Source organism: Dysidea avara, chromosome 14 (assembly GCF_963678975.1).
Source record: "Dysidea avara chromosome 14, odDysAvar1.4, whole genome shotgun sequence".
NCBI lineage: Eukaryota > Metazoa > Porifera > Demospongiae > Dictyoceratida > Dysideidae > Dysidea > Dysidea avara.
Genome location: NC_089285.1, coordinates 14,899,958 through 14,966,200, shown reverse-complemented (window position 1 = coordinate 14,966,200; position 66,243 = coordinate 14,899,958). Strand labels below are relative to the sequence as shown.

Genomic DNA, 66,243 nt, shown 5'->3' with positions numbered 1-66,243 from the left:
CAATCCACGCGCACGAGCACGGCAGGACAACACTGTGCACCGTTGTCACCGACCGACTCGTACGGCGGGCAACCACACCGGTCGTGGAATCTTCAGGGAGTGTGGCGTGCACAAATCACGCGACACCACAGTTCCCCAATCTCCTCGCACCCGGCGAGGACTTATGGTTGGCAGACGCTCGGACAGACCTGCTCCCGAGGAGACCCCGGGAGCGCCATTTGCGTTCAAAGACTCGATGATTCACTGAATTCTGCAATTCACACTACGTATCGCAGCTTGCTGCGTTCTTCATCGATGCACGAGCCAAGAGATCCACCGTCAGAAGTTGTCAACATTTCGACCAACACAAAATACAATGACACCGATACTGCTCAAATTGCCAAAATGAAAAAGTCAAAAGGAGGAAAACTCGGTCCGAGGCCCAGGGGACGGTCGCAAGAGAAATGTCCCCTGATTTGAGTGCTGCACCCGACATGGCGCCGGCAGCACACCTCCATGGACCGAGTGGAGCTCTCCTCCTCTCAATAGATTTTATGAACTGTTGGTGTACCTTTAGCCTGACACTTTGTGAAAATGTCAGTTACCACTGGCACCACGGGGAGGCGTACACCATGACCAGCAAAAGGAGAACTTTGTAGTAGATAACAGTGTCTCCTCTCCTCAATGTTGAGGGAAAATGGTTAGACAGTATTCACACATCTTTTAGATTGTATCAGTTGCAGTTGAGTGGAATGGAAAGTGAGCAGTATTAAATGCAACTAACAAATCTGAAAAGTATGTGATACTTATCCATGTGCTATGAAACATTTTTACATATCTCTTTGTCCCCTAAAATTCCTTGTCCCCAAAATGCCTTGTCCCACAAAATGCCTTGTCCCAAAATGCCTTGTCCCACAAAATGCCTTGTCCCAAAATGCCTTGTCCCACAAAATACCTTGTCCCACAAAACGCCTTGTCCCACAAAACGCCTTGTCCCCTAAAACGCCTTGTCCCCTAAAAGTCCTTTTGCCTTAGTTGCCATTCCCACTCAATAGTTTATCCTTACAACAGTTTTTCACTTTTAACCGTCATACTTGCTCACTTTCCATTCCACTCTAGCCAGTATTCCAAACTTTCACTTGTCCGCAACAACAGAAGCCTTGTCCCCAACAATAGAAGGCTTGTCCACAAAACCAGCAACCTTGTCCACAAAACCAGTGACCTTGTCCCCAACAACAGCAGCCTAGCCTTGTCCCCAAACAACAGCAGCATTGTTCCCAACAACAGCAGCCTTGTCCTCAAACAACAGCAGCATTGTCCTCAACAACAGCAGCCTTGTCCCCAACAACAGCATCCTAGACTTGTCTCCAACAATAGCACCCTTGTCTCCAACAATAGCACCCTTGTCCCCAACAACAGCATCCTAGACTTGTCTCCAACAATAGCACCCTTGTCCCCAACAACAGCAGCCTTGTCCCCAACAACAGCCTTGTCCCCAACAACAACATTGTTCCAAACAACAGCATCCTAGCCTTGTCCCCAAACAACAGCACCCTTGTCCCCAAACAACAGCAACATTGTTCCAAACAACAGCATCTTAGCCTTGTCCCCAAACAACAGTACCCTTGTCCCCAACAACACCCTTGTCCCCAAACAACAGCATCCTAGCCTTGTCCCCAAACAACAGCACCCTTGTCCTCAACAACAGCAGCCTTGTCCCCAAACAACAGCAGCATTGTCCCCAAACAACAGCATCCTAGCCTTGTCCCCAAACAACAGCAGCATTGTTCCAAACAACAGCAGCATTGTTCCAAACAACAGCAGCATTGTTCCAAACAACAGCAGCATTGTTCCAAACAACAGCATCCTAGCCTTGTCCCCAAACAACAGTATCCTTGTCCCCAACAACAGCAGCCTTGTCCCCAAACAACAGCATCCTAGTCTTGTCCCCAAACAACAGCATCCTAGTCTTGTCCCCAACCCTTGTCCCCAAACAACAGCACCCTTGTCCCCAACAACAGCATCCTAGACTTGTCTCCTACAACAGCACTCTTGTCCCCAACAACAGCATCCTAGACTTGTCCCCAATAACAGCATCCTAGACTTATCTCCAACAATAGCACCCTTGTCACCAACAACAGTAGCCTTGTCCCCAACAACAGTAGCCTTATCCCCAACAACAGTAGCCTTGTCCCCAAACAACAGTAGCCTTGTCCCCAACAACAGTAGCCTTATCCCCAACGACAGTAGCCTTGTCCCCAACAACAGCATCCTAGACTTGTCTCCAACAATAGCACCCTTGTCTCCAACAACAGCACCCTTGTCCCCAAACAACAGCAGCATTGTGCCCAACAACAGCATCCTAGACTTGTCCCCAACAACAGCACCCTTGTCCCCAAACAACAGCAGCATTGTGCCCAACAACAGCAGCATTGTGCCCAACAACAGCATCCTAGACTTGTCCCCAACAACAGCACCCTTGTCCCCAAACAACAGCAGCATTGTTCCAAACAACAGCATCCTAGCCTTGTCCCCAACAACAGCACCCTTGTCCTCAAAAACAGCAGCCTTGTCCCCAAACAACAGCATCCTAGCCTTGTCCCCAACAACAGCAGCCTTGTCCCAACAACAGCATCCTAGACTTGTCTCCAACAATAGCACCCTTGTCTCCAACAACAGCACCCTTGTCCCCAAACAGCATCCTAGACTTGTCCCCAACAACAGCACCCTTGTCCCCAAACAACAGCAGCATTGTGCCCAACAACAGCATCCTAGACTTGTCCCCAACAACAGCACCCTTGTCCCCAAACAACAGCAGCATTGTTCCAAACAACAGCATCTTAGCCTTGTCCCCAAACAACAGCACCCTTGTCCCCAAACAACAGCAGCATTGTTCCAAACAACAGCATCTTAGCCTTGTCCCCAAACAACAGCACCCTTGTCCCCAACAACAGCAGCCTTGTCCCCAAACAACAGCAGCATTGTTCCAAACAACAGCATCCTAGCCTTGTCCCCAACAACAGCACCCTTGTCCTCAAAAACAGCAGCCTTGTCCCCAAACAACAGCAGCATTGTTCCAAACAACAGCATCCTAGCCTTGTCCCCAAACAACAGCACCCTTGTCCCCAACAACAGCCTTGTCCCCAAACAACAGCATCCTAGCCTTGTCCCCAACAACAGCATCCTAGCCTTGTCCCCAAACAACAGCACCCTTGTCCCCAACAACAGCAGCCTTGTCCCCAAACAACAGCAGCATTGTTCCAAACAACAGCATCCTAGCCTTGTCCCCAACAACAGCACCCTTGTCCTCAAAAACAGCAGCCTTGTCCCCAAACAACAGCAGCATTGTTCCAAACAACAGCATCCTAGCCTTGTCCCCAACAACAGCACCCTTGTCCCCAACAACAGCAGCCTTGTCCCCAAACAACAGCAGCATTGTTCCAAACAACAGCATCCTAGCCTTGTCCCCAAACAACAGCACCCTTGTCCCCAACAACAGCAGCCTTGTCCCCAAACAACAGCATCCTAGCCTTGTCCCCAACAACAGCATCCTAGCCTTGTCCCCAAACAACAGCACCCTTGTCCCCAACAACAGCAGCCTTGTCCCCAAACAACAGCAGCATTGTTCCAAACAACAGCATCCTAGCCTTGTCCCCAAACAACAGCACCCTTGTCCCCAACAACAGCAGCATTGTTCCAAACAACAGCATCCTAGCCTTGTCCCCAACAACAGCACCCTTGTCCTCAAAAACAGCAGCCTTGTCCCCAAACAACAGCAGCATTGTTCCAAACAACAGCATCCTAGCCTTGTCCCCAACAACAGCACCCTTGTCCCCAACAACAGCAGCCTTGTCCCCAAACAACAGCAGCATTGTTCCAAACAACAGCATCCTAGCCTTGTTCCCAAACAACAGCACCCTTGTCCCCAACAACAGCAGCATTGTTCCAAACAACAGCATCCTAGCCTTGTCCCCAACAACAGCACCCTTGTCCCCAAACAACAGCAGCATTGTTCCAAACAACAGCATCCTAGCCTTGTCCCCAAACAACAGCACCCTTGTCCCCAACAACAGCAGCCTTGTCCCCAAACAACAGCATCCTAGCCTTGTCCCCAAACAACAGCATCCTAGCCTTGTCCCCAACAACAGCATCCTAGACTTGTCCCCAATAACAGCATCCTAGACTTATCTCCAACAATAGCACCCTTGTCACCAACAACAGTAGCCTTGTCCCCAACAACAGTAGCCTTGTTCCCAACAACAGCATCCTAGACTTGTCTCCAACAATAGCACCCTTGTCTCCAACAACAGCACCCTTGTCCCCAAACAACAGCAGCATTGTCCCCAACAACAGCATCCTAGACTTGTCTCCAACAACAGCACCCTTGTCCCCAACAACAGCAGCCTAGCCTTGTCCCCAACAACAGCAGCCTAGCCTTGTCCCCAATAACAGCAGCCAGCCTTGTCCTCAACAACAGCAGCCTTGTCCACAACAACAGCAGCCTAGCCTTGTCCCCAACAACAGCAGCTTTGTCCTCAACAACAGCAGCCTTGTCCCCAACAACAGAAGCCCTGTCCTCAACAATAAAAGCAAAGCCTTATCCTCAAAAACAGTAGCTTTGTCCCTAACAGCAGCCTAGTCTTGTCCCCAACAACAGCAGCCTAGCCTTGTCCCCAACAACAGCAGCCTTGTCCCCAACCTAGCCTTGTCCCCAACAACAGCAGCCTTGTCCCCAACCTAGCCTTGTCCCCAACAACAGCAGCCTTGTCCCCAACAACAGCAGCCTTGTCCCCAACCTAGCCTTGTCCCCAACAACAGCAGCCTTGTCCCCAACCTAGCCTTGTCCCCAACAACAGCAGCCTTGTCCCCAACCTAGCCTTGTCCCCAACAACAGCAGCCTTGTCCCCAACCTAGCCTTGTCCCCAACAACAGCAGCCTAGCCATGGTATATTACACAACAGCATTACATCAAATATGGCTGGCTTGTCCACAAATGCACAACCAACCCAAAACTAATCCTCCAACTTTCAACTAATCCTCCAACTTCCCTTCCATACCAAGCAACAGCAGTTCACTGACCGCAAACTGAACCTACCAATATTTGCTACTTTTATCATTCTAAAGTAGCAAAATGCATCCTTACAAATCCTTAGATCCAACAGCAATACTACTTGACAACTAACAATTCAAGCTTAGTTGGCAATATCAAGCTTTTCATCAACCTCAACTACATCACCTATCAACATTGCTGCATTGTTCCTGCAGGTAATGCACCCTTGCACCCTTATAAATACTTACTTGACAGCCTGGTGACATTTAATACTTGGAACAAACCACAATTCAAGTCCAGTCTTCACACAGCTTAATGTTCTGATGCCTTGTCCCTTCAACCAATGTCTGCTGCTTTCTGCCCCCTTTTAAGTGCCTAATTCTGACAGCCTGGTGGTATGTACTATCTGCCAAACACAAGCATTCGACAAGTTTTGGAGTAAGCTGGCTATGTTCAGCTATTCACCAACCCCTTAAAGAAGTAAAATGTACTCTTATAAATACGCAATTCTGACAGCCTGGTGACATGTACTGTGTGCCAACCAAAAATAATTCAAGGATTCGACAAGTTTTGGGGCAAGCAAAAATAATTCAAGGATTCGACAAGTTTTGGGGCAAGCTGGCTATGTTCAGCTTTTCACCAACCCCTTAAACAAGCAAAATGTACTCTTATAAATGCTTAGTTCTGACAGCCTGGTGACATGTACTGTGTGGCAACCAAAATAATTCAAGGATTCGACAAGTTTTGGGGCAAGCTGGCTATGTCCAGCTTTTCACCAACCCCTTAAACAAGCAAAATGTACTCTTACAAATGCTTAGTTCTGACAGCCTGGTGGCATGTACTGTCAAAAATAATTCAAGGATTCGACAAGTTTTGGGGCAAGCTGGCTATGTTCAGCTTTTCACCAACCCCTTAAACAAGCAAAATGTACTCTTATAAATGCTTAGTTCTGACAGCCTGGTGACATGTACTGTGTGGCAACCAAAATAATTCAAGGATTCGACAAGTTTTGGGGCAAGCTGGCTATGTCCAGCTTTTCACCAACCCCTTAAACAAGCAAAATGTACTCCTACAAATGCTTAGTTCTGACAGCCTGGTGGCATGTACTGTCAAAAATAATTCAAGGATTCGACAAGTTTTGGGGCAAGCTGGCTATGTTCAGCTTTTCACCAACCCCTTAAACAAGCAAAATGTACTCTTATAAATGCTTAGTTCTGACAGCCTGGTGGCATGTACTGTGTGCCAACCAAAAATAATTCAAGGATTTGACAAGTTTTGGGGCAAGCTGGCTATGTTCAGCATTTCACCAACCCCTTAAACAAGCAAAATGTACTCTTATAAATGCTTAGTTCTGACAGCCTGGTGGCATGTACTGTGTGCCAACCAAAAATATTTCAAGGATTTGACAAGTTTTGTGGCAAGCTGGCTAGGCTGACATTGTGGTGGCATGTACTATGTGCCAACCAAAAAGATTCAAGGATTCAACAATTTTTGGGGCAAGCTGGCTATGTCCAGCTTTTCACCAACCCCTTAAATAAGCAAAATGCACTCTTATAAATGCTTAGTTCTGACAGTGTGGTGGCATGTATTATCCTGCTAGTCAAAAACGATTTAAGGATTTGACTAGTTTTGGGGCAAGTTCACCATGTCCAGCTTTTCACCAACCCCCTTATGTGCATGAAACTTTTGGGGAATGCATATTACACATTTCATGCATACATGGTGACATTAGATGGGATAGCTCAACCTCCTATAGCTTAAAACTACACATTGATCAAATGTCTATTCACCGGGATACTAGCTTCTCGCCACGTCTTTAACTTTGATTGTGGGTTTAATCATGTGTGCTTTGTATGGCCTAATTTGAAATTTAATGGCGAAACGAAAAAATCTTCGATTAGAACAACTGCCATAAAGTTATGGAACATTTCATAAAGGTATGTAAAGGTATGTCCTAGCATAGTGTACAAATTCTTATTAAACCCACCATATAACCATCTTTTCAAGGAGTTATCATTTGATTTGTCTAAAGGTTATCCAACAAGGGTCCGGATCACCGGGATCAGCATTGCAGGTGTGTAAGATCGAGATTCTCTAATAGAACAGTCACCTAACTACTACAATAGAACATTCAGCAGAAACATAATAGTTGGATCTGCTATGGAATTCATCCATATCTGTCTGCACCTAAAGATGTGTCTATACATACAACGAAGTTCATTGGTCTACTACCCTCTATCCATCATAGCTGCCATATTGTGGATCGATCATATGACTTACCACTGAGTACAATTTCGACTTCACATTGAGTTGTGGGTGGTATAATCTCTCAACATAAGTTTTGCTTTGATATTAGGGGTTGAGCTGATAGAAGTGTTGATAACTGTTTTTGAGCATTCAACAAACAACATGGAATAAATTCTGTTGCATTTGCAACATTGCCAAGCTGCAACTGAAGGCTGAGTTCCTGAAGCTGTAAGCTTTGCTTTTCTGGAGATATGGGAAATGCTAGGGCAACAAACACCAGTGTAGTACAGTACAACACGTGTAACACTCAGGAAAATTTTTTTAGAAAACAAGTGGCAATAGATTCCAGCTTTGAAATGGACCAGCTGGAGACAGCATCAACACACAGGTGAAATCAGAGCAATAAAATTATATAGTTTGTGTACATCCATAGCTTATGCTTGATATGAATGGGGAGCAAATCATTTCAAGTAAGCAAGTCAGACAGACGGAATACCATGCATTTGCTAGCAGCCTTCTTTGCAGCACGAGAAAACCAGCCACAAGATACTTGATCTCACTGTTAAGGTGAGTAGTGTGTCCTCTTTGAACAGTCAGTTGGAAAAGAAAGTTAACCAATTATTGCAGTCACTTGACCAAGAGATCAGTTATATGTTGAAATGGCTACATCATATGATAAAGCACCAGCTACTAAAGAATCGCTTACCCACTTGGCTTTTGCCATGGTATCTGAACAGTAAAAAGTTGCCTCTATTAATTGATAAATGCTTAGCAATAAAATGTTCTGTTACAAATGCTGTTAGACTTGGCAAAAAGCTGCAAGGGGCTACTCAAAATCACATTGGCTACTATCCAATAGAAGTAATCTATACTCCGTAGTAAAATTCACTTGTGCAAGGAAGATAACCTCGAAGATATTAAGGAGATTTTCATTACCCCCAACTTGACATCAGCTGAACAAAAGAAAAACAAAAATTTAAGAGAACAGTTGGCTAACTTTAACAATGAGGGTAGAAAGTACATGATAAAATACAGAATAATAGTGCAGAGAGGTACCCTTTAACTCCCTCTAGCTGCTCTGATAATTATACCCCCTCTAATTATTACACTAATCAAACAGGTCACAAATCATTTAAATTGTTATCAACCAATTTTAGTGGTATTAGGTCAAAGGTTGAATCATTCATGTGCATTACTAATGAAGAAGCCCCCACTTTATTGCTGGAATAGAATCCTGGTTAATTCTTTTGTTGTAAGTTTTTCCTAACAACTATCACGTTTTATGTAAGGACAGATTAGATGGATATAGAGGTGTATTTTTTGTCTCCTTTAATAGCTTTTATTGTAGTCAGATTGATAATTCCACACGCTGTGAAGCATGCAATAGCTTTCAAAACTTGACCTTTCTAAGAATAGTAGACTGATTGTTCTGAGAGTATATAGACCTCCCACTAGTGATAGACAATATATGCATAATCTATGTCAATTTGTTGAGGAAATTCACAACAAGTATATAGATGATGTGATATGGATAACTGGAGACTTCCATTTACCCAGTATCACTTGGGATCTGAACAGTGTAATTAGTGACGCATACTCATTGGATATATAGTATGCTAATTGATGTATTTAGTTTTGGTGGCTTTCCCAATTAGCTACAACACCTACTCGAGGCAACATTTAAAGGTCCACTGAAATGGAAAATTCACTTGCCATTTTATTGAATATATATGTTGTTAATATCATGCATTGCACAAAAACACCTTTTAAATAATTCAATTATGTTGTTATACCGAGATACTAAGCCACAAAGTCTAGTTACGTCACAATTGACGTAAGACAAAGAACCAGAAGTACTGCTAATACACACTTTACAATGGGAAAGGTAGATAAACAGTGAAAGTCTAATGTGCAGGTGGCAATATCAAGCTCTTCTTTTCAACTTCATAGTGTTCCAAGATTACTTAAACGTTCTACTGGAAAACAATAGTGGAGTTATTCTGCACTTACCTGTAACTCAGTCTGTAGTGCTTTGCACTATCAAAGCTCACAGCTTCATTATGCTCTACTGAAGTAAAATTAATTTGGTTTGTTTACAAAGCTGGGTTAGTAGTACCATGAGACAAACAATGGTATCATAGATATACTTTCCTGAATTGCCTCTCTGTCTAGTAGGGATAATATCTTGTGTGTATCTTGCCAGTGGTACCATCGCAATTGTTTTTCCTCACGCTTCTCTACTTCCATCCACTGTATTGGACCCTTAAACATTTTTACAGCATCCAAGAAATAAACTTACACTGCATTCACACTAGCACGATAGCATGGTTTGGTACAGCACGGTTCGGTACGGTCCCATTGTGGTGCCTGTTCACACTGTAAAATCTTGCACGTTTTGTGGCCTGGTTGCGATAAGCGCGTAAGTAATATTATTGTAATTATTATCAGTGTGCTTACTGACAATGGAAGTTGCTATTGTCTTTCAAGTTTATTCACTGCTCTTTCTCTGGAAGTTGATCATCTCTAAAAGAGCAGCAATGGAAAGACAACGTCGCAGATTTCAGAAAGCACAACGACGAATTGTAACTATGAAACGGCATTTGGCAAGGGGACGGTGAATTTTAACTATGGCTATTGCCATTCAAGTGGCCTCCTTTCTAATACAACGGGGTTTTTGGGTTTCTTCCTCGAGGTATTTTTCTGACACTTTTCGTAGTTATCGTCATTTTTAGTTATTAATTTGCTACAACACACAGAAATAATACTGACTACCTACCATCAGTGTATATTAGCTATGTACATAAAATTGCTGGTCACTGTGTAGCATCTTGATATGGTCTTTTACAGGTCTGATGTGTGGTGGAATAATGTTGTTCTGAGAACATTCACCCAGCAAGATTGGCTAGATAACTTTCGGATGTCCAAAGAAACGTTCTTGTATATTTGTAGCAAATTGTTTCCAGCTTTGGCAAGAACTGATACTCTGATGAGAAAGTGTTTGTCCGTAGAACGCAGAGTGGCTGTTACTATTTGGAGTCTGGCAACCTGAATTGAATACCGTACAATCGCCCACCTGTTTGGTATTGCACGGTCAACTGTGTGCAAAATAGTACATGAAACATGTCGCTGCATAGTGCATGTATTGTTAAAGGAGTATATTAAATTCCCCACTAATAATTGCCTATCTACTGTTGTTGAAAAGTTCAAAACCAAATGGGGTGTCCCTCAGTGTTTTGGAGCTATTGATAGCTGTCATATACCAATTTCTGCCCCAAATCTCATGCATACCGACTATTATAATAGAAAGGGTTGGTATTCAATGTTAATTCAAGGAGTCGTTGATGTCAATTACTGCTTCCTAGATGTGTGTGTAGGATGGCTAGGAAGCATCCATGATGCAAGAGTGTTTGCTCAATCTACCCTCTATGACAACATTGAACACCACCATATCTTGCCTAACAACACAATTACTGTATCAGGAGTTCGTATTCCACTACACTTGATAGGTGACTCAGCCTATCCATTGAAAAATTATGGTTGATGAAGCCCTTTGCACACAATACAGACTTCACCAGTGATCAGAGAAATTACAATTATCGAATGTGCAGGGCACGGATCACTGTTGAAATAGCATTTGGTCGTCTCAAGGGTAGATGGCACCGTTTCATGAAGAGAAATGACATGAATGTTGATAACATCCCACATGTCATCACTGCTGCCTGCATCCTTCACAATATATGTGAAGTCCATGGCGAACATTTTAATGATACTTGGGTACAGAATGTGGATAGTGATTATGATCAACCAGTAACTGTCGCCAGAGATACAGCCACTGGACCACCACAAAATGTGAGAAATGCTTTAATAAAATACTTTCGACACAACTAGTAAACAATGTATTATGAATGACTGATGTACACGCTATCACAGTTTGAGTAAAATATTGTACCTATACATACAGCAACTACAATACGTAGGTTTATAATCCTTCTTGTGTTGCATCCGGATCATAATCTGGACCAAAGCTACTAAAAGGTGAGTAATGTGGTGGTGGGGGTCCGTGGTGAGGTACACTAAAACGTGTAAACATTTGCATCATCTGGAATTGGAATTCCCTTTCTTCTCGGCGCATCTGGGCATCGCGTTCCATTTGCCTCTCCTCAATTCTCATTCGTTTCTCTTCAAAGTCTACCATTAGCCTGTCGCTCTTTGCCTACAACTCAATCATTTTATCAAAACAATTCATTGGTGGCTTCTCTTTTGCCAAGCTTACGTTTCTTGCCTTTACCACCGGAAGTCTGTGTATCACCATCCATAGCAGCATTATCAGTACCTGGTGATGATGAATTACTACTTGATGAGTGACCTGATGCATGACTTGTTGCAGGGCTTGTGGACCCTTCACTATAGCTAGCTGCTCCCTCAGACATGTCCTGGGTATCATCATGCCCTAGGCTGTCCACAGTCTGTGAGTCAGAAAAGCTCTTCACAACGACAGGTGGTTCTGTTGAATGCTTAGCTGCCATTACTTCATTCATAGCGTAAAAATACTCCCCCATCCAGTAGTATCTCGCTTATCACGAATCTTTTTGTACTCTGCTTTGAGCTTTTTAATCTTGTCCCTGCATTGCTCCAGGGTATGTGTGAAACCGCCCTCGCTTAATCCATCTGCAATTTTGCGAACCACAGTACTATTTCTACAGCAACCTTCTAATTGTTGCTGAATAACATCCTCACTCCATAAGCTGATAAGCTTGAAGGTCTCTTCGCAACTCCAGTTTACAGCAGCCATTACAGTCGGTGCACGCGACCTATAAAATAAATATATTTATGCGCTTACATTGAATGTTATCATACCGTACCGTGCTGGCCTTGTAGTTTGAATTGTGCCAGCTCGGTTTGGTCACAGTTCACACAGCACTTTTTACCAAATCGTGCTGTACCAAATCGTGCTGTACCGAACCGTGCTATCGTGCTAGTGTGAATGCAGTGTTAGAAGTGCTTTGACCACTGCACTGTTGATTTACAGTCCCTTTAACAGGCATTCTTGAGCATTCTTTACCTCAAGACCAGTGTAATTTCACTCGTAGGCCTGTAAATGGCTGCAGTACAAGTTCTTACCGTGTTTCAAAATTGTTATGGTAGATATGACGTGAAACCAAATTAAAACTAGCTGTACTTAGACACGTCTGTCGCTTTAATGGCACGTCACACATACTAAAATTTATTTATCTGATGCATTATGATGTAATATGTGACCGGATCTGTGGAAACCGTCATAATGGTACAAGCCTAAATTTACAGTATAGGCTATTGATTGCAATGCGTAAAATATTTCCATAAATGAAATAAAAATACGTATTTTTTTTTAAAATGCTTTACTCTTTATGAAGAAGGATGCAATGATAAAAACATTGGTACCATCTTATTCACCTGCTCAAGAGGAGTTCGAAAATCTTTATTTCGTAGCAGTAGCCTAAAGGATACGTGAGTTATGGGTGTTTGTTTACATTAAGTCAAAGCGGTTGTAAACGATCGATTTTTCTTCACTGATTTCGTCTCTGTATGTAGTAAAGAAAGGTGGTAGGAGAAAACACTCACCATGTAATGGATTCCCCTATTGATGGTGAACATGATAGTGAAAGTTGCAACTCTGTACTTCATTGCGTTTGTAAGTTACAGTTGTTTTTGTAAGCACCTGTAATTTATTTTCCCAATACTCGCTGTACAAACCAATCTTTCTGTTGCTACTACTTTGTAGGGCTGTAACTCAAAAAGTTGTTGGTATACAAGGCTGAAACTTAGTTGGAGAATGCACTCAGCTAAGTAGATTATAAACACTCAATAATAAAGAATTTGAAAAATGTGCCATTATGTCGAGTTTTCGCAGATCCAGTCACATATAATTGACTAATCACAATGCACAATAATACGTTATATCTACTAAACAAAACAAAATCTTACTAAACTACATATACCAACCTAGTAGTAAGGATTGATAATAGTCAAAGTGCATTTTATCATTTCAGTGGACCTTTAAGTATTACATCTGGATTGAGTGACCACGAGATTATCAATGTAGAATCTTCTTTATCTGGTGTGATTGTACAACCTAAACCCCGTAAAGTATATCTGTGGAACAGAGCTAATTTTCAAATATAAATGAGATAATGTCATAACTCTTTCTGACAAAGCCACAACATTGATACTCCCATACAAGAATTACGGAATATTTTAAAGACAAATGTGAAACCTGTTTGAATTCAATACCAACTCAATCACTCTCCAGCTTCATCAAACACCCTTGGATTACCACATCTATAAGGCGTCTGTCTAATAAGAAAAAGCGTCTATATAACAAAGCCTGTTCATCTCATTCCAAACCAGACTGGTCTGCTTATAAGGAAATTTTAAAAAACTCACTCAAAGAGAAGTCGAAAGGCTGATGATACTTACATTTCAAATCTCATTAGTTCAGATAATGGTAGCAGTAATATCAATAAGACTCTGGAGTTACATAAATCAAAAAGGTTTTTACTGATACTCACTCCATACCAAATGCCACACTTGAAGGTCCTACGTTTCGACTGAATCTGCAAGAACCTCATATTATGTTAGCGCATCTTTTGAATTTCGTTTTATTACATACTCTATCTAGATAGTCAACGGAATGGTCAACCAAAGTTTCAGTTCTAGAAGTCTTGAAGTTTTGAAGATACAGCACTACAAAACGGCAACAACAGGAAAATTGATTTGTACAGTAACAATACAGAAAATAAACTACAGGAGCTTAATTAAATTATCAAAACTTACAAATGCAGTCCTCTATACTAAGACAAAATTTACACCATTGGATTCTCCATGAACAGGCAAATTTATTGCTGGGTACATTTTGCTTTCCAGGCCCTTCCTTCAACCAGGGAAAAGGCAAAAACATGATAAAAATGATAGTAAACCGCTTGTCCAAAGGCGAGGAAGACTAATGCTCTTATCTTCCGTGCCATTGGGAGCACTAACACGATACAAAGATTTCCTAACTCCTCCTGCTTGGAGGATCATGATGGTACCAAGGTATTTGCCGTTACCACCTTCTTTCACTGTGAAACAAGTGATCAAAAAAATTTACAGAATTTTTTTCGATTTTGTAAATATATCACCCATTGCGTTTATTGCATTATAAAATTACACTTGTGCTAATGTATGGGATTCTTGCAGATCCAGTCACATTTCACCAATAATAATATTACAACCAAAGTGGTACTTCAACTACTACAAGAATTAGACCCACACAAAGCATCTGGTCCAGATGGAATACCATCAAACATTTTAAAGGAAACATCTTTCAACATAGTCCCTGCTCTCACCCACTCATATGGAAAGATTCATTACATAAGGATGACCTTGCCTCAGATTGGAAGAGAGCATATGTAACACCAGTGTACAAGAAGGGCTCACGTACTAATCCATCCAACTATAAACCTATACACTGTTAAAACAGGGGAGTAACAGTAACTATGGGGAGTAAAATATTTTACTGTGAAAGGGGAGTTCATATTACTAGGAGAGTAACAGTAACCCACTAAGGGTAATGAGAATTCCAAGTAAGTGAAGGCACCAAACTGAAGAGTTCCCATTACCAGCTAGCTAGTAGCTAAGGTGAACTCAGTGAGCCAGTAAAGCTACTGAGGCCACCGGCATTGCTGAATGAGCCACATGCAGGTTATAGCTGTCTCACTATGATATTTTCTCCATTAACTAGCCAGTTCAATGATATTTTCTCTATTAACTAGCCACTCAATCAATGTAAAAAGAAAAGTAATTATTTAGGCTTCCTTTTCAATGGCAGCCATTTACTCATGTTTTATTTTACAGACTAACCAAGACATAGTGAAGGAAACAGACAGTATGAAAGAAGGAGGATGAATTGTTACTCAAGAGTCAAGAATATTTTGAAATATGTATGTATAACTATTAAATACTATTTCTACTACAAGCGCATTATTATTTTAGAGTGAAGATCAACTTTTCTATAGCGACACCGATGATGACCGGAACAACTCGGACGAAGAGGACTCTTTTGTCCATGGAGAAGACTCTTTTGTCCTTGATATATAGGCTTACCAGGGAACAAGACGGTAAAATGGCGGACAGATGAATTGGTCCTATCACTTTGCCTGCCATTATAGATGATTATGGCGATGTGGAAGAAAATGATCGTGAGGAAGAGTTCAGCAATGACAAAGAAGACATCGAGGAAGAAACAAATGATGATTATGAAGGTATAATGCTTTTCACATGTTTTATAACTTGAGTCCTGCTTCTTCTAATAGCTGATGTAGATATTGTGAAGGTCATGATGAGTCAAACCATCCTGGACCATCTGGGCTACATAGTGGAGTGAGTGACGGTGGGATGGGTAGCCTGGAAACTGAATACCCCTGTAGTAGTTCTCCTGTGGCTTACTATGGCTCTCCTGTTAGTTCTTCCCTGCGCTCTCATTCTTCTTCTCCACATGCCCCATTTTCACCTAGTGATAGAGGCAGGGACTACTCACCATCTCCATCTGATCCTTTGTCTGGTAGAAATAGAGGGAGGGGTAGGGGAACCGTGTCTCCAATGGATCTTGTGCCTAGTCGAGGTAGGAGGAAAGGTACTGGTAGGGGTAGAGGTACTGGTAGGGGCAGTAGAGGGCACCGAGAGAATGAGCGGGATGAATCTCCTCCTCCTGTCACCTTTCCTAATGTGACGTATTCTTTTTCTAATCCTCCTCCCTTCATAGGACAACCCCAAGGCCCCAATTTTAGTTGGCGGGATCCCAGTAGTGTAAATGCACTCACTTATTTCTCACTGTTTTTTGATGACGCGTTACTTGAACATATAGCGGCTGAGACAAATCGATATGCTCAACAGTGTCCCTACAACCGGATAAACTACCACTGGCATGACACAAGTGCCAATGACATAAAACTGTTTTTGGGGATGATAATTTCCACTGGGTTAGTAAGTTTATCTGACCTTCGGGACTATAGGAAAACAAAATATTTTTTTGGTCAGCCTGCCATTGTCGCAGGGATGTCCCGGAACCGTTTTGAGCAATTGTGTGGCCGGCTTCATTTCAATAATAATGCTCAAGCACCTGCTCATGGAACTGACGGCTATGATAGGCTTTACAAAATTAGGCCAATACTGCAACAAATTTGCGAGAAAAGTAGGTCGCTTTACATCCCTGCACAAAAATTAAGTGTCGATGAAGCCATGGTGAAGTTCAAGGGACGCTCATCAATCAAACAGTACCAACCATTGAAACCTGTCAAACGAGGATTCAAAGTTTGGTGTTTAGCTGACAGCCAAAATGGGTACGTTTGTAAATTTACGGTTTACACAGGAAAGGTAGACAAAGTAGTCATGGGAATATGTGAGGATATTTTAGGGAAAGGTTATAAGGTTTACTAAGACAACGTTTTCTCTAGTGTCAGTTTAGCTGCTGACCTTCTGCAAAATGGGACCACTTCTGTAGCAACGACCCGATATGATAGGACAGGGTTTCCCAAGAATTTAAAAAATTTTTCTGTTGCTGGATGTACCCAGGGAATGACCCATTCCATTTCTCTTGATGATAAAGTTCACTACTTTGTTTGGTTAGATGCTAAGCTTGTATTATTTATTGACACCGAGTTGGGATGCACTGTACCCACCACAGTTGCTAGATCTCTAAGAGATGGTTCATCAGTGTCTGTACCGTGTCCACCTGCTGTTGCGGTTTACAATCAAAGCATGGGTGGGGTAGATTTGGCTGATCAAACGCGTAGGTTTTACACTTGTATGCATAAATCATCACGCAGGTGGTATCTTCGTTTGTTTTGGTTTGCATTGGATTTGGCTATCAATAACGCTTATACTCTAGAGTGCTGTTTCACACCTATGAATGATCGTAGGACCATCAAAAGCTTTAGGGAGCAACTGGCTACTAAACTTTTATGTCAACATAGCTCACGCCAGCATGGAGGACGTCAATCACAGGCTCTTCCACCTCAATCGCCTGCGAGGCTTGAGGAACGCCATTTCATAGAGAACCTTGGGACTGACGGTGACTGTGCAGTGTGTTCTGACCGGAAGACACATAGAAAACGTACTAAGTATGGCTGTGTAAATTGTGGAATGGTTCAGTTGTGCCTTGAAAATTGTTTTAAGATATACCACACCAAGGAAAACTATAAATAAATAAGGGGTGTATGCTATTTACTGTGTCTTAGACTTTTTACAGGTTCAGCCGATGTATATAGTTTAGATGTGTTGACAGTACTATCTGTTTAGTTATGTACAGAACTGTTTGTAATTCAGTTTTTTCCACGAATGTGGATTTTTTCTCTGAAATCACTTGGATCGGTGGTTTCTAAATGAGGCAAATCCTTTACTGAGTAAAAATCCCAGCTCATTAGTGTATATATTTCATGTACATTTTATGTTTGAAAAGTTTTTCAAATTCTAATGCTAATAATAATACTTTATGTTTGATGAACAGTACATGATAAAATGGATTGCTGTTGGTATTTGATTGACCAGTCACCAGAATACGTCTTGGCAGCACGTTGAAATGCCACAGTGATTGTGTTGGAGTTCTTTGTTACATGCCTACAGGGTAAAAATAATCATGTGAATACGACAATTTTTTTTCAATTCACAACTACCTGAGAGTTGTAGCTATGTCAATGGAATTTCACCACCTTGTGTCAAGGGTACCACCCCTTCTAAACACCAAGTGTTGAGGCGAATGAACAGAGGAGCTGCCTACCATGATGATTATTTCCAAATGATGCGCGTATTGCTGTGGATAAATGGAGAAGTATTATTGATAAAAACATAATAATAATATTGGATAAACCCCAGGTTATCCACCGTCTGTGTACCAAGTTATATGCTGATACATCAAGGATTTTCACAGATACAGTCGTGTAAAGACGTGCGGTTACTTCGCACAATTGTGTGAATACCACAAGTTTCTTCTAAAATTCATAAATACCTGAGAATTGCAGCTATATCAATGGAATTTCACCACCTTGTATCAAGGGTACAACTCTTTCTCGACACCAAGTATTGAGGTGAATTGCCAACGGAGCCACCTACCATGACGGTTATTTCCAAATTATGCGCATATTACTTTGGATAAATAGAGAAGCATTAATGATAAACAATTGATAGTCACGATGGGTAAACCCCAGGGTATCCACCATCTGTGTACCAAGTTTCAAGTTGATACGTCGAGGAGTTTCAGAGATACAGCCTTGTAAAGACGTGCGATTATTTTCGCGAAAGTAAGCATAAACTTTCGTGCGTTTTCGGTGTAATAAATAATAGGGCCATTATAATGGCCTTTGCACGTTTAAGGGTTAATAGCTTCCAACTGATCAAAATCAATCTGTGGAAGACAGACCCAAAAGCAGTTTTCAAGTCAAGGAAGGTCATCACCAGAGGACACCTGTTAGAGAGAGTATTCTGACCGTAATTGAGAAAGCATCTTACATAATTGCAAAGTGTATATATACTCTAAAACTCCAGGAAACCTACTAACAAACCCCTTTTGAACACTGCTATCTAAAACATAGTTAGCCTTCAAGTAGGCAGCTAAGAATCTTGTGCAATAGTTTCCCAACCACAGAAGTAAGCACCATTGGTTGGAAATTTGACAGATCACAGTGGTCATCAGATTTATAAATGATCTTAATGTGAGCACTGCCAGCAGATAAGGGCTAATCCAGTCTTAATAAGCATGATATAGAGAGTTACCATGAAGTGATGAGTAGACGGAAGGTGACAAAGATGAAGGTATGTGATAGCGTCTGCTCCAGGTGCTGACTTCTTAGAACAAAGTTGTAGCGTACATTTGACTAATCCAAGGGGTAAATATCTGTATTAACCCTTTAGGGATTGCCGCCATAATATTACGACCAAATATAAGCTTATGTGAAAGCCCAGCACCGTAATATTACGTTCAACTGTATAGGATGTAAACAAAAGGCTGTAACACAACAGTACTTAAAGCTATGAGCTTGTAATAAAGACCATTATATTTGTTATTAATATGCGATTCTTTTTGATATACAATGCCAATATATTACGTGAAACTACACTAGCCTTCTAATTTTAAGTATACTATATTTACACAATAAAGTTAACTTTGTACAAATCCATCTATAACTTTGCCTTGTTGCTGGTATTGAGCTACAATAAATTTCATGGCACTCTTCATTTAGAGATGCATCTAATGATATATAAGATCACGTGATGATGTTCTTTAAAAGGAGTAAAGTGATGGCTTGTAACAGATCGCATCACAAAGAAGACAGATCGTCATCAGTGTTAACAAATTGCTAAGTTAGTTGAAAATGGTAAGTTCTGCACACTTATAACTTAGATAGTTCTGTTTATTATTGATAGGTGAATCTGTACTACAGTTTGTAAAGCCCTTACCACCCGCACTTGTGGCATGTTGTTTAAGTTGTCTCTATACCTTGGCCTTCTACGTGCTGCAGAGAATGAACGGAAGCACTCGTGAACTCGTGATTACAATTTTAGAGTAGCAGGATGATGAGTGCTTTATTATCTGCACAGATTGTGTCAATTCATGCCAAGTTTGGTGAGTAAGCGGTGTGAGACAGACGGACAGACAGTTGTATATATATAGATAATACACTAATTACAGTTTTGTGTAGCATTACAGTTTTGTGTAGCATTACACAAGTGCGGGCAGCCAATACTGCTACGACACCTCACCTAATATGTGGAAAGACACTTCACAGTTCACTCAAATCCTTTATAGCCTAACATGTAAGTTGATTGTGGGGTCGTAATGGGTGGATCAAGGATTTTTGAAAGGGGTGTCTGGGAGGTGTACTGTATATCTCCATAAACCACTACATTAGGCCAGACAAACTTGATTATTTGCTTCTCATCCACAAAACTTTGGATTTCCATGCGGAAAGGACGACTTTTTTCATTATTCATTATTAACAAAAATACTCCAAATCAAGCTATCTGTTACTATAAAGGTATAGCTAAAGCCTTTTAAGAACTAGTACTTACGTTTTGGCACTGTTTCTGAGGTTCAAGTGACATCTGACGTGCTGTAAAATGATAGCCAGCATTGTCAACATCAAAATGCATGCGCATGTGATTGCCAACAGCTATAATGAAACTAGAGGCAGTGGGGTAATAAGGGATGCGGGTGAGTACGAGAAACAATTAATCAAGTTTTCCTGCATGGCCAAAGCATTAGTATAGCTATGTAGCTACACTATTGTGCTATCATTTAGACATCCTTACTTGCTCTTTTATCAAATATCAAAGAGAGATAATGGTCTCTTCTTTTTCGTTTTCTTATTCTGAACTCACGCACAAACAAGCGCCTGAAAACAATTTTCGAGTGAGCAGATGAGTTAATACGCATTTGATCTAGTTGGCCTCAGAGATGAAATAAAGGACATTCTGTAAGTTAACTGTTACTGTTTTAATTAGCTATTTGCAACAGAAGAATGGCTTACTCAGCCAGCATCACTTAAATTCTGCAAGGAGGTTTCTGTTGAAACTACTGAAACCCTTCTAGATTTGCCACTGAAACATCAGCATTTATTTATATATATATACAATATGTAAAGTACAGTTTTGCCCAGCGCGTTGACTTTTTTCGATTGCCACTGGCTGTTTTGATCCTAATCATCACCATTACATTCAATTGTGGCAGCTAGTTTTATCTTGCCACTAGATTTGCGTTTAGTTAGTGTAGATAGTAAGAAATAGACTAGTAGTTAGGTTTTGTTTACTTAGACTACCTTTAGCTGCTTTTCTTGACTGGAGAGAACAATCACAGGCGATTGAGTTCATCACATATGCTGAGCACTACATGATGATTGAGAGTTGAACAGCGAATGCAGGTTAGTGCTATACAGTAGCCCATAGCATACTAGCTTTGGTCAAATGCAATATCTCAGGTAGCTGCGGTACTGTAGAGGGAACGTCACCCCAATAATCAATGTTAAAAATTTGACGTTTATAAGAGGGTGCAGCTGTCCTGTAAGACTCTCTCCACCATGGTACATAACAGTTTATACAACATGCAATTGTGCTCTGCCTGTATAAATGCACTCGTGCCCATTGTATAACTATATAATGGACCCTTACAATGGATCATGATATTTACTATACAAAATTTATGATCAATTCCATACATCACTAGTATATTAAAAAATTGTTATAAAATGAAATAGGGATATATGTAATAAAAGTATTGAAACAAGAAATGAAAGATGGTATTACAACATAGCTCGGTGACATATTTTGGTACTGAATAATATATCTGACCAAGCTACGCTGTAACACCATCATTCATCTATTGTTTCATTACATTTTATTTCATAAATCCCTACTTCATTTTTTTAATAACAATTTAAAAAAATGATAGTTTGTTTAATTGTTTGTTGTAGCACAGTTAGACTGTGACTTTTCTATTAGAGTATCATACTTGCATGACTGTTGTATTAGAGTACAGTAGGAGACTTTAAAAAAGTATACATATCGTTCAGAGAACTATTGTAATTCTTTTAGTAATTACGATTAGTTTTGTTACATTTTCCTTAGTAATTACATTAACAATTACGATTGGCTTGTAGTACTGTGTTACTATTGTTTTGTTAATTGACTGCTACATGATAGCAACTGCAGTGTAACAAATTTCACTGCCCGCTGTCGTTATCAAGCCTGTTGTCTACTCATCCTTACCCAATTATTCTGGGTGTGATTGCGTGCACAACTGGCAATTAAACATGTTTTGTTGTAAATACATGAACATATTGTAATTACAATGTGTTTGATTTTTACAAATAGAATGATAATCGTAAAACTATTAAATTACAACAGTTTTTTACAAAACAAAATTTAAACTTTAAAGCCATCTACTGTACCTCGAGTCAGACAAGGGGTGTGTAGCTAGCTAGACCAATAAGGTTTTGTTTTCTGTTAAGTAAATAGATAGATTGTGAAGAGGTGTGGTCTCCATACTCTATCGCCATTGGTCAACCAGGGTGTGTGGTCACAAACCTATTGCAAATTAGTCTGGTGACGCCCGCCCTTTTGCATGGCGCTAGACTAATCACAAACAGGATCCTAATCGTGAAGTATTTAGCTAATATACCTTTTATTAGTAGCACCAGGACTGAAGCCCTTCTGAAATCCAGCTCTGAAATAATTCTGTGGCATCTAAATTTGCTGCTGAAAGAAAGTATTGATACGGAAAATTAATGCCTTGATACAGTTTCATTGGATAAAGAAGACAAGCAGCCTGATTGGAGATAAAAGAATAGACAAGGCACAGAAGGCCTACACTTGTTGGAACCCCAAAAGGCACATCTCACCAGTGCGTTAGTTATTGTGGCATAAAATGGTGACCATGTGCTGCTTAGTTTGGTCTCTAGACTGGCGACTGCGATTAGTGAGGCAGACCAAAATTAGAGTTTTGAAAACTGATACAGTGTGGTAGTACTGTGTATTACACGGATAGTGAAGGATTGTACTCTCACAAAAAATTATTTTGACCAGAACCAGACTTACAATACCTTCATGGGACCTAGGCTGAAATATTAGGTATAAAAAAGTCAAAAGTGCTATTAATAAAAACAATATCGCCCGCAGGTTGTTAAAATATTTTAAAATTAATTGAGTGAAATTCTTTACTGACTACCTGACTGATGGCTTCATACAAGCATACCATAGAGTCTATTAAGTGCATATTATTTGTTAAGCGCATACATATTTGTTGATCACAAAATGCGAGGCTCAACATATGACAAAGCTGCACTAAGCTGAAAGTACTGGAAAATTTACTAACGATTACATCTGCCTTCACTATGTATACAGTAAACCAGCCTTCTGCATTGCAATATTCTTGTTCGTCACGAAGGATTTCACCAACAATGAAGTCAAAATTGATCGTAGAGGTCCTTCTTGTAATGTTCTTCATTTGTAAGAGCTTAACGTAGCTGAAAACAAAGTGTAATAGCCACTTACTAGTCTCTTGTAAGCAAACATTGGACTGTGAGATTTCCAAAAAAGACTGTGAACCAGTATAGCTTGCCTTGCTCCTCCCACATGGTTAGATATGTATACTTGCAAGTTGGATAGTTTTGTAGAGTATTATTAGGTGAGTTTATTTACTTTTTATATAACATAATTATGACTAATTAACCTGTGCATACCACATCAAAAGGTAGAATGATGCCAGGCATGTCATTAAAATCCTTTAAGGACCACCATATTGTAACCAGTCCCTACCCTGAAAACCTATAAAATAGGGCATTCTAAAGCTAAGTTAGTTTCTAGTGCTAAAAATAACTTATTCATTTGTCTCACATGGAAATGCAGTACTTGGTATTTTCCCTTGATCTCTCAGAAACTATACCTTACTTGTTGCTCAATATTTTCCCTACTAAGAGTTTTGCCAAATGGCCTGCTTGTTGAGACAGGAAGTTTCCTGGTCATTAGTCTTCAAAATTGCTATTGTCTTTTTTAAGTGTAGCAAGTCCAACTTGTTTGGCACGTTATCACTACCGCTAGCTTGATGGGAGTGGCTGTTAACAGGGCTTAACATCCTACATCCGCTCAGCACTTCTACTGCAAGGCATGCATGAAGCTAAGCATAGCTTGGGGTTAGATGGGGCAGCCCAGCACACTGCCAGACTCTAGGAGCTAAATTCATCCGCAACTGCTCTAATGAGGAAGTATGCTGCTGTAACCATATTGCTGTAGCCACTACCTAGTCATATCAAGCAGCTGAACTATGCATTTCCCGGGGTAGGCCAAATGTGAATAATCCAATTTATAACAAGTGTGTGAGCATGGCTGGGAGTGCTAGGGTGTAGCAGGGCTAAGGGTGGGTGACTTGACATGTTTGCAGCTGAAGCAATCTTTGCGACAGGATTCACCCTTCCACCATGAGTAGAGATCGTGTGACTACTACGAGCACTTGCAATGATGTTGAGTATTATCGATTGTGGGCTCCAATTTTTATAACTGGGTTTGATACCAACCATACCCCAGGCTTCCTTGTCTTATAACCATATTTACCAAGATAAATTGTGTTTAACATTCTATGTCTGCTCAGTACTTCTACTGCATGGCATGCATGAACCTAAGCGTACTTCAGGGTTAGATGTGGCAGCCCAGGACATTGCCAGACACTAGGGCTAAATGCACCCGCAACTGCTCTAGTGAGGAAGTTAGCTGCTGTAAACCTATTGCTGTAGCCAGCATTTAGTCATATCAAGCAGCTGAACTGCACCCAATTTCCCCTAAACTCTACCAGCATTGTATAGGCACAAGAGGAAAATGTGGTAGCCACACTCAACAGCTGAAACACCAAGTGATGCATCCTAGGGAAACTAATGAGCAAGCAAATGAATAAGTGCATGATTAGCAACAAAATGAGTAAATAAACAAGTAACAAATACTAATGAGCAATGTATGACAAGCAATTAAGTTGATAGAGAATACTGAGTTCAGCTACATCACCCAGTATAATAGAATTCAGCTACTGTGTGTTTCAAGTCACCCATGGCCAGTGAAGAGTTCAATTATAGCTACCTGTAAAGTGTTCAGGTACATAAGCTAGAGAGCTCAGCTACATTATAGGTCACTCCAAATGAGAATGTAGTAGAAGCAAACACATGAGCAGCTAAAGCATGATGAGCACGCAATAGAAAAATCATGACGCTAAACAGCTATTTAATGAGCAATGCATGAAAAAAAAGCTAATTAGCAATGCATGATAAGCTCTAACTAATGAGCAATACATGATAAACAATAAACAAATGAGTGGTGAGCCACAAACAAAGAGCAAAGCATGCAACCCAACATAATGAGCAATGGATGAGAAGCGACAAACACAATTGGCAATTAATAACTGACAAGCAGTGGACACAATTAGTAATGCATGAAAAGCAGCAAACAACTAGCAGTATATGACAAGCAATAAATAAGGAGTCCATAGTAGCGATTTATGGAGGGCATGCATACAGCCACTAGGAAGAAACACATACCAAAGTCAGCAATGTACAACATATAGCTGCATTGCACAGCAGCTAAAAGAGCATACATACAGCAACGATTAAGTAAGGCATGTGAACAGTAGTCAATAATGCCCAGCAATTGAAAAGCATACATGTAGCAACAATTAGTTGGCATGCATACAGTAGTCACTATTAAGTAGCTGCGCAATAATTAAGTAGGCATGTATACAGTAGTCTGCAATGCCCAGCAATTAGTAAGTATATACGTGACAACACACGTTACATACAGCAAAATAACACCGCAGGCACCACAAGTTGCACAGCAGGCAATACAAGATGCATAACAATGATTAAGTAGGCACATGTATAGCAATCAATAATGCCCAGCAACTGAAAAGCACACACAAAGCAACTAAAAAGCATACACACAGTAATGATTAATTAGGCATGTATTTAGCAGTCAATATTAAGTACCCAGGCAACAATTAAGCAGGCATGCATCCAGTAGTCAGCAATGCCCCAGCAATTAGTAAGCATACATGCAGCAATACAATTAAGTAGGCACTTATCTAGTAAGTCAGTAGTGCAATTAGTAGGCATACATGCGGCAATACATGTTTCACACAGCAAATAGCATAGCAGGAAATACCAGTAGCAAAGTAGGCCATACAAGATGCATAACAATGACATTCGGCAATACACGCTATCTTCAGCAAAATAGCACAGCAGGCAATACAATATGCATAACAATGACATGTGGCAATACATGTCACATACAGCGAAACAGCACAGCAGGCAAGACAAGATGCATAACAATGATTAAGTAGGCACGCGTACAATATCAAATAATGCCCAGTAACTGAAAAGCATACATCAGCAACAATTAAGTAGGCATGCATACTGTAGTCAATATTAAGTAACCACACAATAATTAAATAGGCACGCATCCAGTAGTCAGCAATGCCCCAGCAATTAGTTAGCATACATGCGGCAATACATGTTACATACAGCAAAATAGCACAGACAGCAATAAAAGTAAGGAAGCAGGCAATACAAGATGCATAACAATGACACCATCTTAAAGATGCGATTGTCTGTCTTGAGCAATCTTGGTGATCTGGGTTCCAAACAGTCTGCTGGCTGGTGCCATCCCACAAGATCAGCTGTGAAACTAGTTGAAAAAACTGAAGGAGGAGGTTGTATGTATGTTTCACATGCAGTACTGCTCCATCTTCTCAAGCCAGCAGCTGGTGCTGTTGTTGCCGCCCCTATGCGAAAGCTATGGTATATAGCATTAATGCACAGCAATGAGTGACAAATGACATGTAAAGTAAGGACATGTAAAGCCACCATCATCAGCATAAAGTATCATATATCAGCAAGGCAGGTAGTTAGTCGAGCAAGGCAGCAAGCCAAACAAGGTAGCAGGCTAAAAGCAGGGCAAGCCAAGCAAGGAATTACACCAAGCAATGTAGCAGGCCAAACAGAGTGGCAAGCCAAGTAAGCCAGTAAACCAAGCAAGGCAAGGCAGGAGATCAAGGAGTGATCGCAGCATGGCAGAAAGGTCAAGCAGGACAGCAAGCAAAGCAAGGCAGTCCGCCAAGGTAGTAGGCCAAACATGGCAGTAGACCAAACCGGGCGGTAAGCCAAGAAAAAAGGTAGTAAACCAAGAAAGGCAGCAAACCAAGCAAGGCAAGACTGGAAATCAAACAGTGATCCCAGCATGGCAGAAAGGCCAAGCAGGACAGAAAGCAAGGCAGTCCCAGGCAAGGCAGCAGGCCAAGTCATGGGAAAGTAAGCCAAGCCACAGGAAAGTAGGCCAAGCAAGGCAATAGGCCAAGCAAGGCAGTAGGCCAAGCAAGGCAGTAGGCCAAGCAGGGCAGTTGGCCAAGCAAGGCAATAGGCCAAGCAAAGCAGCAGGCAATAAGCCAAGAAAAAACAAAAGGCAGCAAGTCAAGCAACCATGCAAGGCAGTAGGCCAAAAGCAGGGTATTAAGCGAGGCAATACTCTAAGCAAGGCAGTAAGCCAAGCAAGGCAGTTATCCCAGCACAGTAATAGGCTGAGCAGGGTGGTAAGTCAGGAAATAAGTCAAGTAAGCATGGCAATAGACCAAGCAGGGCAGTTAGACAAGAAAGGTGGTGCATCAAGCAGGGCAGTTAGAAAAGAAAGGTAGTGGATCAAGCAGGGCAGTAAGTCAAGCAGGGAATAGGCCAAGCAAGGTAGTAGGGCAAGGACAGGAGAAAGCAGCAAGCCAAGCAAGGCAGAAAGCCATGCAAAGCAAAAGCCATGAAAGCAAGCAGTAGGCCAAGGAAGGCAGTAGGCAAAGCAAGGCAGTAGGCCAGGCAAGGAAGTAGGCCAAGCAAGGCATAAGCCATGCAAGGCAGCAGGTCAAAAAGCAATGCAATAAGGTAAGCAAGGCAGTAAGCCAAGCAATGTAGTCATCCCAGCACAGCAGCAGGCTGAGCAGGGTGGCAAGCCAGGCAACAAGTCAAGCAGGCACGGCAATAGGCAAAGTAGAGCAGCCAGACAAGAAAAAGGCAGCAAGCCAAGCAGGGAATAGGCAGCAAGCTCAGCGAGGCAGTAAGCCAAGCAAGACAGCAAGCCAATAAGAAGGCAGTATACCATGCAAGGCAGCAGAAGTAGGCACGAATACAGCAGCCCGCAATGCACACAGCACATAGTAGTAACATGCAGCAACTAAAAGCATGCGACACACATACAGCAGTATGCACAGCAAAACCAAGCAAGGCAGTAAGCCAAACAAGGCAATAAACCAAGTAAGGCAAGGCAGGCAGGAGGTCACACAGTGATCCCAGCATGGCAGATAAAAGGCCAAGCATGGTGGCAAGCCAAGCAAGGCAGTATAGGCCAAGCAGGGTAGCAGGCCAAGAAAGGTAGCAAGCCAAGCAAGGCAGAAGTCATGTAAGGCAGTAGACCAAAAGTCAAACAAGGCAGCAATCCCAGCACAGCAATAAGCCTAGCAGGGTAGTAGGCCAGGAAAGCCAAGCAGGCACAGCAACATGCCAAGTAGGGCAGCAGCCATGGAGGGCAGTAGGCCAAAAAGCCAAGCAAGGCAGCAATCCCAGCACAGCAGTAGGTGGCAAGTTAGGCAACAAAACAAGCAGGCCGACAGCCAAGCAGGGCAGTAAGCCAAGCAATGCAGTAAGCAAGGTACAATGTAACTGGTGACTGTTCTATATCTTACATGACTGTTGTATTAGAGTATATCTTGAGTCAGCCAGGGGTGTTCAGCTAGCTAGACCAATAAGGGCTGGAGTGAGGTCATCTTGTTTGCTGATAAGCAAATAGCTAGATTGTTAAGAGGTGCATAGTACTCTATCACTATTAGCTCACCTATATAGATCTTTGATGGATGTGACGTGGTCGCAAACCTATCGCGAAAAGGATACCAATTGCAAAGTCGCAGATATCTAGCTAGTACGTAATCTCTTCTATAGTAGTGCTAGGACTGAAGTGCATCTGAAATGTATAATACTGTGGCATCTAAATATGTTGCTGAAAGAAAGTGTTTATACAGAAAGTTAATGCCTCGATATGGTTTCGTTGGATGAAGAGGAAGACAAGCAGCCTGATTGAATATAAAAAACAAGGTGCAAAGGGCCTACACTCATTGGAACATCAAAAGGCACATACCACTTGAGAGTTTGTTATCGTGGCGTAAAATAGTAGCCATGTGCTGTTTCGTTTGGCCTCTAACCTTGCAACTGTGGTCAGTCAGTCAGTCTAAAATTTGAGTTTTGGTGATTTAAAAAAATTCTATATTCGGCCACCTGTAAGTGTTTTGTTATAATAATGCTGTATGTATTATATGTTATATGGACTAGTGCTAATCTGTAAAGGTGATTTTTGTCTTGTATGATGTCTCTAGGTTGATTTTCAAAGGCAGGTGTTTTGGCGGCGCGAGAAATTTTGGAGATCCCTATTTCAATGATACTGCCGTACCATTTGATACAAAATAAATAAGTGTCTGCACTCTAGTAGGGTAAATAAGGTAGTTTACAGTCTATCTCATGCTTCCTTTTCTGAAAAACAGAATGGCCAAGTATAGAACGCCTTTTCTGAAAAACAGAATGGCCAAGTATAGAACGCTATTGTGATAATGATGCCTGTAAAACCCTAGGCTACTATTAAGACAACTCTATCCACCAGCACACAAATTTTTACTTCTTCATTGAAGAAACTAAACTCTTCCACTTGGTCTTAGTCGCATACTTTTCCCTTTCCTTCACTTCATTACTAGTAATAGGCATTCCATTGCTTGGTGTGGCCGTGGTACCTGAACCGGTCACCATTTCTGCAGAACATCATTGAGGAATACCATTAGTTACAACCTATGCATCATATTACAAAAACTATACTACTTCTATGCAATCATTAATCCATGGGATAATACACTATTTGATACACTGGATACTTCTATATATTGTTGTTCCATACAGCTTTACCTTAAATAACAACAGCCTTGTACTCAATACAGCAGCCTTGTCATTAAAACAGCAGTAGTGTTCATAATACACATACCTTGTGCTCAAAACAGCAGCCTTGTCTGCAATACGGCAGCCTTGTCCTCAATACAACAGCGGCCAGTACCCAATACAACAGCAGCCTTGTCCCCAAAAAAGCAGCCTTGTCCCCAAAAAAGCGGCCTTGTCCCAAATACAGTAGCCTTGTCCCGCCTTGTTGTGCCAATACAGCAGCCTTGTTCTTAATACAACACCCTTGTCCCCAATATATCAGCTTTGTCTCAAAAAAAACAGCAGCCTTATCCTCAATCAGTAGTCTTGTCCCAAAAAACAAACTTGTACTCAATACAGTAGCCTTGTCTACAAACAACAGTATTGTTCATAATACACATACCTTATGCTAAAAAAGCAGCCTTGTCCCCAATACAGCAGCCTTGTTCCCAATACAGCAGCTTTGTCCCCAATACAGCATCCTTGTCCCCTAAACAGCAGGCTTGTCCCCAATTTGGCAGCTTGTCCAAAATACAATAGCCTTCGTTTCCAATTTGGCAGCCTTGTCCCCAATTTGGCAGCCTAGTCCCCTTGACAGCAGCCTTGTCCCCAATTTGGCAGCTTGCCCCAAATACAATAGCCTTGTCCCCAAAACAGCAACCTTGTCCCCAAAACAGCAACCTTGTCCCCAAAACAGCAGCCTTGTCCCCAAAACAGTAGCTTTCCCCCCAATTTGGCAGCTTGACCTAAATACAATAGCCTTGTCACCAATACAACAATTTGTCCCAAAACAGCATCCTTGTCCCCAATTTGGCAGCTTGTCCCAAATACAATAGCCTTCCTCTCCAATTTGGCAGCCTAGTCCCCATGACAGCAGCCTTGTCCCCAATACAGCAGCTTGTCCCAATACAGCAGCCTTGTCTCCAATACAGCAGCTTGTCCCCAAATACAATAGCCTTGTCCCAAAACAGCAGCCTTGTCCCAAAAACAGCAGCCTTGCCTCCAATACAGCAGCTTGTCCCCAAATACAATAGTCTTGTCCCAAAACAGCAGCCTTGTCCCAAATACAATAACCTTGTCCCCAAAATAGCAGCCTTGTCCCCAATACAGCAACTTGTCCCAATACAGTACCCTTGTCCTCAATACAGCAGCCTTGTCCCAAACAACATCCTTGTCAAATCAGCCACCTTGTCCTTAATACAGCAGCCTTATCCTCAATACAGCAGCCTTGTCCCCAAAAACAGCAGCTTTGTCCCAAATACAATAGCCTTGTCCCCAAAACAGCAGCCTTTTCCCTGAAAACAGTTGCTTTTCCCCCAATTTGGCAGCTTGTCCCAATACAGCATCCTTGTCCCCTAAACAGCAGTTTGTCCCAAATACAACAGCCTTGTCCCCAATTTGGCAGCTTGTCCCAATACAGCATCCTTGTCCCCAATTTGGCAGCTTGTCCCAAATACAATAGCCTTGTCCCCAAAACAGCAACCTTGTCCCCAAAACAGCAGCCTTTCCCCTCAAAACAGTAACTTTTCCCCCAATACAGCAGCTTGTCCCAATACAGCATCCTTGTCCCCTAAACAGCAGTTTGTCCCAAATACAACAGCCTTGTCCCAAAACAGCAGCTTGTCCCCAATTTGGCAGCTTGTCCCAAATACAATAGCCTTGTCCCCAAAACAGCAGCCTTGTCCCCAAAACAGTAGCTTTTCCCCCAATTTGGCAGCTTGACCTAAATACAATAGTCTTGTCACCAATACAGTAGTTTGTCCCAAAACAGCATCCTTGTCCTGTAAACAGCAGCCTTGTCCCCAATTTGGCAGCTTGTCCCAAATACAATAGCCTTTGTCTCCAATTTGGCAGCCTAGTCCCCATGACAGCAGCCTTGTCCCCAATACAGCAGCTTGTCCCAATACAGCAGCCTTGTCCTCAAAACAGCAGCCTTGTCTCCAATACAGCAGCTTGTCCCCAAATACAATAGCCTTGTCCCCAAAACAGCAGCCTTGTCCCCAAAACAGCAGCCTTGTCCTCAAAACAGCAGCCTTGTCTCCAATACAGCAGCTTGTCCCCAAAACAGCAGCCTTGTCCCCAAAACAGCAGCCTTGTCCCCAAAACAGCAGCCTTGTCCCCAAAACAGCAGCCTTGTCCCCAAAACAGCAGCCTTGTCCCCAAAACATCAGCCTTGTCCCCAAAACAGCAGCCTTGTCCCCAAAACAGCAGCCTTGTCCCCAATACAGCAGCTTGTCCCAAATACAATAGCCTTGTCCCCAATACAGCAGCTTGTCCCAATACAGCATTGTTGTCCCCTAAACAGCAGGTTCTCCCAAATATAATAGCCTTGTCCCAAAACAGCAGCCTTGTCCCCAATACAGCAGCTTGTCCTAATACAGCAGCCTTGTTCTCAAAACAGCAGCCTTGTCCCCAAAATTGCAGCCTTGTATAGCCTGTCCCCAATACAGCAACTTGTCCCAAAACAGCATTATTGTCCCCTAAACAGCAGCTTGTCCCAAATACAATAGCCTTGTCCCCAATACAGCAGCTTGTCTCAATACAGTAGCCTTGTCCTCAATACAGCAGCCTTGTCCCCAAAACAACATCCTTGTCAAATCAGCCACCTTGTCCTTAGTACAGCAGCCTTATCCTCAATACAGCAGCCTTGTCTGCAAAAAACAGCCCAAATACAATAAGCCTTGTCCCCAAAACAGCAACCTTGTTCCCAAAACAGCAGCCTTTTTCCTCAAAACAGTAGCTTTTCCCCCCTTGTCCCAATACAGCATCCTTGTCCCCTAAACAGCTGTTTGTCCCAAATACAACAGCCTTGTCCCCAATTTGGCAGCTTGCCCCAATACAGCATCCTTACCCCCAATTTGGCAGCTTGTCCCAAATACAATAGCCTTGTCCCCAAAACAGCAACCTTGTCCCCAAAACAGCAGCCTTTTCCCTCAAAACAGTAGCTTTTCCCCCAATACAGCAGCTTGTCCCAATACAGCATCCTTGTCCCCTAAACAGCAGTTTGTCCCAAATACAACAGCCTTGTCCCAAAACAACAGCCTTGTCCCCAATACAGCATCCTTGTCCCCACTTTGGCAGCTTGTCCTAAATACAATAGCCTTGTCCCCAAAACAGCAACCTTGTCCCCAAAACAGTAGCTTTTCCCCCAATACAGCAGCTTGTCCCAAATACAATAGCCTTGTCCCCAATACAGCATCCTTGTCCCCAATTTAGCAGCTTGTCCCAAATACAATAGCCTTCGTCTCCAATTTGGCAGCCTTGTCCCCAACTTGGCAGCCGAGTCCCCATGACAGCAGCCTTGTCCCCAATACAGCAGCCTTGTCCCCAATACAGTAGCCTTGTCACCAATACAGCAGCTTGTCCCCAAATACAATAGCCTTGTCCCAAAAACAGCAGCCTTGTCCCCAATCAGCAGCTTGTCCCAAATACAATAACCTTGTCCCCAATACAGCAGCTTGTCCGAATACAGCATCCTTGACCCCTAAACAGCAGTTAGTCCTAAATACAATAACCTTGTCCCAAAACAGCAGCCTCGTCTCCAAAACAGCAGCCTTGTCTCCAAAACAGCAGCCTTGTCCTCAATACAGCAGCATTGTCCTCAATACAGCAGCCTTGTCTCAAAACAGCAACCTTGTCCCCTAAACAGCAGCCTTGTCTCCAATACAGCAGCTTGTCCCCAAAATACAATAGCCTTGCCCCCAAAACAGAACCCTTGTCCCCAAACCAGCAGCCTTGCCCCCAAAACAGCATCCTTTTCCCCAAAACAGCACCCTTGTCCCCAATATGGCAGCCTTGTCCTAAAAACCAAACTTGTACTCAATACAGCAGCCTTGTTCCAAACAATAGTATTGTTCATAATACACATACCTTATGCTCAAAACAGCAGCGCTCCAAAACAGCAGTTTTGCTCCAAAACAGCAGCATTGTACCAAATACAGCAACCTTGTCCCCAACAGCTCAGCCTTGTCCTCAAAAAAGCAGTTTTTTCCCTGTATAGCACAGTAGCTTTTTCATGAACACAGCAGCCTAGAGTATCCCAATGGTACAGTACAAACACTTGTACAACTATACTTGACTCAATGGTTAGTTCAACTAAGAAGCTGACACCCCACACCAGTCTGTTAACAGATGAATTTGATTTGATTTGTATATTTAACCTCCAGGCAATCGGCTGCAGCCGTTCTTCCTTGCCGAGAGGAACACATCATAAATAAACACCAAAACAATACAAAAACGACCAAAGACACATCAAAACTATTACAAAACAAAAACAAAAAGACTATATAAGTACAAAATAAAACAAAAAGACTACAAACACATACAATCAATAAAGTGAGTGACAATACTGTCTAAGAACATTGACAACAGTAGAGAAAATTTCATGCATAACAAAGCTCTGTGCTGTCTTTGCAAAACAATATAATTGTAGCTATGGAAATGCCCTCCACCTTCAGAACTCTGGATACTAACTATGAGCATTACCGCTTAAGGTGACACTGAACCGATTTTAAGCCCAGTGACACAAAAAAAACTTGTTACATTCCATGCCCATGAATCGTTATCTACACAAACAGCTACCAAATTCACCTGAATTGTTGCTATTAAAATGCTTCCATTGTTGCTTGAATTGTCATTATTAAAACTTTCCATTGCTGCTTGTATTCGGTTGCAATAAACTTCATGATGCTCTTTGTTTAGAAATTCATCTAGTGATATATAAGATCACATGATGGCATTCTTTAAAAGGAGTAAAGTGATGGCTTGTAACAGACCGCATCGCGAAGAAGGCAGATCGTCACCAATGTTAACAAAGCATTATTTTTGTTGCTTGAAAATGGTAAGTTCTACACACTTATAACTTAGATAGTTCTACTTATTATTGATAGGCAAATTTGTATTACAGTTTGTATAAGCCCTTATATTTCCTGGGGTTTTGTTATTGCTACAAACTTGCTAAACAATAGAGTGCACAAATTTGTGACCGGATCTGCAAAAACAGGACATAGTTGCATATTTTTCGAATTCCTGTTAATTTAATATTTATAATCTACTTAGCCAAGTGTACCCACTGGAAAAGTTTCAGCTTCACAGGCCAATAACTTTTGGAGTTACAGCCCTACAAAGTAGCAACAACAGAACAATCAATTGTACAGCAAGTATAGGGAAAATAAATTCGAAGCGCTTACAAATACGCTTGTAACTTACCAACGGATTGATGTATGGAGTTAACATTTTCACCATCATGTTTGCCATGCACAGGAGAATCAATTGCTCAGTAAGTTTTTCCTTTACTCGCCCTTCTTCATTGCATACAAAGGTGAAATTCGTGAAGAAAAATCGATTGCACACAATTGCTTTGACATGACGTAAACAAGTGCTCATAATTTACGGGTCTATTGCAACGAAACAAAGATTTTCCAACTCCTCTTGAGAAGGCGAATAAGATGACATCCAGGTTTTTATTGTCACATTTCATAAAACTTGCGGGTTTTCAGGGTAGGCACTGTGTAATTACTGTGGTCCTAAAGGGATATATTATTATTAACACCCTGTTCAAACAACATGCAAGCATGGTTTAGATCAGTTCTGCACAGTTCAGTTTCCCTCATATGAACAATAATTGAACTGCACTCGAACTGAACTACTGCAACTGAACCTAGTACACCACTGTTTGCCATGCTGGCACGGTTTGGTTACTGTACATACCCATAAATTAGCGTATACGAGATGACTCACTCAATTTGTGGGTGACAACAATCTCGCGCTCCAGTTTGTTGTTTACATTAACTGGCACCTGCTCTCGTTCATGGAGTTGGTAGATTTGTTACCACCAAGGTTAGCGTTCATTATGACGTGTGCTTTATAATAGTGTATGCAGCGTGTCATTGAGCAAAACGTTGGCCTGGACGGATAAAAAAAAACAAGAAATTAATTGAAATATGGGGTGAAGACGCTATTCAAGCTCAGCTAGAAGGCTGTAAGCAAAACAAAGAAGTATATACAAAGATATCAAGGCAAATGAAGGAAGCAGGGTACAACAGAAGTTTAGAGCAATGCAGGGATAAAATTAAAAAGCTACGGTCTGAATACTGAAATTTCAAAGGTAAGAACAAGCAAACAGAAAATAATTGTCGTACGTGGAAAATACACAGAAGCAATGGACAAAATCCTAGGTGGCAGATCAGCTACAAAACCACCACTTGTGATTGATACACTGAATTGTAATGCTGAAACAGTGGGTACTGATGATGACAATCAGGCATCAAAGAAGGTTGGTAATTTGCTGGCACTGATGTAGAATCAGTTTATGTTGCTGGCACTGATGTATCAAGCCGTAGTGAAGGTAGTAGCAAGGCAGCAGCAAGGCAGCAGTATTGAAGAAGAAACCCAAGAAGCGTAGAAGGGAGAACCAACTACAATCTACAATGAGTGGCATTGTGACTCAGATATTAGATTCACAAGCACAAAGTGATGCAAAATACTTGGAGCTGGAAGAAAAACGTATGCATGAAGACAAAGAAAGAGAGGAGCGTATGAAGAAAGAAGAAACGGATTTCCAATTGCGAATGAACACAAACAGCAAATCCACATGCTTTGCCCTATCCATATCCCGCAGCCAATTATGATCCAAATTAAAGTGGGGTAGACATTTTGTGATTGATTAGCTGTATTATATGCGTATTAACATGTTAGCTATCTATTCAATACATGTAATAGTATAACCAGTTTGCTGTATTATTTGACCACTGTCATCATTAATCAGATTTCATATGCAGTAGTCAATCAGAGCCTGTATAATGTAGGAAAAATCTTCAGTACTCTCCTCTCTTCTAGTGGATGTTGCAGGTTCTTCACTCTCACTTTCTTCTAAGGTAATACCATTCAACCAATCATCACTGAATGTACTGCCATGAATTTCACATATGTTGTGTAATACACAACAGGCAATCACAACTGGTGTGACATTGGTGATTATCATTTCATTCTGTTTTGATAGCCGGCACCATCTTGCCTTTAGCCTCCCAAATGCTATTTCTGAAACTATTCTAGCTCTGGATAATTTGTAGTTAAATGTTTTTTTAGCAGTAGATAAATCTCCATTAAAAGGAAAAGGCTTTAGCAACCACCTCAAAAGGAGATAGCCAGAATCACCTACCAAACATACTGCTACACTCTTTCCTTCAATATTCCTTGAATGACCCTGTAAAAGATTGTCACTGGTAGCTTTCCCATTTAGAGTAGAGTTTGAAAAAACATGTGCATCATGCACGCTCCCAGGCCATCTGACATTTACATCCCAAAACAAGTAATCACTCTCCACCACCGCTTGACTCAAAATAGAGTACCACCCTTTGCGGTTGTAGTAATCTGTATGATTCATACAGGGAGCTTGTACTGTGATGTGACTACCATCTATTGCTCCTGCACATTGTAGAAAGCCACACTTGCTCACTACATCATTCACAGAATTGCCAATAGGAAATGTAATGTACTTCTTCATTAACACATCAATTATTGTTTTAACTGTATGGTGCACAATACAGAATACTGTACTTCTACCGATTCCAAACAAATGTGAGATAGTTCTATATTCTGCAGGTATAGCTAGGAATCATAATGCAACAGCTAGCCTCATTTCAACAGAAATACTCTTTCTCATGACAGTGTCTGTATGCTGGAGACTTGGCCGCAATTGATCACAAAGATAAAAACATGCATCCTTGTTCATCCGGAAATTTTGCATGAAATCATGCTGATCAAATGTCTCCAACACAACAAAATTCCACCAACGCTGCGATCTATATAAACAAAATTTTAATACTACAACACTGGAGACAATTTACCGTGATGCATGTGATTACGATGATGATGACATCATAAAGTTTTAGACAACATACATATATAAACATACACTATAGAATGTTATATTAATTACTGTGATTCGTTACAAATTATAAATGATGAAGTCATAATCGTTGTGCCATAAATGGACCCACTGCAATTTTGGAGCAGGTAATGTTGCTAAAAATAACATATTACACAGTAACAGTAACAGCTGTGTGTTTTGCCGTGCCTTCCGTCTTCTCCATTTCTCTAAGAAAGTTACTCGTTTCAAACGCTTTCTCCTCTTTATTTCCCTAGTTGCTCACGTAACATACAGTGAAGCCACAACTCACGACATTGCCAAGGCTGTTCTATTCAATTGATCGCTCAATATAAAAATATTAACAGCTATTCAGTCTTGAAAAGATCACATGATGTCAAATGCCTGTGGTTGAGTTCATTACATCAGCTACGTGTGAACTGTTTACTGCTAACGGTTCGGTTCAGTTTTTGGCCTAGTAGCTCTGTTCAGTTATAACGTGTAAACAGAATGTAAGAGTTGTTAAGGCTCTTTTTCAGTTTACAAACTGTACACAAGTACTTAGACTCACCATGGCTTCATTTGAAAAACCAGTATCATAAACAGCTTGTGCAATAAACCACTGAGCAGCAGTGAATATAGGATAAATGCCCTATATGGACTTGAGGTTTAAGTAATTAGTCAAATGTTGGAACCAGTAGTATCATGCTTCTTCGTGCCTTTCGCACTTAGACACTCCTGATTCCGTAGACCCTATCGGTTTGATGTCTAACTAATTTAGACTATAGCTCGCTCCCCTTGTGACAACCATTATATGTTGGGTAATGACAAATCTTCTCTCCAAACAAGAAAAGAACTGCATGCTTCCTTGGTGACAAACTGCAAGGATATGATTAGTCTGGGGGCAACTTTAATAAATAATTCTACAACCACACTACCTGAACTAACAGAAGAGAATTAGACACATTTCCGTGAAGATGTACAAGAAGAGTCGGGAAACCTCGAAGTAACGTTATTCATACCAGCTCTAGTGAACTGATACTAGCTGCTGTGCACACTCGAGTCCCAGTGGAGTCTGAATCAGAGCTACAGGCCCCTAGTACTGTAACAGCTTGTGAAACAAGACAAGAGAACACAAAATCAGCCACTACCAGCTGCAAAACATTTGCACAGCCCCCTAGTTTCATGTAAAGAAATTGGTGATGCAGTTCAGAAGCAGTGCCAGCCAAGTGGACACAAAATACTGTGCTAATTGTGGGTGAAACACCAAGCTGAGACAACTGGAGATGTTTTTCCTCACCTCAGACATAAAGGTTGAAGAGCTGCAGCATTGGTTTTGTGTATGTATACTGGAAATAAAGAAAAAAAGATGAAAATGAATGTTTCCAACAGTCTTCATCACATATGTGCTGGAATTATGAGGTTCCTCAGGGCTAATGGCAGGCCAAATGTTGACATTTTAAGGAACAAGGGTTTTCATGATTTTGGATGGTTCTAGGAATTGGAAAAACTCAAAGAAAAGCTGACCTACTCGTATTTGAAGAGGAAGAGATACTCTGGCAGAAACAAACCTTAAGTAATAGTACAACACAATCTTTGCTACACTCAATGATTTATATTAATGAACTTTACTTTTCTCACCATGGAGGAAAAGAACACATAAACCTTTCTCACATTCCAGCTCAATTTGTTTAATAGAAAAACCTGGTGAAAGAGCTTATTTAGAGTATAGAGAGGATATATCCAAACATTGCCCAGGAGGCTTAAAGGCAACCCAAAGTTGTTTATCATCAAGTCAATGTTGACCAGCTGGAAAAGATGTTTTGTACGGCTTTAGAAGCAGTACAATACAGTTCCTACATTACTGTAGGGAAGATTTAGTGCTTGTGGCACTAACTGTCGGTTCTGTACAAAATGGCACTAAAAGGGCTTTGGTTCCTACACTACTCTATATAGGGGAGATTTAGTGCCACAAGCACTAAATCTTCCCTACAGTAATATAGGAACTACAGGCACTAAATCTTTCCTACATTACTGTGGGAACTATATTGTGCTCAGGCACTAAATCTTCCCTACATTAAAGTAGGAACTGTATTGCGCTCAGGCAACTAAATACATTAATGTAGGATTGCTTGTGCACTAAATTCCATAAATCTTAAGTGGTTTGTTGCACATGTGTGACACAATTTGTATCTTGTTGTAAGAAGAGTAGAACCTAGTGTAGTGCAATGCAAAAATATATGATTGTGCCTGCATCTCCTAGCTCTGCTATCTTGCATCCGGTAAATTGCACCAGATGTGCATTTGATTACGTGGATGGTCCACACCATGGATGATGTAGCTTCTTAGCTCTCTCTCAGTATTACTGTGTTATGCAGCCACACCTTGTCGCCAACTTTATTGAGTTCACCATGTGCTACCTTTCTTTCTGCCTACCAACAGCTGTTTTCAGGTTCTGCCCAGCTGCTTACATGACTTTTCTAGCAAGTGTTCCTCTAATTCACCCCCAGATTCAACAATAGTTGTGGCTAACTTGGACTGGACAGTTTGGTTTAACGTTTACACTAATCCATATAGCACTGTAAGGGTTTTGTTGAACTGCAGCAGCTTGCAAACTTCATGAATTAATTTCGATTCAGACTGTGCTCCCATATCTGAGCAGAACACTAAGATATCACTTGATGACCTTGCTGGTCATCACCTAAAATTACTTGATGAGAAGGTTGAAGCTGTTCACTCGGCCTCCTGGATATGGAACCTGCATTAGAATGATTGCCTCCATCTTGGTAGACAAATATGCAATCATATTCATATTCTTGACGTTGCTCCAGCCATCTACCTAACATACCTCTGAATCATGAACATTTTGCAGCCACTGTAGGGAGCAGTTTGGAGTGTAAATGTATGTCCCAGTATGTGTAGTCTAAGGTGGTGGTGAATGAAAATTACAACTGCTAACAGCTGTTTTCTAGTTACAGTATACTTCCTGTCTGCTTTGCTAAGAGTGCAACTTCCATATACAATTATTTGCTCCTGACTATTGCACTGTTGTGGGAGGACTACTCCAATTTTACATCTGTCCATGGGCAGGCCAGCACCAGTGCTGTTGCGTTAGTCATTGATTGAGAGCATGAACACATTTATAGTCCAGTTAACTAAATAAATGGCATTTTTCTGCCTGTGTAAAGGTTTTATAGCAGAAAAATGTTTGATAAATCTTCTATAATACTATATATGCTAACCCTCAGGAATTGTTTTATTTCCTGAATAGAAGACACACTGTTTATTTTCTGGGTAAGTTTCTACACCATGTTAAATGTTATACTACTATTCCTAGATTTCTGAGGAGTTCTTCAAAGTCTTTACCTACCACAATAATTAAAATCTTCTTAGTAAACTAAGCATTGCTGCCATCGTACTCCATTAGAAACCAATTCCATAAGTTACTGGCGCAATACACAGTTCAAAAAACATCACTCTCAAATTCAAATAAGTAGTATATGCAGTCTACTCTCTGTCCACTTCAGCTAATTCTACTTGCCAATACCCACCAACACTGTGAACCAGGGTGATCCAGCTAGTGTGTTCAGCATTTCATCAATGCATATAAGTAGGTAGGCATCGATTCAGTCGTCCTTCAGGACTAAAACTGTTGGTAATGCCCATGGGCTAGTGGATGGTGGTATCATATCCCACTCTTCTCTGCAGCAGCTTGTCAACTTCTTCATGCCAAAATAGTGGTATTTTTCTTGCTGCTGATGTATGCGGTATTCTGTGGTTGTTGGAATGGTATGGTGCAATCTGTTAGTTCTTCCTTGCATTTGCTTGTGAGAGAGAACACACCTAAGAATTCAAGCAAAAGTCTGTACAGCTACCTGTTGTCAAGTGTTTGTCTGCTTTCTACCACTAGGGTCCACAGTACCTCTTGTATCTCAGTAGACAATTAGGTGGTTGGATTTCATCTTCATCTGTTTCTTTCATTCTAGCAATGCAATCAGGATCCTGAACTGGTTTTAGCCATCCCACTCTCATGCCCTTGCAACATGTAACATTTTTCAATATTGGGTTATTAATTCTTATTGGTAATGTTGGTTATTCATCTCACTTAATTGGGCACAACCATGGCATTAGCAACTGTGATCAACACCTTGCTTCCTCAACTATGTACAGTAGGTATTCCGGTTATCCAGAACAAATGCAGCAACTATAACTTTTATTTCACTTAGTGGTGGCAGATGCATAATTCGTTTTACAAGGGCCTTAATTGTGGCTGGATCTACTGATCTGCTTCAACTGGTCTAATCGTCCATGACAGGAAGTTTTTTTTTTTTTTACAGAAACACAAAGCTTTATGAATCAGGGGTGTAGCAGGGATTTTTTTGAAGAGGGTTTGCCTGGGTGCTTCCACTAGACTATGCACGTTTGAACGAAAATAATGTATACACAAAATGTGCCCTTAGGCAGTAATATAGAAAGGTGCTGTTTGTGCATCTAACTAGCTAAAACCTACACACTGCTGTTTATACAGCCTATAGAAACTGTAAACCTATTGTAAAACCCAGGGGCGGATCCAGGACCTAGCAGGGGAAGGGGCACAAACAGGAAAGTTGTAGGTGGTTAGGTGGAGCCAGATCCTCTTGCTAGTTGCTGCTTTTTTGAAGCAGCAAATAATACACTTCTTAGTAGCATCTCACTGTTGATTTTTATTTTTTCGCCTTTGCACATGGCTATGAAATGTTTAAAGCAGTTAAAAGGCTCTGAATGTCTTAACCAAAGTGATAATTATTTTTAGAGGCGCTTAGTGCGCAAGAAGGTGCTGAGTGCCTTCGGTTTGCTTTAGTTTCAGGTGAATTCATAATAAATGTGCATATTTTTGTGAGTTTTATAAGCTGATCTTGGCCTGACATAAAGTTTAGTATTTTAATCAGAAGTATGGCTCCTCCACTGTGTACCAAGGTGAGGGGGGCATTTGCTCCAAATGCCCCATCTTGGATCCGCCATTGGTGAAACCTACTAATCTTCACTTTCAGACAGCATACTGACAGCCAACTTCAATTTTCTAGCACACGGAAGCACTCCACACTCGAGTCCCTTAGTTGGCAATACTTCTCTCCAGGTATACATGATTCTCGGCTGGTCCTCCTGTTGATGGTCAATAACTTCAGACTAGGCTTGTACTCCAATATGCTCGAGGCATCACGTGGCCACAACATGTAAAAAAATGAACAAACCATTCAACAGGTAAATATGCATCAACAATTCAGTTTGTGCTAACCTGACACATGTATAACACGACCACCCGAGTTTAGCAGCTCCTCCTCCCTTGTAACATGTCTCAACCAACCACTGAACAGTCCTTGGCCATTTCAACCATGCATCACGTGTGCGATTGATCACTTGTGTAATTGATCACGTGATGCAATAGATATAATTTGCAATAGTTCAGCATTAATGTGATGTAACCCTCAAGAGTAGTACAGAGGAGCACCAGTGGGCAAGTAGCTACCGGAGAGCTCTTGGGAGAGCTCCAGGGCTGTAAGATTTGGTTTAATTTTAAAAATTCTGATTCTGAAAGGGGGGTTTGTCCGAACCCCCCTGCCTACGACCTTGTGAATGCACTATCAAACTTCAATATTGGGTCATTCCATACCAAATCATCATTATAAAAAATACCAACCTCTTTGGATTTTCATGAAATTTGGCATAGACATGGACTCAATCAAAAAACTTTTTCACACCAAAATTTGGCCCATTGTATTGATCTCCCTTGAAGATATGACCGCTTAAAGATTAGAGACTATTACACTTGTTTACACAGGTTTAATAAAATGGCCATAACTTTGTTAGTGACAGTGATAACCACAGAACCTTGTTATTTTTGGAATGCTCATTAACCCTTTAAGGACCAGCGTCATACATGTACGTCCAAATATAGCCTCACGCGAAAGCCCAGCGTCGTACATGTACGTCCAAGATGTTAAGTAGTAAACAAAGAGCCATATCTTCGCAGTATTAGAAGCTATGGACTTTAAACAAAGACGATTTTGTACGCCATTAGTAGGCGATTCTTTTGATCTACAATGCCAATATATTACGTGAAACTACATTAGAAAGAACTAGCCTTCTAATTTTAAGTATACTATATTTACGTAACAACAAAACTTACCTTGTACAAATCCGTCCATAACTTTCGCCTAGTGGCTCATATTGAGCAACAATAAACTTCACGGCGCTCTTCATTTAAAGACGCATCTAATGATATACAAGATCACGTGATGGCGCTCTTTAAAAGGAGTAAAGCAATGGCTTGTAACAGATCGCATCGTGTAGAGGACAGATCGTCACCGGTGTTACAAATCGCTTTGCTAGTTGAAAATGGTAAGTTCTACACACTAATAACTTAGATATTTCTGCTTATTATTGATAGGCGAATCTGTACTACAGTTTGTATTATCCCTTCCTACTTCCTGCGGTTTTAGTGACGCTGCAAACTTGCTAAGTAATAGAATATGCAAATTTCATAAAACTTACGGGTTTTCAAGGTAGGCACTGCGTAAATTACTGTGGTCCTTAAAGGGTTAACTTCTCTTTTAAGCAATATATAATTACTCAATAGAAAAAAAACAAAAAATTGCTTCATCTTTTGATCTTAGTTTTTCTTCTTCAAAAATGGACATTTTAATTGCTTTAATTTTTAGTTCAATTATTCTTCTAATACCCTCCTTTTATGTTGGAATTGACCCTTGGACTGAGACAACAGGTGACGCCCATGGACTCTACAGTAAGTTTGAGGTTGGGATGGCAAGTAGATCATGAGTTATGGCTACATATGTAATTCTTATTGATTGATGTTTACATACTACAGGCAGGGGCATAACTAGGATTTTTGAAAGGGGGTTCCAATAAGAGTATTGAGTTACCAGAAGCAGGGGTCTGGGGGCACAGCCCCAGCTGCTGAGAGACTTTCAATATTTTAATGAATCAAAACTCAGCAAATCATATTTTATGCAAAAATAGTACATTAAATATAATTGCCCCTGGGATGAAGCTATAGTACTAGATAAATATACCTATAGTGGAAACAGACAGCATAACACATAGAGACACATATAGACATCTGTGAGGGGTAGTTATCTCACTGATATATGATCCATGAATCCACTGATACCAATGGAATGACTTTCAATCCAAACATTATATCTACAAATATACATAGCATGGATTTATTTTGCATGCCCAAGTGATAAATTAGTAGAGTTCTATATCTTTAAATACTACACACCAAAGCTATAGCAGTGTAAGGCCATGCTCAGTTTTGCATTTAGTGTTAGAATGTCTGAAAAACTCCACTAATGACGCTACTAAACATACGAATATTTACAGGCATGTTCAATTAAAGAGTATACGTGACTGCTCTATTAGAGTATATCGTTCTTTTTAATAAGTTTTCAAGAGGGCTTGTGCTACTTCTGTAACTCCTTCCCTGAGAAAGCTTTATCACTTGTGCTGTGCCATACACTATTACTCACTCATTTTGTCCTGCCACACTAAATGGTCTGTTAGGGTCATGTAAACTCAGATGTCTAACTTTTACAAGGGGGGTTCCTGAACCTCTTGGACCCCCCTTATGCCCCTGGCAGGTGGTATAATTATTAACACTATCGTAACAATACAATGCTTTTAGATTAAACCATGCACTACGATAGTAGTGTATAGTAGGGACCACAAAGGAGTAGGCGTGGCCCATGAAATAAAATCACACATAAAACAGCCTCAATTTTCCCTGACAATGATGAGACAGTATTGGTTAGGTAAAACTAAGCCTAAAAACACTTTCAGATTGACCCGAAATGCTTTCAACAAGTTGCTATGGAATTTTAAAATAATTTATTTAACGGAATTTTCTACTGACTGACTGACTGAGTAACTGACTGACTGATGCCTTCAGACAAGCATAACTCGGTAACGGCTATGTCTACGGGCTTGATTTTTTCACTGTTCGACGTCGTTTCGGCCTGACAGGTGCCTTTTGGCATACCGCAGTATGCACAATGCATTCTTCATGGACTTACCAGTGTCTTCCTTTGTGTTCCATTCATCGAAGTGTCGATTTGGCGATATCGCGTGCCCCGTGGGGCGTAAATGGCTTCTATTGCTGATCTCAAGGGTTGCGTGAAACACTAATAACATGTGTACCAGTCTTTCGAGTTGAATGTCAAGGTGAAGTTAACTTAACTATTCTAGACGAAGCAATATCGTAGTATTTGTTTTGCAAGGTAGGAAAAGCATAACTGATTCAGCACGCGAAGTCTCTAAATCTTCTCATAGTGCTTCTTTGTAGTTTTAGCCGATTCAGCACAAGAAGTTTCTAAATTTTTCTCGTAGTGCTTCTTTGTCATTTTAGCCAATTCAGCACGAGAAGTTTCTAAATCCTTTTCATAATGCTCATTTTTGGCTTTAGCCGATTCAGCACGAGACATTTCTAAATCTTTCTCATAGTGCTTCTTTGTAGTTTTAGCCAATTCAGCATAAGAAGTTTCTAAATCTTTCTCATAATGTACTTTACTGCTTTCAGCTGACTTCATTCTCAATGCCACAACATCTCTGTAATAATCCTCGTTGTGACACCCAGATCTTTTGTCCTTGTCATATTTATCCTTCCTGTCCGAGAGTATTGTGTCTTTAATAGTTTCGTAATAGAATTTGTTTACTTCCTTCCTCCTACTCCTTACTCTATCCTTGGAAGGCATCGTCGCAAAACTGACTTCGATGAACAATACCTTGGACAAAACAAAAACAACAGTAAGAAATGCAAATAGATGCTTAACTAACATCCAATGCACAACATTCAACAGTATCAATAACAGCAAAGCATGTGTTTAGAAACACAAGCGAATGATCTTGAAATATGTTCTGTGTATCACTTTGATTTACACTTTTCTTTTGTTTCAGGTATATGCTGAGGCCACCATCTGACTCTGATGTGAGGTCATATGTGGATAACTTGATAGAGGCTCTTCTGAAACAAGAGCAAATTTGCAGTGATATTGTTCAAATATATTCAGAAGTTTATGGTACTACAGCTGATTCAATGTCGCATACTGTAAAGGAGAAGACAGCTTGCCGTTCACTGTCCAAGAAAATGGTACATGATACACTGTCAGCCAGAAAAAGTCATGTCGGCAATCTTTTAAAGACTCTTCGAAAAATTAATGCCATCCAAATTGTAAGTGAAGATGACTTGCTACAGGGATTGCACACTATTTCTTCTGAGCCATGCTTTTATAACACTGGGTACAAATCATCAGCCCTTAAACAGGTGACTATAGTTGACCACGACAAAAGGTGTCTAGTTACTCAGACAAAATGTCCAGAAGTGAATGAGTGTGCTTTGTATGACATGGCAATTCCTGTGGATGAGAAAGAACATTGTGTTTTGTCTGAGCAAGTCGGCGAAGAAAGAACCAGTGATGATCGTCCAAAAAACTGGAAATATTGTGAATTTGCAAAGCATTGACAGATCAGGAAATTGATGAAATATTGAATATCAAAAAAGTATTTGAAAGACCGAAATCAGGGCTTTCGTTCATGAAATTGATTCTGGATGCCAACATGGTCATTACACCAAAGCCATACAAAGTAAAAGTCACGACAGTGATGGTCCAAGAAGAAAAAGAAGTTATGGGACATTCCATCCAGTGTGCTGCTGGAATGTGTAAAAGCCCTCTTAGGCTACTACGACAGGCTACAGTACACCACCCAGTAATTCGAAATCTTCTTATCAACATATATAATGCTTGTGCTAACAGCAAGTTAATTGACCAGATTGATACGGGATTTTGTTCCGGAAACAGTGAAGATGTTAAGGAAGCCATTAAATGTGAAAAATTGCCTGATCTTTCGGTTGAAAAAGTACCAGATGATGAATCCTCTGAAGTGTCATCAACACCTTCTTGTGATAAATACACATAGACAGCATTGCAAGTGAAATATTCTAACACAATATGTGAGTATGAGAAAAAACTCCTAGATGATCCTGAGTTTGCATGTTGCTCAATTAGCCAAGCTAAATAAACTGGAAACACAATTAATTCAACGTGTTAAATGTTTCCAGACTGTGGTGAGGTTAGGGACTTATACTGGAAAAGTTCCCATTTACAATGCCTTCAAAGCTGCTAAAGGCACTGTTTTTTCTTCCACTAGATTTGCAGAATACCTTGGAAAGATTGGATGAAGCAGGTTATACAAGTGACTCCACTATTGATAAATTGGTTGGCTTACCTGATCCAGAATTGTACATCATCATTGATAGCCGTCCAACTAAGGACAAAATTGTCTCGCAGAGTTTAGTTGATGTACCATGTGTCAAACTTGCCACACAAAAATTACAGGAAACTAACTGGCTATGTGGATCAATTGACTTATTATATATTGATGAAGAAAACTGTTGATGCAGCTGAAAAGACTATGGGTATTGTCAATGATGCAACTAGTCATGTCACAGAAAAGGCTTCAGATGAAGATGTGGCTGGACTGCAAGCTTATATTGTATGATCAATGGACCGAGATCTACCTACAGGCAAAGACATTCAGCATTACAAGTTGCTTACAGTCCATGAATTTCCAATGGATAATCGTTTGCACTTTCTTGATGTACTGTGTTTTCCCACACTATTTCCTAATGGTCATTTTGGTGAATTTCACTCACATGTTGAAAAACTATAGTATGTTCACGTTGAGCTGAATCCTGAAAAACAGCTAAAAATTGAAAGTGGATTTTTTCTCAACAGAGTTAACATTTCAGCCAACCAGATGATTATTGGTAACAGCAAAAGTGTCAACAACAGACACGTACAGTTTGGCTCCATTACAAGTTCGGGAAAAGGCTGTAATGGACACTGTAATTATATGGCTTCCACATAGGAAATGTATTGCAAAAATTTTGATTGGCCGTAAATATTATGTCAAACATTTTAACAACAAGATTTTGAAATATTTTTAGCGGGTCAAGCAGTACTACAAAAATTTCAAGATCATGTGTAGTTGTATCCATGAGTTATTAAATGTTTTTTTTTTTTGCTGAATATATGAAATCTAGGCTGTTGAATAAGGACTCAAGATACAGAAAAATGCAGAATTCATATTCTGTTACCTCTGGAAAAAAGAGCTTCGAGAACTTTCTGCTGGAATTACAATGTCTTGAGTTACTGTAATAGAAGAGATCTAACTGTTAAACAGTTTCTGGACCACATTAACAGGTGTGATGTTTCTACTGAAGCAAGCCTTTTAACTGTTTTCCAATCTGTTAGAGGTACAAAACAATTTTGGTACTTGAAAAAATGTGAAGTAATGGCAATGATTCGTGAATATGACTTTCCAACTTTGTTTACGACTTTTCCATGTGTGGAGTATGATTCCCCTGAAATTGTACGTTACCTGCACAGAGTGATTGAAGTTCCACCTAAGTATCCAATACCAAAACTTTGCACTGAGGATCCGATTTCTGCATCACAAAAATTTGGCAAAAAGTTTCATGACTTCATTTTGACCGTTCATTTTGACCGTTACTTCGAAAGGTTTCACATTTCTTCTGGAAAAAGGAGTATCAAAGCAGAGGTGCTCCTCACTACCATGTCATAGTGTGGATTGAAGATGCACCAGTGATAGGCAGGGATGCACCTGAAGATGTGCTCAAATAGATTAAGAGCAGAATCTGTTCCAAGATTCCTGATGAAAAGGCAAACCTTGAACTTTATTGATTGGTGACAAAATACCAGCTCCATAAATGCACTAATTACTGCAAAAGGAAGAGTAAATATGGAACAGCTTACATCACTAAATGCAAGTTTGGTTTCCCATGAGAAGTTAGCGAGGAAGGAGAACTGAAATGTATAGATGATCAAAGAGCAAAATATATGCCCTCCCAAGATCTGAAAATGAAGCGAGGGTAAAATTTTATAATCCACTTATGTTACTGTTGTGGAAGGCCAACATGGATATTCAGTTTATTTCAGAGTCATCTTTAGCTCTTGCACAATATGCGACTGGCTATATTACCAAGGCTGAGAAGTGTCATATGCAACAAACATGGGAAGAAATTTCTGATGATGACTTGCTCTACAAAAAGTTGTACAAATTTGGTATTAAATCACTTCCTACTCGAGAATGTGGACTTTATGAAGCTTTTGGTTTACTGCTAGGGGACGATTTATGTGAAAAGTCAGACACCATTCAGTTTGTGTCTACTGACATGCCTCACAAATGGAGGAGAGTCAAAAAGTACAAAGAGCTTAAGGAGATGCTAGAGACAGATCCAGATAGTGATACACCATTTGAACCAAACTTGCTGGATGACTTTTATCCTAAACGACCTGAAGCTCTCAAAAACGTGTGTCTGTATGACTTTGTAAAGTTTTATGTCAAAACTGATACAGATGCAAGTGGAAACAGGCAGTACAAAAAGTTAATGAAGCCAAAAATTGTAAATCACAAATTATTTGATCCAAAACAAACCCGAGCAGCGAGAAGACTATTTCTATACTCTCTTGCTGTTGTTTGTGCCATTCACTGTTGAATCTAATTTAATTGAAGAAGGCCAAACAGCTGAAGAGGCCTTTAATCAGTTCTTAGAAACATGTGAAAGTTTGAAAGAACATCATGAAAGCCTGCAACGGATGCTAGAAGCACAATCAAAAATTAAGAAAATTGATGAAGCTAAAAAAGAACAAAGAGGGTGAGCATGATGCTGAAGAAGGTAACAATGAACATGATGAAGGTGTGAAATTGGTTGGCAAAGCAGAAGCAGCTATGCATGATGTTCAGGATATGGAGGATAATGCTTCCAACTGCTTAGACTTGGAACAATGCATTGAAGTATTGAATGAAGACCAGAAACATGTGTTTGGCAAGATCTTAGAACAAATGAATCATCAACATGAGCATGATACTGGAAAATGGATATGTAAGCGACTTAAACCATCGCAGATGTTTGTATCTGGTGTTGGTGGTACTGGTAAATCCTTTTTGATTGAAACTATCAGAAGCCAAGTTAAACAAATCTGGAAGGAAGATTTTGCCAACGATACAACTTGTACCATGGCAGCTTCTACTGGCTTGGCAGCATACAATGTGGGAGGTGTCACTTGTCATAGGCTGTTTCAGCTGCCCATTGAACACGAAGGTAAAACTGCAGTTTACTGGCGTTTGTCTAAAAATGCACAGAAGATTACGCGGACTAACCTTCGTGCACTCAAACTGATAATAATTGATGAGGTGTCAATGTTGTCCAACTTAAATCTAGCTTATATCCATTTGAGACTGCAGGAAATATTTGGTGGAACAGAATGGTTCGGTGGAGTCAACATATTGTTTGTTGGTAATATATTGCAGCTACCTCCAGTGAATGGCAATCCAGTAGTCTCCAAGTTGACCAATACTCTTGTTGCTAACAAAATTGGTTGCGGGCATGCTGTTAATATTTGGCAGAAGACAGTTGTCTATGATGAGCTAATCATAAATGAACGTCAGAAGAAGGATGGACAGTATGTACAGATTTTAGATGAAGTTCGCCGTGGATGTGTCTCAGAAGATACCACAAAATGTATTTTAGAAAGAATCAGTATAGACAGTATAGACTGTCTGTGAGATCAAAGCCTCTATATATTTACTCTGTACATTGGCATGAATTTCCAAAAAATATATTGTACCAGTAACACTGAAAAGCTGTAACACTGGAAAACTTCTTGTATGGACATTAACATAAACAAAAGTGTAATTGTATATTCCAAACACAAAGAATAAATTGTTAAAGAATACTTTACTCTTAGTATATTGGTGGTTTATATTCATTGCTGGACATATTTGTACAGTAGTACACCACCAGACACTGTATTATGATTAACCCTTATTGACTGTGCAACACCTATGGTGGTAATTATACATGTCATGAACTGATATACTAAGTGTAACATTTATTTTATCTTTGGTTTTGTAATTAGGTTAGGCTAGGTTTATTCAATGATGTAATGAATTGTGTAATGTTGTCACGTGTGTGTTTAAGTGATCAGTTGAAGCGATTAACATGTTTGAGTGGTTTGAAGTGCTAAGTGGCGTGTATATCGTTGGCTTGTTCCAGTTCATTTCGTTGAGAGGTTGTCAATTACAGTGGAACCTCTTTTAATGGACCCTCCCTGTAAAGGACACTGTACATTTAAATAAAGTTTAAGTTATTAAATACAGTTGATGTTGTGAAGTGTAGGCTGCACAAGTACCCAAAATATTAGCATGCAACAGTGGGCTCTAATAAGAACAATGCATGTGCATCACAGTGAGCAGAACACGTTGGCAGTAATCCATACCTGTTGTAACAAATCTTGCCAGTTACAGTGGCTTTAAATCTTCAAGATGAATACTCGTAGTTCTCGCCGGCTGAGGAAAGGGAAGGTCGACTGCTGGATTGAGCAAGCGAAGAGCTTTGTCACGCCGGAGAAAGTGCCGCCTCAAGGAACAAGTATTCCGGACAGGACGACTACGCGACAAGATGCGATATTACAATGCTAGTAGCTGCCTTCAGGGTCGTTTCTACAAGTCACTTACCTTGGCCCACGCACGGTGTCACTGCTGCTGGACTCAATACCAACAGTAACTACAGCTCCACCTCATACCATAGCCAGTTCATTGAACGCCACCTAATGAACAAAAATGCACGGAGATCACGTGGTGGGCATCAATCAGAATCTTCGGGGACAAACACCCCGACTATTGCGAAACGGCCTCAGACAAGATGCTGCATCGGGTAAGCAACAGTATAACACCAATTGGTGTACTAGTATAAGCTTACACACTGTATGTATATGCATGCAATGAGTAGGGATATACCGGTACATCGTATCAGTGGCCAATATGGCGATTTTGTCTTTTGCCAATATCGTTTGGTCTCAATATAGCCGCCAAAATCGATATAATATACTGAAATAGTCTTTGCCATGGTAAAGCCATATTATACCCTCTGTTATACAGCAAACAAAGCTGGGGAAACAGTAGTTTTATCCTTGAAAAGAAGTGCTACACTACGAGAAGCCACAGAAATACGCACATAGCAAAAATTCATTGTCATAACCATACAAAAATGATCATAGTGGAGAGCTATAAAAAAAAGCAACCATGGGATGAATAAACTAGAAACACAGCTTGAAACAACCAGCCATCTCTACAAGCCATTAAAAATACGGAGTGATTTGGACTTATCTTGGTGGGAGCACGCACTAAATAATAATAATAATAAAAAATTGTGGGTGCCTCACGGTCTGGGCTGTTAATTGAGGCCACACCACCACAGGCAATCAACCATTGGCAGTGATTGTTAGGACTTGGCTAAGTGTATCTTATGGCAAGTTAAAGTTTCCCAGTTTCCTCTAATCTAAATGTATAGCTGCACTTTATTATATTGGGTCGGTATCGGTGTTCTGACTCAGTATATCGCTTTATGTCGGATCGGTTCAGAAATTTCTCTATTGGTACACTTCCAGTAAAACGTGAAATACTAAGAGTTGCTTTGTAAAAACAACAACACAAACACATGGTTATTATAAATTGTATGTTGAAAAGCAGCCAAGTACATGTTAGAACTTTGCATAGTCGTTTCACGGTGTTGTGCCAGCTTCTTGCACACCATACCCTTGAGTCTTATAATAGTCCCAAAGAAAAGTCCATTTTATTGTCATTAAAGGAAACTTCAACCTATACATCTTCAACAGGAATTGTTTCAAAACACAGTGCTTGCTCTAATGTGTACACGATACAGTGTCTTCGTTATAATTATATCTGTAGTTCTATGGTTAGGATGTGCTCCACAACTTTGCCAGGCAATTGGCACGGGGCACACCATTGTGTTGTTAGTTGCATGTTAGTTTGCTTGTACGTCATGTCTTCCTAATGTTTATGTTGTCACACTTGCTTGATATGTATGTCGTCATCATTGCTTGTTTGTATACCAACGTATGTCACTGCCACTGCTTGTTTTGTATGTCACTGTTGCTCAGCTTGCACATCATCATCATCATCATCATCTTCTGTATGCTGCAAGCATAGCTTATCTTGCCACCATCATCATTTCTGCACATTGCTTGGTCTAAATGAATAAATAAATAAATAACCTTGATGCTTGGGGGGGGGGGGGGGGGGGGGGGGAGATCACAATATACATAATACATATCATGACCTACCTATGGCCTCTATTGTAAAGAGTTTAGGACAGAGACGCTTCTCTGCTCTAAACTCTTTCATTACCCAAGCATCAATAAACCAAAAGTACTTCCTACTTTAGCCCCGCTGGAATTACATAACCTTGCCTAGGCCATATACCATGGCAGATGAGGCCCCTGGCACTTACCAAACCCCCTCCTCAATCAATGGATTGCTGGAGGTGAAGAATGAAGATCCGAGGAACAGAGCACGTAAATAGGTGAGTGGTAGCGTAACTAAACATTAAATAAAGTTTAAGTTATTAAACACAGTTAATGTTGTGAAGCGTAGGCTGCGCAAGTACCCAAAATATTAGCATGCAACAGTGGGCTCTAATAAGAACAATGCATGTGCAACACAGTGAGCAGAGCATGTTGGCAGTAATTCATACCTGTTGTAACAAATCTTCCCACCCTGTCCCTACCCACTGAACAGTTCACAAACTTCACTACACACAGGTACTCTATGTTAATTGGCATGGCATGCTGGCAGTTAATAATTCTAGCCAGTATCCCATTGTCAATAGTGGTACTTACGTACATATGTAGTGTAAGCAGTGGAGCAAGCTAAGTAGACACATAATGTTGTTGTTGTTGTTGTTGTATTCTAAACATTTACATGAAAGACTGTACTATCATATGCATTTTGTTGCGAGTTCTTCAGCTGTATGTCTGACTGGATTCCTTCACTGTGCCAGCCTGGATTTCTTCACCGTGCCGGCCGCTACCACAAGTAGAGATTGCTATTGAGGGATGCTCGCAGTTCAAATCTTTGTCAGGAGAGATGCTTTTTATCCTGCCTGCAGTCACAGACAAGCCCCTCCAGTTCAGAGTGCCATCAGGAAACCGAGTTGCTAACAGCTGCTTGCCTCTCCCATCCAGATCAGTATCAGGAGACGCTCTCCCAACCAGATCACTAGCTGAAGATGCTCTCCCATCCAGATCATTATTAGGAGACGCTCTCCCATTCAAACTGCCAACTAGAGATGCACTCCCAACTAGATTGCTGGCTGGAGACGCTTTCCCATCCAGATCAGTATTAGGAGACACTCTCCCATCCACAAGAAGACATTCTCTGTCATGAGCACTATCAAACATTACCCAGCTATAGAGTACATGCAACACAGAGTTGATGAGATCCGTCAACTTAGTGATCGAGAGTTGTGGAGACATTGTCCTGGAAGATTAAATCCAGCTGATTTGCCTTCAAGGGGCACCATGGCTTCAGCGTTGATGGACCAAGTATTGTGGTGGCAAGAACCAGACTTCCTTAGGGAATCAACTACAAACTGGCCAACCATTGAAGTGTATGACCTCAATCATGAAGCGCAGATGGAGATGGTAAAGAACATAACCCCAATTACCCTTTCCTTGGTCTCCATGAGTTCAACCTTTGTCTGTCAGTCTATTAAGGAGTTGATTGATAGCAAGAAATATGGAGGCTTAAATCGATTATTGCGTGTAACCTCTTATGTGATTCGGTTCATTAAGAAGTGCAGGAAACAAACCGACTCATTTGATCCTTTCATATCTCGTAGTGAAATGAATCAATCAGAGCTATTATGGATTAAGTCTGTACAACGTAGTTTTTTTGGTTCGTGAAATCCAATATTTCCGTTCTTGCTCAGGTCCGTGTCCTCTACTAGTCAAGCAATTTTGGGCTGTTTTTAGATATCCAGGAAGTTTTACGTTGTAAAGGTCGACTCAACAATTTGTCTCTGTATCTACTGAGCAAGAACCCAGCCATATTACCACTTGATGATTATTTTGTAAAACTGTTGGTCTTGTGGGCTCATTGGAATGTAAAGCATAGTGGTGTTGCAGATACTCTAACTTATTTACAAGAACGTTTTTGGATCCTGAAGGGACGCCAAGTCGTCAGAAGACTTGTAAAGTCTTGCACTGTTTGCTGTAAGCTTGAGAGACCATCATACTCTTCAGTTACAGCACCAGACGTACCAAATGAACGAGTTTCAGACCAGCCACCATTTACTCACACAGGGTTGACTTTGCTGGACCCCTGTATATTTCAGAGAAGAATATCACTGAGAAAGTATACATATGTCTGTTTACTTGTACGTCAACGAGGGCTATTCATCTTGAGCTCACCCCAAATATGGGAGTAGATTCTTATTTATTAGCTATAAGAAGATTTGCCAGTCGATGAGGGCTGCCAGCAACCTTGATGTCTGATAATGCTAAAACCTTTCAGTCATCAGCTAAAGAACTGATCAAGATTTCTAGGTCAAAGGAGATAAGTCAATACTTGACCAATAATCGAATTACATGGAGTTTTATTGTTGAGAAGGCACCATGGTGGGGAGGATTTTGGAAGAGGATGGTACAAGGAGTGAAGAGATGTCTTAGAAAGACTGTGGGTCGTACCGGTTTAACTTATGATCAGTTACAAACCCTCCTTATTGAAGTTGAGGCATTCATCAATGCTCGCTTCCTCACTTACGTACAGGATGATGTTGATGGAATCAGCTACACTCTTTCTCCATCCCACCTGATTTATGGACGACAGATTGCTGAAAAACCGAATGACAGTCATTTTGATATATCTAGTATGCATGAAATACTCACCAAGAGGTACAAGACACAGAGACACTTGTTGAATCAGTTTACCAAGCAACGGAGGAAAGAATATTTGACAGGACTGAGGGAATCACATCGAGTAAATTCACCAGTCCATTTCGTTGAGAGGTTGTCAATTAGTGCCAATTTCATGACACTAAGTATGCTTCAGATTTAGAGATTAGAATACTGTTTTACAAATTCATTTATTGGTTTTAGAAATGCTGTTTTTGTCTATGTTGATGTCCCTATAGTTGTTCAACAGTGCAGCTTTTAAGTAATTATTTTTTTGGCATTCATGTATAGAGTAAAGACTTTGATCTCACAGACTATACTGTACTGCATAAATAAAAGTACACAAAAAATTTGGAATTTTCAACTAGACTAGGGGGACCATAGCGCATCGATAAAAAGTACTGAAACTAGCTGGAGTAGTGCACGATATTAAATCACAGTAAAACAATAAGAAGTGTTATATCCCTACTGTGCTCCAAGATAACACAATGGAAATGCATGTACAGTAGGGATATAGCACTTCATATTGTTTTACTGTGATTTAGTTCATGCACTACTCCAGCTTGTTTCAGCACTTTCTATTGATGTGCTATGGTCCCTACTCTAGTTGGAAATTCTAAATTTTTTGTGTAGTTAACTTTTTTGTACATAATTATTATGAATGGTGAACCCACGCATACCACATCTGAAATGGTACCACGCTCCCAGCTATATCAATTGTCATCTGAAAAGTTAAGAATCTGTTGTCAGGTATGTTCAACCTGTTCACAGCACTTCGAATCAAGAACTGTTCAAAAAGCACCTCTGCAATCGACGCATACTGAAAAAAATAAAGAAATAGTGCTGTGCCCCCCAGTTATATCAATTATCATCTGAAAAGTGATGAATCCAGTATGCTTCATTGTCGGCTATGCTCAACCTGTTACACAGCAGTACGAATCAAGAACTATTCAAAACGAACCTCTACAATCAAAGTAGCCACCTTGAAAACTACAGATGATTTCCGTGACGAAGGGAAGCCATCATGTGCTACTGCCAAATTGACACTTTTTGCTGTCAACAAAGATGAATGGGACACAAAGGAGGACACTGGTAGGTCCATGAAGAATGCATTGTACGTACTGTGGTATGCCAAAAGGAACCTTTGGGGCTGAAGTGATGTCGAACAGTAAAAAAATCAAGCTCGTAGCTTTAGCCATTGTAGAGTTACGCTTGTCTGAAGGTATTAGTTACTCAGTCAGTCAGTAGAAAATTTCTGTTAAAATAAATAATTTGTTAAAAATTCTGTAGCAACTTGTTGAAAGCCTTTCGGGTCAATCTGAAGGCTTGTTTGGGCATAGTTTTGCCTAACCAATACTGCCTCATCGTGGGACACTCATCGTAGTGTCCAATACTGCCTCATCGTAGTGTCCTCATAATGGGACACTTTTTGCCTAACCCATGTTTCACAAATCTAGGCAATCACTGATAAACCTGTGTTAATGTTGCTTGTCAGTTTAACCTGGTCAGCAGGGATTACCCTGTTGTGAGTGGGTTGCCACCGTCAACAAATGGTGGCTGTTTTGGTAGGTGTGCAGGGTTCCGTGGATTCTCCTATTAATTCTCAAATAGGCCCTTTTTCAACAATTTTACAATTATATATGTGTATACAGGATGTTTTACTACAAAGACTTAGAGGTAGGAATGCTTGGGGATTCTAACATTCTCTGAAGCCACAAGAATTTCTGCGTGCCAAAGAAAGGCAACTGCCTTTCCCTCCAAGCCATAGGAACTGTATAACCTCTGGGATATTCCCTGCAAACCCACCGCAAAGAACGTCCTCAAATTAAAAGCAATTTCCAGGTTGGTGTAAATGTGCGCCGTGTCAAACCGAACCTTGTTGAACTGCTCTGGAGTGGACCTGCTAGGGATGTGGGTCTGGTTCAATCCAGTTCTATGTATCCAATATAAACAGTTGTGATCTTGCAATTCAATTTAGTTCTAATAAATAGAATAAACTGTGAAAAATTACAGCTAAAATGGTAACTGTAATAATGAAATGAGGCAACCATGAGTTATGTAGACGACAATATGGAAGAACAACTTCAAAAACAACACAGGGCTAAAAAAACAACAAACAAACAAGTACATGTCTGAATGAATAGTTTCACCAACTACACAGAATTGAAGCGTTGCCACTAAGACTTGAAACTTCATCATTCCTACTAAAACTTGATGACAAGAGAGTACAAATCTTTTAACTCAAACAAAAATCTCATCTTTAATGAAAACCATGATTGTGGGTTTAAGCTTTTTAAAAAAATTTGAGCAGGTCTGGCCTTTGTAGTATAAAAGGGGGCTTAGAAACCACTGTAGATTGCATTGAAGCAATCTTTCCCAGAGCGATTCGTAGTACAAACAGGCTGTAACACTGATGGAGCAGTGGACCAGTTTCTTGAGCAGCATTCATGGCATTCATTTTATTTTTATTATTTTATAGCTTTCATTGATAATATATTTACATATCATGAACCATAATAGTGGGTTCATAATAGGGATCGCCCATATTTTTTTTGCAAAAATCCTAATAGAACACACGCCTAAAAACCATCTTGAAAAGCATCTTTCAGCCTCTGGTGGTTCTTTGCAATGAGTATAGGTCCACTAGTAAGTATCAAGTGAAAAGGAAACAGTATGTGTATTTCAGACAAAACTGAAATATGCCCGTTTGTTCATATTATTATTATTCTTTCACAGGCATAGCGAAGTTTACAAGGAGAATCTTGAGATACAAAGTAGCAAGGCTTGCTAAATAGATCATTGTGCGTGTCCATGGCCTATTTCTGATTTCATTTTCGGATGGAAACAGCCCAAACCGGGCTGTTACTTCTTGCCAAAATGCCATTACGCTCGAGAAGCCATACAATATCACACTCAAAGTTAGGTTTTTTGATGTGCGTTGCTTGTGGCTAATAGAATTTGTCTTTATTAAACTCAGTCTAGGCCAGTCCATGATTATTGTACGTGGGCGGGTTATCCAGATTAAATACTCTAATAGAGCAGTCATATAAATACTCTAATAATGCAGTCAAATGTATAACAACAATCCTTGCACTGAATTTGACAGCTATTAAACGCACCAGTAATGTAAATTGTAGCTCATATTGGGCTCTCAGTCTGTATGCACATTGTGATTTGATCAGTTTCATGTTTGTACTGAAACGTTGACGGCATTACTATGCAGAATACAAAATTACACTATTCACCACAGTTTTCATTATCAATCAAAGAAATCCATGTTAATTTGTACATATGATATTGTAGTTAATAGAGTGAGAAGATATTGCTGAGGAGATGATGTGTTCCAACAACTTGCAGCAAATACTAGTTAATGATATAGGTCTATAATTTGAAGGATTAGTAAGCGGGCCTTTCTTGTATACTGGTGTTACATATGCCCTCTTCCAGTCTGAAGGGAGTTCACTCCGACGTATAATGTAGTCAAGTGTATAACAACAATCCTTGCACTGAATTTGACAGCTATTAAAGGCACTAGTAATGTAAATTGTAGCTTATATTAGGAGACTCTCAGTCTGTATGCACATTGCAATTTGATCAGTTTCATGTGTGTATTGAAATGTTGACGGTGTTACTATGCAGAATGCAAACTTACACTATTCACAATAGTCTTCTTCATAATGCATTACTGAATTAATAAAAAGTACACAAACTAGATGAATAAAAAATTGGAAATTTTAAAATGGCAATAGGGATTGCTGAAAAAAAGCCATAAAACAAGAAGGGATCGCTGGGGTGGTAATGTAAACCACAAATTCCTATTTTGACTCACTTCAAAATGACAGAGCATGTAAGTAAAGATTTATGACAGAGAGTCAAAATAGGGATTTGTGGTTTACATTACCACCCCAGCAATCCCTTCTTGTTTTGTGGCTTTTTCAGCGATCCCTATTCCCATTTTAAAATTTCCAATTTTTTATTCATCTAGTATATTTATTTTATGTATCCATGCATCCTTGAAATGTCTAAACTCTCCCATTGACCCCACAGTTGGATAAACATGGCTGGAATGTCTGCGGCCTTTGCATTGCAATCCTGAAACTGTGAGTATTGTATTATGCATGAGTCATCTAATCCTTCTGTTCTACCTTGAGTGCGGTAGGTAGGAGAACTCGTCTTTAGGTGGGTCTGGGTTGGAGGTGAGTTATCCTTTGAGAGAAACAGGGAGCTGGATTATAGAAGCCAAACCACTGCTACTATAGGCTTACAGTGTATAGCAATGGATAAATGTATAATTACAGGTATCAAGAGTATATAATGGGAGAGGAGAGTGTCGAACTACGCTATGTGCTGTAAAATATGAGCCCGTAAAGTCCTATGACATCGCTCAAATGACTGATGGTTTACGTTGATTGGTGGCTAATTATAACATCAACACTTTACTACTTTTGGCAGGTGGCCCACATGGAATCACGATGACTGATACTCTATCTAGACCGGTACCTTTTGCTAGTAGAATGGTGGAGACAAGGAATGATGGCGACCGCAATAATCATAAAGACATCACATGCAAAACGGCTGATATTCATGACGACCAGACCAGCAACCAGAGCACGAGTTGGACAAGGAAGTGCTGATGTTCCTGGCAACGTTTGCATAGATGAACAACAGCCTTCAAGGATCGATAAATGTGACAAGGATAAGAATGAGCATTTTTCACAGAGAAGTTTGCAATAAGTTGGTCAGTACCTGTACTTCTGAAAGCCCATGACAATTCTGGAAATTCGTTGGTTGTCATAACACAACGAACACTGATGTTTCATCCTCCAATGGGTTTTACATAAATCCAAGTAACCATCAGGGGTTTAAAGTACGAAGTTCACATGATGAGGAAAGCAGAGTCAGGTACTTTGGATCTATCGTGGATGCTCAAGAGTTGTGCAACAGGTTTTCTGTTAAGTTCAACTACAAATTATGTCCTGGAATTGATCCACACCATTACAGATCACACTATTTAGATGCAATCCGGTTCAACAGTTTGACCGTTAGACAGATGCTAGAACCTTTTGACCGTGTTGGCTCAGTCAATTGTTGACTGTGGTTCCAACTGGCCAACAATGCTACTAGAGCAGAGAAGAGTGTGTCAAACACTGGATGAGAGCCCCAGCTGTATAGTAAAAAAGCAGTCATCATCTTCAAGAGCGAGACTGACATACATGTCTCCTGCCAGCCAACAGAAGAGAAGGTCTAATGCACAGGCTGCAAGATCTAATACGATGAGGAAGTTGAAGAGGTACAGTGAAGCAGATGTGACATTAAATGATGATCAGCATGAGGAGATGTGTACAATTGTACATGGGATTAGTGATGAAGAACTAGGGAAGGTATTTTTAGAAGGAAGTGAACATGTTGTGGGCAAGTTGATGAAAGAAATATGGTACACAGACAGCAAGCGTCAACAGCAACAGTTTGTACATGACCAACCTAAAAACGGTAAGTTTGGTCTTTCAATGATTTCTAAACATCACTTACAAAATACTTTGCTTCTGCAGTTTCTGGAGCACAGGGAAAAACAGGTGGAGCATGATAACCATCAGGATTGGTAAGCTATATTTAAAAAAACAACATAAATCATGTTTAATTTTTTTTCCAGCTTTAGCCGTGTATACTAGAAGCCCTGCTGCTTATGAAGCACTCAAGAAATCTGGGATTATTCAGTTGCCATCAAAGTCTACTCTACAGAGAGTCTGGCAAGAGCCTAAATCAGAGGTGGTGCTAATATTTGACGAAGTGAAGGTTGCATGTCAGCTAATGTGGAATTCACGTAGCCATCAGTTGATGGGCTTCGCAATGACTCACAAAGAATTGCCTTCACTAAATGATATTTACTGGCTGTTGAAAGAGCCTGAGAGCATCCAACAAACTTCTTACATACTTCAGTTTCTCTGGCATGACCTAACCAGTGAATTTGACTGCTTCTACCACCATGGACTGTAAATTTATCACAGCGTGTGTCATGGACACCATCAAACTGTTTCAGTTTCATGGACTTAAAGCAAGTCTATTAGTTTGTGATGGTGCATCCTCCAATGTTTCAGCCATTAAAAAAAGCCGTGGGCATACTGGAGCATAGTCACTTAAGGAAGACCAAGATGATAGTTTTCAAGTTGAACCATGGATGGTGAATCCTTTTAATCCCCCTCACAAATTTTTTTTTGCTTATTTTCCCATCTCACCAGGTATATATGTCATTGTAGGAGTGCAGTGATGGCCTGCAATTGTGCTTGTGTGTGTGTGTGTAGTGCAGGCTTGTGCATACTTGTGTGTGTGCCTATTTTATTTATTTAACTTTTAGCTGGAAAACATGATTAATGCTTTGTTTTCTTCGAAAATTAATGGCACTAAGCATTTTCAATGCAGTGGAAAATGTAAGTTTGGCTGGGATACAATAGATACAAAAGAAAACTAGGCCAAGTGGAGAACAACTGTGCAAGATGGTACCACGGTAGAAGGAGACTCATTGCTTGTGAGATGCTTGGACCAAATTGAATGTATTGCCAGCGAAGATTATGCAGGTAAGATTGAGTCTATAATTTAAGCGTATTCATGTCACTTTTAATAGCAAGAACAAGTACTGGGAGAACTTCACTGGTTCATTCATTGAGAGGAGACCGCAGCTCAAGATGTAGAGAAGACATCAGAAACCTTGGCTTATTTAGACGCTTGCCACTATTTGTTTGAACGAGGCTTCCTCTGTCATGAATGAATCCGAGGTCTCACCTCAGAGATTCTGGAGAATATCAATAAAGGTCACCGATATTTTTCTGGATGGCTTACATAAACTTGAACAAGGTATATCTTTTAACTGTAGTCTAGATGTCATATATTTTAATAGACCTTCAATTCCCTCATATGTCAAACACACAAAAGGACTTTTTATCATGGAAAAGTAAGCCCATGATGTTGTTAAATGTGTGTAGTAATGTTGTTTGTTTAGCATTGGACCTTCTCTGCATTGATGTGTACAGTTATAATGCCTTCGCCAAGTGGTTCTTCAACACCTATCCTACATATATTTCACCACTTCAGATTTCTGGCTCTTTGGTAGAGAGCTTGTTTAGTTAACACAAGTACAGTGATGGTGGAAAATTAGATGCTGTTAATTACATAACATAAAGATGTTCCCACCACATCAAACAGTGTGCTACTAGTCATCATGCAGGAAAGAACAACAGAGACCAGTCAATTGGCTTACTTGAATTATCCTTAAGTAAACGTAAATACGGAGATGGCAGTTCTAAAGAATTGCAAATGCATTTATTTCATTACACATCCATATAGTTATGTTAACATATGTAATTTAAAAATAACTGATAGAAAGTGTGCTACGTAGCTGATCCTAATTTAGTTGCCAATTTTGTGTGTTGGGTTAACAGCAGGTTAACTTCAACAGTAGATGCTGTATCCTTCTTGGTTGCCATTTGCTGCTTGGTTACTGAGACAAATTCTTGGATTCTGGTGTTACATAGTTTAGTTGTAAATTCTTCATAACATGTTTGAGAATCCCTTCATCAAATGCCTCAATATTTGGTAGCTTTTGTGACAGACGTACTTTGAACAGATCTTCTAACTAATGTTGTACCATCATGTTGTTATGTGCCACCTAAAAGCAGTTGTAAAATGTACACTATAACAAGCACAAATACATACCTTGATTAAATCTTCCCCATGTTCATTTAAACCTTTTTAAATTGACCAATTGTTTCAAGCGTGTGTCAACTTCACATAGGTAACATACAGGATCTGGGAAGTACAAAAATCCCCTGTCTATGTATTTCAAATATCCAGGAATGCTTGATTTATCTTTGGTATTTACAGCTTGCAATATGGTGATTTTTTGAGAGATAGCGTCCCGTTAATCTTCAGAGCAATCTTTGATTTGTCTGTATAAAGCATGCAGCATTCTACAAAGTGCTGCTCCCCTAAACCGGTAATAAATGCCATCATCGTCTGCTCCAATTGTTACACTTTCAGGCTCAATAAGGCATTGTTGAAATCGAGCAACGTGATCCAGTAGAAAAGAGTAAACAGATGATGATGTTATCATGACTTGGTTGTAGTGAGGGACTGGTATCCCATTTTCTTTCGTAAAATCCAACCATTTGTCTCTGAGAACACTTACTGGATACTTTTGCAATTCCCAGTACATTATATCTTCCAAAGAATGTTCTCCACTTAAAAGAAAAGCACTGCAGTACTTGTACCATTCAAACTGGAAGTGTGTAAAAGCATCCTGTTGCTTTTTACTACTAGTATACAGGGCTCTAAAGTAATGCTAGTGGTGAACCACAATATCTGACAGTAGCTGCTCTGAAGAACAGAGCATTAGTAAAACCATTAAACTATAATCGTCAAACGTGGCTCCAAGTTCATTGATGACTTCAGAAAGAAGAATATTCTTATCAATACTCTGCAGTGAATGCAACAGTTCTTCTCTATCGTACTACTTCATTGTCTTTGTTATACTTTTCCTCGTCCTTTTTTAAACCAGATTGATCGATGGCTGTACCAGAACAGTCCGCGTTGCTCTTCCTTGTAGCAGCATTTGCCGCTTTTCCCTTTAGCTGTACTTGCTCTCTGCTATTACTGGATTTCTTTCTACTGGAAGACCTGGATGGAATGGCAGTTTTCATTATCGTCATAGACTTTGCGTGCTGACTAGTGGTCTCTAAGTCCATTTCCGAGTCCATTTCACTAGACAAGCTGATAGTTGGCAAAAACTGCACTGATGGCATTGTAACTTTCCTTCTTTTACTTTCCTGCAGTGTTGTTGCTTGTGTTTCTCTTTGTTCCAAGCTCTTCTGCCATGCTTATTATTCCACGTGCATGCGTGCATACATTAAGTGCACTCTTTGCCAATATAATTGGTCACCACAATCAACGCAATAATCAGTCGTTTGAACAATGCCATAGGACTTTAAGGGCTCATATTTCACAGCATATAGCATAGTTCGACACTCTCCTCTCCCATTATATACTCTTGCAGGTAGTAGTTAAATACAGTTGTGACTGGATCTACGAAAACCGTTCTTATTGCCCAAGACAGGAAGTTTGATTTTTTCACACAAACACAAAGCTTAATGAATAAACTATCAAGTTTCACTGCCACAGTCGACCAGAGTAAAGTGATCTGCTTTTGCTGGTTGCTTTTTTAGAGCACAGTGGCGAGCCATACGAGTGGTCTGGGGTCTTGATGGAGCCCTGGCCAACCAGGAGATGGCTGTGTGTGGCTGTACAGCTCCGTGGTGTTGGACAATGACCTGTGCTATAAATTTCCTTTCATTTTAGCCAGTTCTGAGCCCTGAATGGCCTATAACGTGGCCTAATTCATCCTAGCACGCTTCTTTTCAATTTTTGAACACCATCTTGCCCGCCTTCCAGGGCCCCCACCTCCCACCCTTCTGGAGCTTGCCTGATAGACAACCTCGGTTTAAAAACTATCTAAAATGGCGAGAAACTTAACTGTTGACTACTTCTTCAGTGGATGATCAGGAAGGTAAGAAATTGTTGTGAAACGTGTGAAAATTTGGTATGCGTAGCTACCACCATTGGCCAGCTACAACACACTGAATATTTAAAACCTACATTTCTCGATACTTTTAAATGGACGATAAGACCGGTTTTCCCAGAGACAGTCACAATTAATACCTGATATCGGATCAACTATAGGTACACCTTTAG

At 40.5% G+C, this 66,243-nt stretch overlaps 3 protein-coding genes, 1 long non-coding RNA gene and 1 other non-coding gene across 5 annotated transcripts; 3 read left to right on the top strand and 2 right to left on the bottom strand.

Moving 5' to 3' along the window:
• Window positions 1–172: 172 nt before the first annotated feature.
• Window positions 173–327, bottom strand: LOC136245027 (5.8S ribosomal RNA). The gene has a single exon (XR_010695698.1). It is a non-coding gene; the product is annotated as a 5.8S ribosomal RNA (ribosomal RNA).
• A 10,268-nt stretch (window positions 328–10,595) lies between these two features.
• LOC136244157 (uncharacterized) lies at window positions 10,596–11,164 on the top strand. Its single transcript, XM_066035673.1, has 2 exons — window positions 10,596–10,782; window positions 10,842–11,164. Exons 1-2 carry the CDS (start codon window positions 10,596–10,598, stop codon window positions 11,162–11,164), a joined length of 510 nt encoding a protein of 169 aa, XP_065891745.1.
• Window positions 11,165–17,719: 6,555 nt separating this feature from the next.
• Window positions 17,720–18,168, bottom strand: LOC136244319 (uncharacterized). The gene is made up of 2 exons (XR_010695151.1): window positions 17,965–18,168; window positions 17,720–17,908 (listed from the first exon to the last, which is right to left on the bottom strand). It is a non-coding gene; the product is annotated as an uncharacterized lncRNA (long non-coding RNA).
• A 36,861-nt stretch (window positions 18,169–55,029) lies between these two features.
• LOC136244155 (uncharacterized) lies at window positions 55,030–56,039 on the top strand. Its single transcript, XM_066035672.1, has 2 exons — window positions 55,030–55,507; window positions 55,585–56,039. The coding sequence occupies exons 1-2, from the start codon at window positions 55,030–55,032 to the stop codon at window positions 56,037–56,039; spliced, it is 933 nt and encodes a 310-aa protein (XP_065891744.1).
• Window positions 56,040–56,098: 59 nt separating this feature from the next.
• LOC136244154 (uncharacterized) lies at window positions 56,099–56,668 on the top strand. Its single transcript, XM_066035671.1, has one exon. The coding sequence runs from the start codon at window positions 56,099–56,101 to the stop codon at window positions 56,666–56,668; it is 570 nt and encodes a 189-aa protein (XP_065891743.1).
• The last annotated feature ends 9,575 nt before the right edge of the window (window positions 56,669–66,243 follow it).

Excerpts from the sequence above, each read along its gene's own strand:
- LOC136244157 (XM_066035673.1), top strand. The coding sequence starts at position 10,596 with ATGTTAATTCAAGGAGTCGTTGATGTCAATTACTGCTTCCTAGATGTG. Across the intron at positions 10,783-10,841 it reads TATTCCACTACACTTGATAG|ACTTCACCAGTGATCAGAGA; the intron begins GTGACTCAGCCT and ends CACACAATACAG.
- LOC136244155 (XM_066035672.1), top strand. The coding sequence starts at position 55,030 with ATGCAACACAGAGTTGATGAGATCCGTCAACTTAGTGATCGAGAGTTG. Across the intron at positions 55,508-55,584 it reads TGTACAACGTAGTTTTTTTG|ATATCCAGGAAGTTTTACGT; the intron begins GTTCGTGAAATC and ends GGCTGTTTTTAG.
- LOC136244154 (XM_066035671.1), top strand. The coding sequence starts at position 56,099 with ATGTCTGATAATGCTAAAACCTTTCAGTCATCAGCTAAAGAACTGATC.